This window comes from Durio zibethinus, chromosome 9 (genome assembly GCF_047325235.1).
Source record: "Durio zibethinus cultivar Kanyao isolate XHJ-2024 chromosome 9, ASM4732523v1, whole genome shotgun sequence".
Lineage (NCBI taxonomy): Eukaryota > Viridiplantae > Streptophyta > Magnoliopsida > Malvales > Malvaceae > Durio > Durio zibethinus.
The window spans coordinates 9,859,938-9,932,026 of NC_143170.1; the positions used below are offsets into that span (position 1 = coordinate 9,859,938).

At 29.9% G+C, this 72,089-nt stretch overlaps 2 protein-coding genes and 2 pseudogenes across 5 annotated transcripts; all 4 read right to left on the minus strand.

Annotated features, from left to right (window-relative positions):
• Positions 1–25,036: 25,036 nt before the first annotated feature.
• LOC111311039 (uncharacterized) lies at positions 25,037–34,545 on the minus strand. Of its 2 annotated transcripts, XM_089765813.1 has the most exons (3): positions 34,264–34,402; positions 29,815–29,938; positions 25,037–25,769 (listed from the first exon to the last, which is right to left on the minus strand). In XM_089765813.1, the coding sequence occupies exons 2-3, from the start codon at positions 29,908–29,910 to the stop codon at positions 25,200–25,202; spliced, it is 666 nt and encodes a 221-aa protein (XP_089621939.1). In that variant the 5' UTR covers positions 29,911–29,938; positions 34,264–34,402; the 3' UTR covers positions 25,037–25,199. The 2 variants fall into 2 exon arrangements, with proteins under 2 accessions (XP_089621939.1, XP_022766155.1); XM_022910420.2 differs by lacking the exon at positions 29,815–29,938 and having other exon boundaries at positions 34,264–34,545.
• Positions 34,546–45,865: 11,320 nt separating this feature from the next.
• LOC111311049 (nuclear poly(A) polymerase 1-like) lies at positions 45,866–53,820 on the minus strand. Of its 2 annotated transcripts, none has more exons than XR_002692607.2 (12): positions 53,034–53,796; positions 52,840–52,917; positions 52,576–52,683; positions 51,609–51,671; positions 51,345–51,506; positions 49,883–49,996; positions 49,732–49,794; positions 49,314–49,643; positions 47,807–47,971; positions 46,617–47,594; positions 46,237–46,473; positions 45,866–46,129 (listed from the first exon to the last, which is right to left on the minus strand). XR_002692607.2 is itself a non-coding variant. In XM_022910431.2 (12 exons), the coding sequence occupies exons 1-12, from the start codon at positions 53,148–53,150 to the stop codon at positions 46,084–46,086; spliced, it is 2,292 nt and encodes a 763-aa protein (XP_022766166.2). In that variant the 5' UTR covers positions 53,151–53,820; the 3' UTR covers positions 45,866–46,083. The 2 variants fall into 2 exon arrangements, 1 of the variants encoding a protein (XP_022766166.2); XM_022910431.2 differs by having other exon boundaries at positions 46,237–46,304; positions 53,034–53,820.
• Positions 53,821–57,533: 3,713 nt separating this feature from the next.
• LOC111316930 (T-complex protein 1 subunit delta pseudogene) lies at positions 57,534–58,937 on the minus strand (annotated as a pseudogene). The gene has a single exon (XR_016345162.1). The product of XR_016345162.1 is annotated as a T-complex protein 1 subunit delta pseudogene (transcript).
• LOC149516786 (T-complex protein 1 subunit delta pseudogene) lies at positions 58,528–58,932 on the minus strand (annotated as a pseudogene).
• Positions 58,938–72,089: the final 13,152 nt, after the last annotated feature.

The window sequence follows — 72,089 nt, forward strand, 5'->3', positions numbered from 1 at the left end:
CTTGAAATCTTGATTGAGCACCCTAGAATTTGGAATATCATGTAAAGATGCTAGTGTTGGCCAATTTAAAATTACCTCAACCTTGCTGAGATCCATCTTTATTCCTTCTCTTAGCACCACATACCTTAGAAACGTAAGGCTAGAAGTAAAGAAACTGTACTTTTTAAGGTTAGCATATAATTTTTATTCTTTCAATATGCAAAATAATGGTGTAGATGATTCAAATGTTACTCTCCATCTTTGCTATACACCAGAATATCATCAAGATATACTACTATATATTTGCCAATATAAGGTTTAAGGATATGATTCATAAATCTCATGAAAGTACTAAGAGCATTGGATAAATCAAAAGGCATTACCATCCATTCATAGAGACCAGCTTTTGTCTTGAAGGTTGTTTTCCACTCATCTCTAAGCCTCATTCTAATTTGATGATAACCACTACGTAGGTCTATCTTGGAGAAAATAATTGCTTCATGTAGTTAGTCTAGCAAGTCATCTAAACAAGGAATAAGAAAGCGATAGTCAACTATGATTTTGTTGATTATCCTACTATCCACACACATGCACCATGATTCATCCTTCTTAGGCACCAAAAAGGTTGGGACTGCATAAAGGCTCATGCGTTCATGCACCATTCCTTTTCTCACTAATTCATCAACTTGGCATTGCAACTTTGCATGCTCATTAGGACTTATCTTATAGGCTACCTTATTAGGTAGAACAACTCCTAGGATAAGGAATGTGTAGTGTTAAATGTCCCTCATTGGTGGTAGACCACCTGGTAACTCCTCCTAAATAATATCTTGAAATTCTGTCAATAATGATTGTATCAATGTAGAGGGCTCCTCACTATCTTTATTCTCTTCAATCAACATCAATGCATCCATAGTATCGCCATCTTAATTTTTTTTTTTTGTAATTGACCTTGGTAGACAAGTTGCTTCCTTCTCTTTTGGTTGGTTTGCACATCATCATGGGCTTGGTAGGGCCTAGGATAATTTTGTATCCATCCTTCACAAATGTGTAAGTGTTGTAGTAACCATCATAAAGAACCTTCTTATCATAAAGCCAAGGTCTTTCAAGTAGTAAATGGCAATCATCCATTGGAGCTACATCACACCATACTTCATCAGTGTAATTCTTTCCTATGGAAAAAGGAATCAAACACCTCTTAATAATATTGATTTCATTCTCTTTCTGCAACCAAAATAACATATATGGTTAAGGGTAATCCATTGCCTTGAGGCCTAATTTTTCCACTCTAAAGGTAGAAACAATGTTTTCAAAGCTTTCACTATCAGTTATAACATCACATACTTTTTTATACGCAGTACACTGAGTGTGGAACATGTTTTTACGCAACTAATCTTCTTCCTTAGTAGTTGCAATACTCAAGCTGCATTATATGACTAAGGATGCTCCACAATTGCCATAGGTTACCTCTTCCTCCTCTTTAAGGTTTTGATCCTCTTCATTTTTCTTTAAGTATTCCTTTACTAGAGCCATAATTTTTTTGTTTAGGCACTTTGAGGTAATGTGTCCAAGTCTTTGACATTTAAAACACCTTTAGGTTTGTGCACTAGACTGAGGCTTGCTTGTTAAGGTTTCATCTTTATTTTGGGGCTGCTTTAGAATGGGCTTAGTAGTAACAACAATCTTGGATGAGCTACTTTTATTGATATAGCTTTTTTAATACCTAAATCTCAAGTTGCTACCACATGCCTCTTTTTTTTTGTCTCTCCACCTTAAAGGCGAGCTTACATACATCATTGAAAGTCTAATAAGGTTGTAGTTACACCATATTAGCTATCTTAATATTTAATCTTCTAAGATATTGAGTAATAGTTTGCTCTTCCTATTTCACCAATTAGCATTTTAACATAAAGTAGTCAAACTTAACCGTATACTCCTCCACTAAGAGATCTCTTTGCTTCAAGTTATAAAGCCTGAGGAAGACATCTTGTCAAAAGTTGTCTGAGGGATACTTTCTCTTCAACTCTCTTTACATTTTCTCCCAAGTTATAATTTTTCTCTTGCCTTCTCTTTCCCTTTGTTTCTTTAGATTTTTCCACCAAAATGATGCATGTTTTCTAAGTTTGATGGCCACTAGCTTTACCTTACGATGTTCAGGGCATCATGGTATTCAAATATACGTTTTACTGTGTGTAGCCAATCTAAAATTTTTTTAGGTTACATCTTTCCTTCAAACTTAGGATCCTTTATCTTCGGATTGAATATACTAGGTTAAAGTTAGTTTCTGTGTAAATAATCTCTGACTTGCCATAGGTGAGATAGGATACTATCATCAGAATCGTTGTTGTTTCCAAGTTATAAATTGGTTTCATTTCTCTTTCATCTTTTTTATTCATTCTTCATTGCCTCTTTATCTCTTATCTCTCTTCTTATATATGCAGTTGATGTTATAGTTGAAGGATCTATTACCATATCTCCTCTATGAGGGCATCTTTTGGTTTAATATTGGTAGTTGCTACAATATTGGTGTTGGCTTCAACCTCTTCTGCTGATGCTTGACGACGATAACCTACCATAGCTCTAATATCAATTTGATGCTAAAAATTAATGGTTAAGATATTGAAAAGCAACAGCAAATAAAAAAATAAAAAAAAAAGATAACTCATAAGAATTTGAATAATAGCAGAATATGATTATTGGATTAAAAAGGATAAAAGTCCACTACAAAAACTAGAAACTAAAGGATACAGAAACACTACCTTAAGAATTGTAAATAAGGGTACAGAACAATAGAAGTTCACCATTCTAAAAAATCTACCTAAGAGATACAAAACTTGAAGAATAATCTAAAAGATTGCTTAAAGATAAAGAAAACTCTATTTTACTTTTTACCAAAGAATAATATAAAAATATAGGCTAGGAACATCCCTCAAAGCATGAAAATTTTAGATTGCATTGCTAGAATTATGCCTAAAATCAAGGGATTTGTATGTGAACCCATTTACTCCTCTAGATTACATAATAATAAATTTAACCATAATCTCATTCGTATTTATGCTTTTCTTTTTCAACTAGTGTGAACACAATCTTCCTATTTCAGCTCACCTTATTTTTGTATTTATTTAGTGGATTTGGACCAATGATAGGCTTATTTTATTTTTGGATAAATCCTCTTTAGTCTCAGCCCAAGTTGTAAGATGTCTTGACATTCTAGTGTCATATATGGTTGAGATTAATCCTATCCTATGGCTCATAAAAAGTCCAAAGATTACAAGAGATTACAATGGAGAGTTCAAAACTACAAGGACTTTATCATAAAGGAGTTTGAACCAAATAGGATTCTTCTTTCAATAGTGCCCATGTTTAGCCCTTTCCTAGGCCTACACCTAGATCTATTCTACACATGTCTAGGCTCGCACCTATGCCTGTGCTTAGGTGTATCTAAAAGCTATAGAACTAGATCCCCTAGCCTATGTTTTTCAAGCCCATTTTAGCTCACGTACACTTTTTTTGAGTCATTGTCTTGCCCCTAAGACCTTCGTTGAACCTTTAGGCCTATTCTTTCTTACACTCTAACTCAATGTCACTTGACTTAGAACTACTTCCTGTTTCAAAGAGAACCATGGGCCTGGTTCTTCCTACAAACCTTGACAATCTCCCCCACTCATTCTAGCAATGCCCTCATTGTTAAAGGGATGTTACACTAGAACTACATGCGTCTCTACATATCAGCTCCATTTCTTACCCTGCAAACCATTTTTTTATGTTTCATTCTCATACTTAAACAAGTATTTTGCTAGTCTCTACTACTCTTGATCTGAATATCATCAACATTATGCTATATTAGTCATTTTTGCCTACGCTACTGATGTTTCTTTCACTTTTTCTGAGTTACCCGCTGTAAACTCTTTTTGGAAGGATATGGCTATACCCTGAGACTTATGTTGTGGCATTCTGCTATCGTTTTCCCTTCAGCTCTTAAAGAGGTCCCAACATGTCGATAGAATCGAATAGCACTGAGCTTTATCATTTTGGGCTCTTCTAAGTGTTGTTCATCACCACTACTACTCTTGTATTCAAACAACTCTTTTGCTCGACTAATGGTTGAAAGTTTCACATGCTTCGAGCACTCTCTAACCCTACTTGGACCAGCACACAAAAAGTAATTCAAGAGTTTTCACTTTCTACCCCTGTTCAAGGTGGCTCTATCAGTCTTGGCCTTTCAAAATCTAGGCTTGTCCATAGCTCCTTCCTTGGATAAAGAACTGCCACCTATGTCCCTCCCACTTTTGTCTTTACTCTTAGGTTTTGGAGACTTGGTGCATTCAACCTAAGTCATTGATTCTGCAAAAACATTGACCTAACTCGACTTTTGCATGCCTTTTTGTTACAGCTTGGTCTTTACATACGACTTCAAACCATCCATAAAACCCTTAGGCACCTCCATCCTAGGTTTTAAGCCCACACCAGCAATTATGGTAACTTTTAACACGGCATGATCAACCATGAGTCTTTGTAGCTCTTTTTGTTAGGTTGTCATTATAGCCCCTAATGCCTCATTCTGCTATGTGAGCATATTTATTACCTCCTTTAATGATCTTTGTTGTCCTCGAACATGTCCATTAAGTCAGTCACAGCCACTTCGTACTTCTATAGTCAATGTTTAGGGACATCATCATATATCTAGAACTAACCTTAAATCATTTGAAATCTCATAATGACTTTAAAAGCTTGAAAAGTATGAATGACCTCTTCATAAAACTTATTGAGACAAATAAACATTTTGTGTATCCATTGGTATATTTACTTGTTAAATTAGCTTCGGTATACCAGTTTATATTGCATCAATTGAAGAGCTTTTTCTACTATGAAAATTGTGAAGAACTGTTTATGCAACCAAATAGGAGATTCTTAGATGAATGATTGTTTGGTTACATATATAGAGAAAGATATATTTTGTAATATCAATAATGAAAAGATTTTACAATGATTTCAAACTATGAAAACTTCTAGAGAACAATTGTAATATGTTATTTTTATATTTACATAAAATAGTTTGTTATACATTTTAGTTAACTTATATATTCGGTATTCTATATATATTTTTACCCCCACTAAGTATAAATCTTGGATCCATCCCTGTTTTGTAGGAAGTTGGAGTTGAGCAAGCCCTTAATATGAAATGACATATATTTTGAGTTAATATCCTACACCCTAAACCAAACCCAATTCTAACCTTGAGTTGGTTCATGTCTTTTACTAAAATAAATGAAAATTTAACCTATGCAATGACAACTTGTAAAATTTTTAATTCTATAAGAAAAGTTAAAGAGTTTATATGTGTCTTATTAAAATATTTTTACTTATATTAATTAATTATTAAATGAATATATGCTAATCTTTTAATTTTATTTGTAAAATTTAAAAACTCTACTAGTGATATATATACATATATATAAAATAAAGGTTAATATCATGAAGAACTATTAAACTATAATGAAATATTTAATATAGTACTTGAACTTCAATGATTTTTAATGTAGTGCCTGAACTATGAACTTGTTAGTTAATGTGGTACTTATGTTAATATTATTAGCTTTAAATAATGACATATAACTAACAAATATCTCTCTAAGTACCATATTATAAGAGATTCATAGGTCAAACACCACATTAAAGATTTCTAACATTCAAGTACCATATTGAATATTTCATTATATTTCAAAGATTATTTGTATTATTCGTCACATGATGCTAAAAAATAATCCTAAGTCAAAACTTGAAAGCTAACCTATTTAGATCCTAAATCTTATTTTCCATAAAAGCCAGCAGCTTAGAAATGATTGTCACTATGGATAGATGAGGGAATTGAACTCTACAAATAATTGATCGAAAAATGTAATAGTGATAGAGAACTCGGATAACATCTTGTCCTTTAAAGATTTAATGCTTGAATTTGAGCCTTATGGGACTCTAATTCTATTAAAACTTAATAGAATGTTGGATGTGGTAGAGCTTGGAATAGGCCTGTTTTATACTTTCTAAGTAAGGAAGATTTGAGAGACTTCAAGGATTGTTGGCTAGACATAGTAAAGGTGGTGAAAGTTAGATTATTCAAAGAAACTTTCTCCTTAAGAATGAAAAACAAGGTCTTTGGGAGAAACCATTATAAGCAAAACATGAAGGCCAGATTTAGAGTAGCCGAATAAACAAGCCTACTAGTATGTTTAATTTGATTGATCCTAAAGAATTACCATTAAATCTTAGAGTAGGTTTCTTCTACACTCTTTGATTAGCGGAGAATTGAAATTCTCTAAAAATTGGGGCTAGCATATACTAGAGGGCAATGAAGGTTGGACTCTCTAAAATAAATTCTAACTAGAAATAAAGACATTGTGAGCAAAACATAAGGATTAGAAATAGACATGGTATTCAAAAAAGACAAGTAAATAAGGTACAAATAGCAAATCAAATCGAAACCATTAGGTTTTAACCCAACCCAACGCAATAGGGTTGGGTTTTTTCTTTTAAAAAAAAAATAATTTAGGGTCGGGTCGGTCTTTGTTTTGTTTAAGCTTCGAAGTCAGTTTGGAGGTGAGTTCATATAAAACCCGTCTTGACCCTACTCGGGATATTTACCAAAATACTCTTGTACATATATACATAAATATATGTAATTCTTTTAAGGTTTCCCATTTCTTTCTACCTCCAAGTCTAACCCCGACCTCCTCAAGTCTGAACTCTTCAAAAAAAATTTTCATTTATCCACCCAACCCATGAGCTTTCATCCTAATGGCTTTATCCATCCATTCCTTCCCAACAACTTTGTCATCATTTGTTCTCTCCATCTATTTAAATCTCTCAAATCTGTAAAAAAAAATTGGAAATGAATAGCTTTATTGGCCTAGTGGGTTGCATCTATCCACCCAACAGCTTTCTTACTAAAAGCTTCATCTAAAAGAAAAAGGTCACCATTCACCAAATGCTTCATTCATTCACAATTAGTCCTTCTCTGTTTCTTTCTCATAGATTTTTTTCTTTTTTAATGTTCTTTGTTAAGCATTTAAAGTGTTTGATTGTTTCTCTTAATGAATTGTAACATTTTGTTTCTCATAAAATTTAGGTGCTAATTGTTACATTTTTTTTTGTTAGCATAAATAGTTAAATACCCATCTTTGTTTTGCTGTTTGATTATTTGCCTATGTTGTCCTTTTTGGTTGTTTGCTTATGTTGTCTATTTTGGTTTTGGTTTTAGTAGCTTTGATGGTCTATAACAATTGACTGGTAGTGTATGTGCTTTCAACAAAAAAAACACTATGAAAAATTGAAAACCACCATTTGAAATCGAAAACCATTAAGTTCTAACAAGTTTCATTCTAAACTTGAAATTTGTAAAGGTTAATAATTTGTTCATTGTTTGTTATGATATGATAAATGCTATTAGTGTTGATCAATGAGAAGCAAGAGCAATATAAATTGGCATCTAAAAGCTTTCACCCATGTGTTTCACCAAATGGCCTAAATCTTGTTAGTTTGTAAAAATGTTTCATTCTTGTGTTAAATGCTTCTTTATACCTAGTATCATTTGAGGTTAAGCTTGAATGGGAACATTGAACTTAAAATGGAAATTAAGACTAAAATGATACAAATTGGTCTATATTTTAATTTTTATACAATATGTTAAAACCAATCTTCATTTTTTTGTTCTTTACAATGATCACCATAAGAGAAGGGGAGAAGATTCTCATAGCATAAAAGTAAAAAAAAAAAACTACTAATATTTTAAACTTGGATCAATTCAAATCTATTGTGCTGCAACTAGCTAACTTCTTGAATAAGAAAGTTGGGATTAAATTACAAAGGAAAGTCGAATTATTTTTTCTTTAAGCAATTTTGTACAACATGTTAAGAAGACCAAAGCTTTTTAATCGTTAATGTATATCAAACATGCATTTATTGATAAACTAATTCAATAAAAATTACTATAATCAAGTTGTACATAGTATGATAATCTCACAGTAATAACTTTCAATGGGATAATCACCTACTTTTTTTTATAGAATGAACTTTTGTTTTTCAATTTTTCTTGAATTCTTTGATTCTGATCTTATTTTTCAGTTGTTTTAGTAGAATTATTTGTTAACAAACCTATCTATTTTGGTTCCATGTAGCTAATTTGTTCAGTTGCTTCATTTGTTAATATAAGAATAATATCAATTCCATGCTGACATAAGTCTAAATGAAGTTAAACACAAAAAATGATGGTTTTAAAATTTTGAGCAAAAAATGGTGGTTTTAGAAAACCTACTTTAAAGAATCCATAAAATTTATCATTTCTTTTTGTTGGTTTTTTAAATTTGACTAAATATTCAATGTAATTTGTGTTTTTTTTTTTTTATCTTTTTCATATTTCTTATTTGGTTTTGTAACTTGTAAGTACTCTAATTTTTCTTTTTTATGAATGAAGTTAAAATATCTAATTTAAGAGATAATTTGTGTTTCTCGACACCTCTTGTTCTTGCCTCACATCAATCACCAATTCCAATCCAACATCTAATGAAAATGCAACTCCAACATTAAATGCAACTAATGAGGGTACTGAAGTTGATAATAATGGGTATAACTCAAGTAAGCTAAAATTATAAGTATGAAAACATTTTAAAAAGAGATCAATAATGAGTGGAAGGCAATACGCAATTATGGTAAGAAAAAACCTGGTGTTTCTAAGAATGGGACAAGTCATTTGCACGAGAATTTAGAAAGGGGTAATAAGCAATTTCAAATAGATATTCATCAACAAGTGCTAGTAGCTAATCAAAGAAAGGCAGATGAAAAAGTAGCACTAAAAGCTTTTTCCTTTGATTAAAGTGCCACAAGGAGAAAGCTTGCCAACATGATAATCATGCACGAATATCCCTTATCAATGATTGATCATGTGCATTTCAAAAAGTTTTCTTATAGTCTCCAACCTTTGTTTGCTATGCCTTTTCAAAATACTATAAAGAGTGATATTTTGAAGATTTTCAAGGAGAAAAAGGCAAAAACAATATCCAAGTTGGAAGCTAATGAAGAAAGAATTGCTATCACAACTGATATGTGGACTACTAATCACCAAAAATGAGGATAAATGGTTTTCACTGCTTATTACATTGATAATGAATAGAGTTTACAAAAATGCATCATTAGGTATATTTTATTAAATTATCTTATTTTGATAGTGTTCATTTTTTATAAAGTAATTATTGTTATTGAATTAATTATTAAGTTAGTATAAATAATTGATTGTTTAATTAAGTTTGAATATGTTCTAACTCTACATACGAAAGAGGTCAATGCTTCAAGTTTGATGAAATGTTTCTTAAATTAGAATATTGATAAGAAACTCTCATTTATTATAATGGATAATTGTAGTGTAAATGATGGTAGTATTAAGTTGCTAATTGATAGAATTAGTTATGATGCACTTTTGCTTAATGAGGCTTTTTTTCCTAGGCATTGTTGTGCACACATGTTGCATTTGATTGTGAAAAATAGATTGAGTGTAATTGAAGATGAAATTGAAAGAATTTGTGATAGTGTCTTTTTTTTGGGTGTTGCACCAAAAGGTGAGAAAATTTTGAAGACACAACGCATCAATTGCGCATTCCAACTTTAAAAATGTTGTTTATTGATGTCAAAACATAGTGAAACTCTACTTGATGCTTCGAATAGCTTTGTTTTTATAAGGATGATTTTCCTCAATGTGTGTAATTACATAGTGATCCTTTGTACAAATGTTTGCCAACTGAAAATGATTAAATCATTGCAACTAAGATTTGTGAGAAGTTGAAATTATTTTGTGATATCACTAAAGGGTTTTCTAGCACAAAATATGCTACTACAAATCTATATTTTCCTAATATTTACAAAATCGTATTAATATTGAATGAATGGATTATGCATAGCAATAAAATTATTTCATATATGACAGTGAGCATGTTAGGCAAATTTGAAAAATATTGGAATGATGTGCACAGTATAATGGGTGTTGCCACAATTTTAAATCCAAGGTACAAACCAAAGTTGTTAGAATATTACTTCAAAAAGATTTATAGAGAAAAATGTTGAAATTGAAATTGAAAGGATTGTGCAAATATGTCAGGATTTACTTAAAGAGTATGAGGAGAAATTGGCTTTGAAAAATGAAGGTGGACATTCTACTTCAAGCTTTTCATCTTTAGATAGTGTTGGTGTTATTGAATTAGGAAATTTGGAAGACTATGATTATTTTTTTTTAAGGAAAAAAAGGAAGAAATCAAAGTGAAATCAGAGTTAGATCGTTATTTGGATGAAAATATCATACCAAGAACAGAAGATTTTGATATATTGAATTGGTAGAAACTAACTGGATCTCAATTTACCACCTTACAACTTATTATTACAGATATCTATGCCATACTAGTTTCTACTATTGCTTCAGAGTCTACTTTAACTACTGAAAGAGGTTGATGAGTGAGCAAAGTAATAGGCTTCATTCATCTACTATAAAAGCATTAACATGTTGTCAAATTTGATTATAGGCTAAATAAGAAGGTACAATAATGCATATTATGCAAATTTATTTTCTATTTTAGCATATTATTAGTTATTATATTTTCTTGTTATATATTATTTGTTAATATTTTATTATATCATTTTTAGGCTCAATTTCATTGGAAGAAAATTCTTTCTATGAAGATGTTGATGAGAGTGAGATTGAAGAAAAGATAACTAGTTTAGTAAATGATATTATCTTTTTTAACTAATTTATTTTTTATATTATTGTTTTTAAAATAAATTATTTTATGGATATTTATTCATCTTATTGTTTTATTTTATAAAACTAGTATGATTAGATGAGAATGAGGATATGGAGCCTAGTGATGATGAAATGATTTGTCGTGGTCTTTAAAGATTTTCACCATCTTCGATGAAAGGATGTTCAAACAATTTAACTTTTTATTGTGGTGGTTTAGACTTTTGATGTTTATCTTGTATCATGTACTATGCTTAAATTTTAGTTATTAACTTATGCTTATTTGATATTTGAATTTTAGTTTACTAAGTTTTATGTATTCTATAATTCCATCATCTATGGTGGGAATCCTAAACAAGAGTGGGCGACCTGCTTTTCCATTAGTGTAAAAAGATATTATGATAGGATGAGTATAGGGTGGTGCTCATGTATACTCTGTGTTTACTTTTCCTAGAAAATGTTTATCTAAACCGATGATATTTTAGCAATTAGTAATGAAATGAAATTTTACTAGAAGCAAAAAAGTTTTATGCATTAAATTTGAATTTGTGAGTGGTTTAGTTAAATTTGTTAATGCTTGAAATATATTTAAACTATAATTTCTTAAGTTTCCATGCAGTAAGTTTGAATTTGTAATAAATTGAATTCGAATGGGATGGGGGTCAAGTTTTACAAATAAAACTTCCGAGCATGGGTGAGTCAGGGATTGGATAAGAATTCTAAAGTTTCGGATTAAAGGCGGGGAAAGTAAAAATCCGTCCCGCCTTGATCAATTGCCATCTCTAAAACAAGGCCAATAAACAACCATAAGAATTCTTAATTTTCGATCTTTATCTTTTATATATATATATATATATAAAGCCATAAACTAAAATAGAAAAATGGATTATAGGTCTAGGAATTTCTTTTTGTACAAAAGAGCCCATAGCCCAAGATTACAGCCACTGATATTTGAACCCAAACCTTCTGGATGTCACCTCTTAAAAGTTATTATATGAACCAATTGATCTTTGCAAATAAATTTTACTGTCAATGAACTTATGCCCAAATTCCTTTTGGGTTGCTGAACTTTAATATATCACAATGAAACCACTAAAATTTGTTAAGTATACAAAAATTGATCACCCTAACAAATTCTATCCAAATTTTGATAGAAAAATGACATAGGTACTACATCATCAACCACATTAACTACCACATCAAATAACTGAACCTATATAATTCCACGAAAAGTCATTAAACTTTTATCCAATTTTCAAATAGATTATTGAACTTTAATTTGTCACTACAAGATCATTAAAATCTGTTAAGTATATCAAATTTGGTCACTTTCATAAATTTCATCCAAAATAAAAATTATTAAACATTTATGTTCTTTAATATAAATAAAAGCAAAATATTTAATAAATATTTAAATATTTATACTCTCTTAATATCAATAAAAGTAGTAATTGTAGACACCCCAATCTGTCTGGGTGTAATTATTTTTTGTTAATAAAAATAAAAAATAAAAAATAAAAAGGAAAAAACTATATGGTTGAATTTGTGTGAAATTATTTGTATAGACTGAAGAGTTTGAGTTGGGCTTAAAATTTGAAGTTGGAATTTAAAAAAAATTGGAATTTCTTTCTAAAATAGGGTTATATTCAGAATCCTATAAATACTTACCCATACCAAATAGAAAAGGATACAGATTAAAGAAAAAAATACATGAAAGCAACTAGAAAATACAAAAATTTTTAGGAAAAATTTTGGTTTGGAAAGAAGATTTGTAGTTTTTTTCTTTCTTTCTAGAAATTTATTTCAGTGTAATTTTTCGACAAAATTCATCTTTTTCGGTAAAGTTTTCCAATCCTTAGCAGATTTTTCTAGTTTTTGATGAAGGCTTCAATCGGAGTACTTAGTTTCTAAAGAGAGAGGAAAAAAGAAGAAGAGATCTGAGGAAAAGAAAGAATTTGGTATTTTACACCCCCACCAAAACAACGTCATTTTGGTGTATAGATCTACCAAGATCCGCATGTTTCTATTCGAGTCGACACTACCCATAACATTGACCCGTTTTTTGATCAATTCCAGCCTGTCTCTCAAGCTGAGCTGAGCCAAGCCATCGTCTCAAACCGTTCTAGCTTTTCTTCCTAAAGTCGATCCGTTCCTATTTTGGTATTTTTTTATTTTTTATTTTATGATTTTAAAGGTATTTTGCATGATTAAATTAGAGAAAAATTAAAAAAAACCATAAATTTAACAAAAAATTTTTGGAATTTAAATACTAAATATCCAATGATGAGATTTTTAGAAATTTTAAATAATAAATTTTTTAAAAAATTTTTAGGTAAAATTTTTTTTTAAATTTATTCCAAATAGCAAAATAATTTAGATGAAATTTTAATAAAAGTAATTATATTTTTTTTCAAATAAAAATATTAACAATATAACTTAAAATTTTTGAATGAAAATATTTGATAATTATCCAAGAATAAAAATCTTAGAAATTTTAAATAGTAAATTTTTCAAGAAATCTCTAGGTGAGAAATTTCTTTAAATTTATCCCAAATGGGAAAAATTTTAAATAAAACTTAAAAAAGATAATTGTCATATTATTTTCTTTCTAAAGATAAAAAAAAAAAAAAAAGAGAGAGAATTTCTAAATAGTTCTAAATGATGAAAAATTTAGAAATTAAAAAAAAAATTTCTAAATAAAGTGGAAAAAAATTTAAATAGACCAAAATGGTAAAAAATTTAGAAACAAAAAAATTTTAAATGAGCCTAAATGGTGAAAAACTTAAAAATAAAAATAAAAAATAAATTTCAATAATCTAAATGATGAAAAATTTAGAAATTAAAAAAAAAATTTCTAAATAAAGTGAAAAAAAATTTAAATAGACCCAAATGGTAAAAAATTTAGAAACAAAAAAATTTTAAATGAGCCTAAATGGTGAAAAACTTAAAAATAAAAATAAAAAATAAATTTTAATAAAAAAATTTTTAGTAATTGCAAATGGTTGATTATCTAAGAAATTTTTAGGTAAAAAAATATTTCTAATTTTGACCTAAATGGTGGATGAATTAGATATATTTTCAATAAAAAACCAAACAAAAATTAAAAAATGATTATATCTTTTTTCGACGACGAAATTTTTTCAAGAAAACAAATGGGTTTCTTGAATACTCTTGAGGTGAATAAGTATTTTTAAGAATTTTACTAGATTGATAAAAAACCTTAAAAGTTATTTCCAATATTCAATATTAAAATTTAAGACTATTAGAACTAAGACCTTAAGATAATTTAAAATAAAATGGTACTATCCTTTGGATAGGCATGTGGAGTTGCTATAACTTCCTCATATGTAACCAAACTCTCAAACTTTGTTTTGATTAGTATATCAGAACTTATTTTTTATGGACCTTTAGTTAAGCTTAGGAGATTCATAAAATGATATATTCATTAGGTGACCAATCACACCTAGTTAAAAATATTGATGGTGACTCCTTAGTTTATGTCTAGCTATAGGTCTATAGATCTATACATTATGACAGTTTTGCTACTCCACTAGGGACCCATAAAAAGTCAAGCCATAAATTTTAAATTTATCTTATCCTATGATCTAATGGTTTTAAAAAATATAATGATTAAGTTATTTGTTTACTAACATTTTTCTATTTTTGTCTCTCATTTGATTTATAAGGGTTGACAATTATATGTTCCTTCACATATATTATCATATGCATTTGCATTACATAAGCTCTATACCCATGCTCCGTCCCTCTTAAGAGGCAGTAAAACACCTATGCTCTCGTGAGATGATAATCTCTGCAATGACTAGCAAAATACTCTCACTCAAATTAAATCATTTCTGTTGGTAACCTGTGATGGGTGAGGATGGGAATACCTTATCAGTCTCTGATGAACAATGAAGTAAAGAACAATTTGAAAACCTTTAGTAGTCAAAATCACTTAGCCCAACATATGATCTACACTTAAGAGGCTAGCCTTAAGATAGACCCATTCTTACCTTTTGATAGATATAACCTAAAATTAGGACACAAAAATGAACAATTTGTGTGATATATTGATTGTTTAAACATTTTATTTGTTTGACTTTGTGCATTGGCATCATTTCAATTCATGCTTGCATTATCATATCATTTAATTTTATGCATCATTTCAATTCATGCTTGCATTATCATATCATTTAATTTTATGCATCATTTTCACTGTCATGTTTAACATTGTCATTTGCATCATTCGCATATAAGAAATAATTGCCACATATCAGTTATTGATAAAGTAGATCTCATACCTACATCCATGGAAAGCCAAATGTAATCAAAGTTTGCATCAATTTGTTATGAATTTGCTCACCAATTGAAAATCAAGTCAAAAGAAGGTCAAAGAAAATATGATAATTGTCTACTTGATGCTTTGATCTCATTATTACCTTAGAGAGTTCATCTCGATCTCCAACAAAATGACCTGGCTGACTTAAAAAATATGTAGGGATGCATGAGCAGAACAATGAGAGAAGTATTTAAGAACAAAAATGGAGATATAGCTTCAATACTCCAATTAGATGTGGACAATAATCTTATTTGAACTATCCTTTAATTTTGAGATCCTTCTTATAGAGGCTTTGTCTTCAATAAAAGAGATATAGTGCCTACAATTAAAGAGTACATGGTCTTACTCCGCTTTGATTTGCCAAACCCAGACAAGATTTATTGGTCAAACAAGGCAAGTTATCGAAAGAAACTTGTACAAAAGCTTGGACTCAACTTCCCTTAAATTGATGCATATGTCAAAACAAAAGGTGAAAGTAAAGGTATTCCAAGAGATTTTCTATGAGACTTCATTCAAGAACATTTGGGTGATAATCAAGGATTAATGGCGATGGCTAGAGCTCTATGTGGATTGGTAATCTTTTCAAAGGTCATTGGATATATCGATGTTGTAGTGATAGATTTTATCGATCAGTTAGAGCACAAAGTCAATATAGCACCAACCATTTTATCAGAAACCATTCAATCCTTGAATTATTGTTGTAGAATGGTAAAGGTCGATTTAATGGGTACTTACAACTGCTTTATGTATGAATGAAAAATCATATTGAGTGTGAAGAAAACAAGTTTCGCAAACCATACCTTTGTTCTAGTGTTCCAATCAAAGAGTTTTGTTGCAGCACATAGCCTAAACAAAGTCAAAAGAAGAATGGATTTCATATTTTCGTGCATTTAATAACCAAAAGCTAATTTGAAGAGTACCTTGGATGTGTCATAATATAGTGTTATATAGCTGTGAGAATCAACCTTTGGTTTTCTTATTAGGCCTATAGGGTACTGTTACTTATGTCTCAACTTTGGTGAGAAGACAATCTAGATGTGAGCAATTTATTCCAAAAACATATGGATTCAACCAGTGGGAATTTTTTTTCGTCGAAAAATGAGCATATGGGATGATTGAAATGATTAAAAAGGCATGAAAACAAACCGTTAGGGTTTATAATGGGAGGCTTACTTATGATGTTACCTTAGAATATGTTATGTGGCATGTAAGGAAGGGTAAGGACATTATGTTGCCTCGAGAACGGAGAGCTGACCATTCCCCAAACCCAACTCATCAAAATCTTCTGCTAAAGGTAGAAATTGCTAAAAAATATTCCAAACTAAGAGAGATGAACTTGAACAAGAAAATAAGTGATTGAAAAAAGAAATGGAGAAAAGTTTGAAGCTACAAAAGCAAAAAATCTAAAGCCTTAGTAAGCAAAAAGACTAATGGAAAGCCTTATTCCATGATCTAAATAAGACACACTCATCAATCACATCCAAGCTTGCTCGACACTTTAAAGAAAATGAATTATTGAAAACAAGGGTGGAAAAAGGTCAAAAAGCTACTTCCAAAGTGCATAAACATAACCAGATGCGACAAGGGATAGTGGATCAATGCACAGAACAGGTAAAAGTTTTGACTAATGAATGCAAGAAATATGCTAAACAAAGTGAGCAACGAAAAAGCATGTGTACAGAAAAACATAAACATGTAAAACACTTGTTTGATTAGCTATGCATGGTTGTAGACAAAGCATCAGAAATGTAGGAAAAAATGGAAGAATTGAAGGCCATGGTGTAACCAATACGAGCTCATGGGCAGCAATTGCTTAACTTCCTAGATGAGGCATAAGATCATTACCAGTAAACTAGGAAATTCATAATGAGGCATTAGAATTATGTTTAGAAAATATTACATTGATGTTTAGGACTTTAGAATATTGCTTTACTTTGTTAGGATGTAGTTTTAAAATTTTATTAAATAAAGTTTTGAATTGAGATTTTTTTTATCAATGATAGTTATATGGTAAATATTAGTACATTACATTCATGCATTAAAATACCAAACATAAAGTACATCATTTCTAATAAGAATGCAATTGTAGTACTCAAGGTTCAATAATAACTCCACCAAGCAATAACCTCACACAATCAACTCACTAATACAATATAAAAGCTCGAGCTAGACAAATGGAACAAAAAAATTTCAATCGAAATAGAAAAAGCTTGAGAGAAACTTGAAAAGGAATTGAATAAAATTCTGAATGCTTTGAATAAGTTGAACAAGGAGAAAAATGTAAAAGAAAATACTAGCTAACATGACCATCATTCACAAGAGGTGGCTGACCCTCTATATCCTCGTAGTTATGGGTCACATCAAGCTCAATCCACACATGATGCACCACTATAGTAGTTCACATACCTTGTAGGTTATACATACCTCAAAGTGCCATCAGCTTCAAATCCAAGGCATTACCAAAGCTATATAAATCCTATCTTTATTGAGAAAGTAGTAGAACCAATCCAAGTCCCTGATCTGGATGATCTAAAAGAAAAAATAAATAAAACCAAAAGGGATTGAGTCGCTAGGAGACTCAATAGCTGACAGGAAGATAAATATGCATAAAGAAAGGTCGCGGGCAGTAAAGGGCATTGGCTTTTATGGTTTCGTGGATGTTGTTGGGCTCTATTTAGTCCCAGATGTTGTTATTCCTTCAAAGTTTAAGATTTCAAAGTTTGAAAAATATTATGGCACAAAGTGCCCAAAGACCCACATTATCATATACTTGCAAAAAAGGGCAGTCCATGCTAATAATGAAAAGTTATTAATGCATATATTTCAACATAGCCTTACTAGCTTTGCTACTAGATGGTATGTTCAATTGGACAAGACCCACATTCAGTCATAGAGTGATATAGCACGTGACTTCATCAATCAGTATCGATATATTATAAATTTAACCCCTGATCGCCTTTCTTTGTAAAATATAGAGAATAAAGCAATTGAATCATTTAAAAAGTATACCTAGAGGTAAAAGGACATAGCTACTAAAGTTCAACTTTTTTTAACTAAAAAAGAGACCACAATATTGTTTATGAACATTTTAAAATCTTTTTATTATGAAAAGATAATAGAGAATGCAATAAAAAATTTCACCAATATAGTGATTTCAGGCAAAATCATTGACAATGCCATTAAGAATGGTAAGTTGAAATGAGGAAAAGTTCCCACCAAGAAAGTCTCAAAGAAAAAAGAGATTAAAGCTCAAGTTGTGAGCTTTGAAAGACAACAGCTCAGGGGTTACCAACTTTATTCACCATAAGCTTACTCCATATACTACCCTATTATGAATAATACATCACCTTACCTATACCAGCCAAGTCCACAGCCATCTTATCCATCAACATATCAACCCGCTTTCAAACCCCAAACTCTCATGTATAGTCTTAACACCTAACCTTCTACAAGATCCCAAATTCATTTTGCTAACCTAACAAGTGGTTCACGAAAACTACAAACTATTCGAGAAAAATCCATATTTGACCCAATCCTCATGACCTATATGAAGTTAATCCGAGAGCTCTACAACAACCACTTAATTACCCCCAATCGTTTGGAGTAGCTTAAGCCACATTATCCCAAGTGATATGATCCTACAGCTCACTGTGACTACCACTATGGAATTGACTACCAAAGATCACCCCCCATACTAAGAGGCAAATTTTGGAAGAACCTAATTGAAAAAGAAAAGAGATAAAAGATCACAAAAGGCTTCAAAGATAAAGACTCAAAAAAAAAAAAAAAAAAAGAACCCTTACAAAAGAAAAAATGAATGCCACAAATGAGTTGGGGCAAAGTAATGATAATCTTTTTGTGAGGAATAAGATGAATGAAAAAAGAAAAAAATAGTGAAATAATGTAGAATGGTGCAAAATGCCAAGTTGCATTAAATGATGAGAAATGATCCTTTGGTTTTAAGCCCTTTAAACATATGTTTTGAGCTTATTTTATCCATTTTTTTATGGCCTTTCATCATAACCTACATTACAATCTTTAAAAATTTATTTTAATCAAATGTGTATGCTCAAATTGAATGATCATATGTTGGGCCAAGGTATGCTTGTAATGGAATAATAGAATCAAGCTATGTGGTCTTAGATATTGATGTGTGAAAGATATTAATAATGGATGAAAAAAAATAAAAAGTGAAAAAAATTTAAAAAAAAAAAAATGGAAAAATGAAAAAATGAAAAAATGGAAAAAAATGAAAACGTGAAAAAAATGAAAAAAAATGAAAAATGAAAAACAAAAAAAAAATATTAACAAAGAAGACTCAAATTGAAAATTCGAAAGAACGATTTTGGTAGAAAAATATCCGAGCTGAAAGTTGGATGGACAGTTCAAATCTATGAAAGATCAAAGGCATCTGAAGATCCCTTAAAGCTGAGGCCAAGTTTAATTAACTCAAAATGATTTCGAAAGTCAATGGAATAAGTTTTTGAAAAAGAATTTTGGATTAATATTAAAAATTGTCTAAGTATTCATTGTTTAGACATTGTTGTACCATTTAATACCATTCATCCTAATGACATGCTTTGAACTTGTTCCTTTGCCCATTTATTTTTGTACCAAACTCATTCTTGTATTGATTATTTTTCTCCCAATTCATTTTGTACTCTCTTATTTTTACATCTCTATAATAAATTTAAAAAAATGTATCATTGTATTATATTTATCATAATTTAAAATGATAATTAATGAATGATAATGTTCATAAAAGATTCATACATTCCTTTGAAAAGAAATCTAGAGGGTAAAAAAATGAAAAAATGGAAGAAGCTTAAGAAAATTATTTGAAAAGACATATGGGATGACTAGGTGATGAATATGATGATGGATTGGTCAACATAACCTGTGAGTTATGATCAAATGATAGAAACAATGTAGATCAGTGGATAAAATTTATTCTGAAATTGCTAGTGCTGAACAGCCTGTGAGTTGTGATCAAGTGAGAAAATAACTTGGATTAGTTGACAAAATTTGTTTTGAAATTGTTAGTGCCGATATGCTAAAAAAGAAATGTGATATGGTAAAGTCTTGAGAACTATATTACCACAATTAATTAAAATTTCATGATATTAATGTTAGTGACATCTGCATTACATGCATTGTATTTACATTATTAGTTGAACAATACATATATATAATTTGGTGAATATTTAAATCTTGGCTGACCATGCATTTGCCTCATGTAGTGAATATTTGAATCATGGTTTAGAGTATAATATTTGCATTATTGTGAGAATCTAGATTTTTGCATTTGCATCATTAAAAAAGCATTTACATCATTATCATGAGATTCATTACATACAAAATTTTGACTTTGATGAAAGATTGAGAATTTTCATGATAAGAAATTTTAAACTTTTTAAGAAAAGCTTTGTAAAATAAGGTTGGGAATCCTCGAATGGAAAAATATTTTGAGGAAAACATTTAGAATTCTAAAGCGTTTTAAAGAAGCATTTTTTAATGTCAAAAATGATGAAAATCTTTGAATTTTGAATGAAAATCTTTGAATGAAAATCTTTAAGAAGTTTTAAATGAGAATCTTTGAATGAGAATTTTTATCTTTGAGTTTTAAATGGGAAGCTTGAGAATTTGTCTGAATCTTCAAAGTTTTTTTAATTCAAATCTTTAAAGAATCGTATGTGAATCACAAAAAGTTTTTGAGTGAAAAGCTTTGAAATTTTGGATGTGAACCCCTAAATTTTTTAAATGAGAACTTTTGAATTTAGATGTGAAACTCTAGAATTTTTTGCATGTGAATCTTTGGACTTGATTGAGAACCGAGTCAATTTGTTCGAAGTTGGAAGAGTTCAAGATCTAAAAGAAAAAGTCTTGAAAACTTGAGTACCATGATTGAAAAGAAACTAATTAATTGACATTTTGCATAGCATGCATTGCATTTAAGAATGTCTAATGCATAAATTTAGGAAGCAAATATATTTCAAGATCCCAAATAAAGAAAATAGATATGAAAACTTTCCAATGAAAGAATTTCAAATTCTCATTTGAAAAAAGAAAACCTCCGAGGTAAGATTCTAATCCTTGAAAAATGATATTTCCCAATATTATGAACGATTTGTAAGACCTCTAGACATAATCTTCTATAATTTCTTCTGATGACCTATAAAACCTCTGAACATGATTGTCGATAAGCCTTATTTATTTTTCAAAAGTTGTTGAACCTCTGTTTAAAGAAGCTTTATTTATTTTTTTAAAGTTGTTGAACTTCTGCTTAGGGAAGCCTTATTTATTTTTCAAAATTACTGTACCTCTACTTAAAAGATCTTTATTTATTTTTAAAAGTTGTTAAACCTCTGCTTAAAGGAACCTTATTTATTTTTCAAAGTCGTTAAACCTTTATTTAGAGCAGCCTTATTTATTTTTTCAAAGTTGTTAAACCTCTACTTAGATGAGCCTTATTTATTTTTCAAAGTTATTGAGCCTCTGTTTAAAGAAGTTTTTATGTTATTCAAAAGGTTTGAGTATCTATTTAAAAAAATCAAAAAATATGTCGAATTGATTATTTGGATATAAGGGGTGTATACATCTTTACACAATTCTTATTTCACAGAAAATATGTAAAGAGAGCCAATTATAGATACCCCAATCTGTCTGGGATGTAATTGTTTTTTTTTTAATAAACATAAAAAGAAAAAGAAAAAATCAGATGGTTAAGTTTGTGTGAAATTGTTTGTATGGACTAAGAGTTTGAGTTGGGCTTAGAATTTGAAGTTGGAATTTAAAAGAAATTGAAATTCCTTTTTGGTATAAGGTTCTCTTGATCAAAACCCTATAAAAACATACCTATAGCGAACAACAAAGGACACAAGTCAGAGAAAAAACACGAAAACAACCAAAAAATACAAAAATTTTTAAGAAAACTTTTGGTTTGAAAAGCATATTTGCAATTTTTTTTCTTTCTAGAAATTTCTAGATTTTGACATAATTTTTCGACAAAATTCATCTTTTTCGATGGAGTTTTCCAAACCCCGATGAGATTTTTCCAATTTTCGACGAAGGCTTCAACTAAAGTTCTTGGTTTTTAGAAAGACAAAAAGAGAAAAAAGGAGATCTGAGGAAAAGAAGGAATTTGGCATTTTATATCCCCACCAAAATGACATTGTTTTGGTGTATAGATTTACCAAGATCCATTTGTTTCTATTCGGACCGATCCGACCCGTAACGTTGATCCACTTTTTGACCCGTTCCAACCTTTGTCTTTTAAGTCGAGCAAAATCGAGCCATCATCTTAAGCCATTCCAACTTTTTTTCCTACTATCGAGCCCTCAAGCCGTTAGAGTCGAACCATTCCTATTTTGGTTTTTTATTTTTATTTTATTTTATTATTTTTAAGGTATTTTTGCATTATTAAATTTTAAAAAAATTAATAAAAAATAAAAAACTCAAATTTAATAAAATTTTTTGAAATTTAAATACTAATTATCCAATAATGAGATTCTTAAAAATTTTAAATAGTAATTTTTTTAAGAAATTTTATGTAAAAAATTTATCTAAATTTATCCCAAATAAAGGAATAATTTAGATAAATTTTAAATAAAAGTAATTATATTTTTTTCAAATAAAAGTATTAACAATATAACTTAAAAATTTTGGTTAAAAATATTTGATAATTATCCAAAGATTAAAATATTAGAAATTTCAAATGATAAATTTTTTAATAAATCTCTAAGTGAAAAAATTTGTTTAATTTATCCTAAATGATAGAAAAATTTAAATGAAACTTCAAAAAAAATAATTGTCATATTATTTTCTTTTCAAAAATTAAAAAAAAAAAACTTTTAGATAGACCCAAATGGTGAAAAATTTAAAAATTAAAAAGAAAAATTTTTTAAATAAATCCAAATGATGAAAAATTTAAAAATTAAAAAGAAAATTTTCTAAAAAAACCCAAATAATGAAAATTTTAAAAATAAAAAAAAATTAAATAGGCTCAAATGGTGAAAAATTTAGAAATGAAAAAATAAATAAATTTTGATTATGAAATTTTTAATAATCATAAATGATTGATTATCTAATAAATCTCTAAATTGGAAGATATTTTTAATTTTGACCTAAATAATAGATGAATTAGATATATTTTCAAAAAAAAAATAAAGCAAAATAAAAAAATGATTAAATCTTTTTTCGACGATGATGCCTCTTCAAGAAAACAAATGAAATTCTTGAATACTTTTGAGATGAAAAAATATTTCAGATTGATGGAGAATCTTAAAAGTTATTTTCAATATTCAACATTAAAATTTAAGATCATTAGAATCAAAATCATAGGATAATTTAAAATAAAATGGTATCACTCGTGGATAAACATGTGAAGTGCTATAACATTCCCCATATGTAACCTAACTTGCGAATCTTATTCTGATTAGTAGACCAGAACTTATTTTTTATGAACCTTTAGTCAAATTTAAGATATCCATAAAATGATAAATTCATTAAGTGATCAATCACACCTAGTCAAAAAGATTAGTGACGACTTTTTAGTTTGTGTCTAACTATAAATCTATGAATCTATACATTATGACAATAATATTTAATAAATAATGCTTTAATTAAATTGGAGGAACTTTATCTCTTATTTAAATATTTATGCTTATTAATTTAAATAAAAGCAATAATATTTTAGAAAAATAAATATTTTTTAAAAGTCTTCTTTATGCTCATTAATTTAAATAAAAGTAATAATATTTTTAAAAAAAATGTTTATTAAAAGCCTGTTTGCTTTGGGTTTAATTTTTTTTTTTTAATTTTCTATGATATGATAAGATTTTTTATTACATGAAAAATCTAGATATTGTTTGGTTAAGTTCAATATTTACATTCTATCTAACTTTTATTTTGGATAAAATTTATTAAAATAACAAAATTTGACACATTTAACAAATTTTAGCGATCTTGTAATGATAAATTAAAGTTCAATAATCTATTTAAAAATTGAACAAAATTTTAATGACTTTTCTTTAAACTATGAATTTACTTAATTGATGTGACAAATGATGTAACTAATGACGTGACAAATATGTAAGCTTTTTTTGTCAAAATTTGAATGAAATATTTTAGAGTGACCAATTTTAATAAATTTAATAAACTCGATGATATGATTGGGACAAATTAAAGTTCAATAATCCAAATAAAATTTGAATATAAGTTGAATGACTAATGATGAAATTTAAGTGATTTTGAAAAAAAAAAAAAAAAAACTAAATGAGTCAAGCTCTAAGCTCAATCTCTATCTTCATTTGCACACACGATTCCACACATTTGAATACGTCAATAAATTAAAATATGATAAAACAACAATAACTTTTACAGATAAAAAAGAAACAGGAAAGAGAGCAAGACTAGGAAGAGTAAACAACTATAAGCCCGTCTATGAATAGAGGTACTTAAGTTAGTATGTTTCAAATTTCAAGCTACAAATATATACCAAGCAAAATGTTGTGCAAATCCAGTGCTTTCGATATAATTAAAACCACAAACTTTTGAAGCTCAACATTGATATTTTTCCCAATATTGGACTACATGTTAGTTTATGTGTTGCATCTCAATGACAAGTAGGAATCTTGAAATAATAAAAATAAAAAACACTCGGTACAATTTGTTGAGAATGGAAAAGTGCTATAAGCAATAGAATGGAATTTTATATACCATTAGCCAGCCAATGAGAAAGTGTCTAAATGGCAACAAAGGCGGCTTTGGAACCTTTAGGTCCCAAGTCCAAATGTCACCATGTATAGGCATATACATCTAATCTCAACAAAGACAGAAGGATGAAAATTATATTATTTTAGCTCACTCCTCTGTTTATCATACGTTCAATTTACTCAGCAGTCCATTAACAATAGTTTAAAGCTAATAAAATTAAAATAGCTAGGTATTCCAATCAATAGCAAATTTAGATTTCAAAATTAACTCTTAACAGATCATGCAATACCTGTAGTTATTTTTGTTTATATATATATAGACACACAAACACAATGCTCTTCAATGCAACATAAAGCCTCCTATTTCCATAAAAATTAAAAGTTTCAACAGCACTTACGATAATTGACCAATCGGTTCCAGATCACCAGCTTTAAACTTCTCCTCTTTGAATGAGCGATGGTGAAGTTGACGTGTGAAACTGCTCGTTGTGTCCAAGAAATAGAGAAGAAATGACATTATGCAGCAGCACAAAAACATGGGTATAGGCCCAAAGTTCCAAAGCAATAGGGGGAAGGATAAGTAAAAGGCTCGCAGTCCGAGTGACCAGAAATAACTTCCTCTATTTAAGTTTCTTGCAACATACTGAACAGACTCCATATTGTCTATCGATGAAGGGAGAGTGACCAAGAAGCTTACATGGGCATAGTATCTAATAGACTGCACATTGCAAAGAAAGGCAACAAGGAAACAAAGCAAGATGGAAAAATACTTGATTGAAGAGAGTAGAGGTCCCTTATTGCCATAAACTATTTGTGAAGTAGTGTTGCCAAAGTCCGAGCTGCTGCTGCTAACAAAAACACTAATCAGTGAACTAAGAGTGATTGCTGTTGTTGCCAAAAGGGTAGATGCCATTATGTTGTTGCGTATTGTTTGTACTGCCAAAACACCATTTTTCAAGGGATCCTGAAACATCAAAGACGAGATCAATATCATGCTTAGTTTATGGACCATCCTGGACAGAAATGTTGAAGTTGATATCTATTTTGCTAGAGAACAAGAACACTGACATTCTAGAGAAATAGAAAACATTCTTGCAATAAATACTGTCTTGAATACATTCGTGTATATTTTATGGCAGTTAATTGTTTTATAAAAATTCAAAAAGCCAACCCCAACCCACCCCGGCCTATCAAAGATGCTGGTAATGAGGCAAAATTGTCTTCTTCGTCAGTAAAAGTAAGTAAAACATGAATTTTGTGGTCTTTTAGCATTTCATTACTTGAGATCTCCTTATGCCGATATCACATTCAACATTCTAAAAACTAGTTCTTGGTTTATTGTTACTTTGTTAATTGAAAAACAAACTAAGCCACATTCTGCATAGCAGATCTTCACCACAGCATTGTTTCTCCCAGTTTTAGCAAGAAGTTTTTACCAGTCAGCCTAATTCTTCTTCACTCCATATTCATTGAGTTCCACAGATATAGCATTTTTTATTTGAATCAAATATTCTTTTCTTGGCCAGTAAGTAACGAATACTTAAAGATAAATAAATACTGCTCCCCGAATGTTGCAAAAGCATATTCCCATGTTGTAGCACTCTGTTATTGCAGACATTGAGTCCTAAAAAGATGGTGCATATCAACAAAGAAAACCTATAACCAACTTAATATTCAAAAGGGCCATTGGTAATGCTCCAAAACCACAGACAAATGCCTGAAAGAAATCTCATTATGCTGCATTTGATTATTGCCAAAATTCAGACCAGCAAGGATGCTGAATTCTTTTGACAAAAGATCCACAAACCATCATTTGAAGCTCTTGAAAATAGAGTGAAGAAATTCATGATAATTTTATTTATGAATTCTTAAGAAACTTTCTAGAGTACAAGAGGATATATATAGCTAAAACATCAAATCTAGCAAATCCCATGATATCCTAAAAATAATAACAAATCACCTAAAAATCCTCTAACAATAAATGGAAACTACCAAGTAGGAATTTGGTCAATGAACCAAATCCCTTTTATTTAGGAAACAACCAAAGTATTAAATGAATGATAGCTAATCAAATTTGGTTAGGAATCGGTTTTCCACACTCCCCCTCAAGTTGAGTGGTAGATATCAATCATACCCAACTTAGACTTCAAACTCTCGAAATTGCCACGATGAAAAGATTTGGTGAGGATGTCAGCTGTCTTATGTTCTGATGGAGTGTAGATTAGTTTGACCGCACCTTTTTCAATCTTCTCTTTGATGAAGTGACAATCAATCTCTACACATTTCATTCGATCATGATGAACAAGGTTGTTGGCAATGTTAATAGCTGTTTTATTATCACAAAACAGTTTCATTGAATTTTCAGCTGACTTTTTCAGTTCCTATAGCATTCTCTCAAGCCAAATTCCTTCACAAATCCCATGAGACATAGCCCTAAATTCAGCTTCAACATTACTTTGAGCTACCACTGCTTGTTTCTTGCTCCTCCAGGTGACCAAGTTGGCCCACACATATGTACAATACCCTATAGTTGACCTTCAGTCTGTCACAGAACCAGCCCAATCTACATCTGAGAAAATCTCCACATCTTTATTTAATGTTTTTCTAAAGTGCAACCTTTGCCCGAATTTTTTTTTCAAGTATTGAAGGATCCAGTATACTGCCTCCATGTGTGTCTTTGTAGGATTGTTCATAAATCTGCTTACCATAGTAACAAAGAAGCCAATGTCAGGTCTAGTGTGCACCAAATAAATTAATTTTCCCACAAGTCTTTGGTATCTATTTTGATCTGCAAGAGGACTTCCATCTCTGGTTCCCATCTTGATATTTGGGTCCATCAAAGTATTCATTGGTTTACACCCGAGCATCCTTCTATCTTTGAGAAGATCAAATACATATTTTCGTTGTGAAACAGAAATATCATTTCTTGATCGAGCTACTTCCATGCCAAGAAAATATCGAAGCTGTGCCAAGTCCTTTATTTCAAATTCTTTAGCTAGAAAAGTCTTCAATCCAACCGTTTCCTTTTCATAATCTCTTGTAAGGACAATATAGTCAACATAAACAATCATAATAGCAATCTTGCTATTTGGTGAATGTTTAACAAACATAATATGGTCAGATTGGCATTGTAAGAACCCATTCTTTTTAACAGCATTAGTCAAATGATCAAACCAAGTGCGAGGAGATTGTTTGAGGCCATATAAGGATTTCTGAAGCTTACACACCTTGCCAATGTTGTCCTACTTGTCAAACCCAAGAGGAATCTTCATGAAGACCTCTTCCACTAGATCACCATTCAAAAATGCATTTCTGATATCGAGTTGGTGAAGAGGCCACTCTAGGTTTACAACAAGTGATAGTAACACAAGGACATAATTCAATTTTGCTACAAGAGCAAATGTCTCTTCATAATCAATCCTGTAAAACTGAGTGAACCCCTCAGCCACAAGATGAGCTTTGTTCACACTTCCCTCAATATTGTGTTTGATAGTAAAAATCCACTTACATCCCACTGGGCTCTTTCCTCTAGGAAGATCAGAAATTTCCATGTGATATTCTTTTCTAATGCTTGCATTTCTTCCATTACTACAACCTTCCATTTTGGTTTTCCGACCGCTTCTTGGATGGTATTCAGTATATGAACATCGGTTAATGATGTAACTAGTCATTGGTAAGTAAGAAACAACCTTTCATAGGAAACAAAGTTACTAATAGGGTGCTGAGTACATAATCTCACACCTTTTCTTATAGCAACAGGCTGATCAAGATCACTAGGAAAATCATTAGAGATAGATTCAATAATTGTGTTACTTGTATGAATTTCAAAAGTCCTTGGATTTGGTTCAGAATCTTGGTTCTGTGTTAGAGATGTACAGGTCCCTATCTCCTTTTGAAATTTGTCTCCTTGAGTATACAATCATTTCTTTAGCTTTTGTCTCTTACGCAATTTCAAGAGATTTTGGAAACTTAAGATGACTAGTTGACTTAGATAAAAAAAAAAAAAAGAATTATTTGAAATGAGAATTTGAATTAGCAAACAAGTACAAGAAGGATTAGATGATGGCTCAATCTCCCAAAGTTTATATTCCCTAGAACTATCCCCTGAATATCAACTTTGGGATAGAATGGTTGATTCTCAAATAAGGTGATATCCATAGAAGTGTAAAACTTTCTGATAGTTGGTAAATAACATCTATAGCCTTTTTAGTTAGGTAAGTAGCCAAGAAATATACACCTGAATGATCTAGGGTCTAGTTTACTGAGTTATTGTTGGTGTATATGAACAAAGGTAGTACATTCGAACACTTTGACTGGTATGGAGGAAATGATTAGGACATGAGGGTAAGTTTTGAGAAATGTTTGACAGGGGGCTTGGAATCTTAGTACTCAAGAAGGCATCTTATTGATAAGAAATGTTGCTGTCAAGATTGCCTATACCCAAAAATGTTTCGAACCATGAAAGGCTCGCGTAATAAATCTTGCAACTTCCATCAGATGTTTGTTTTTCCACTCAACAACTCTGTTTTGTTAAGAGTTTCATTATATGAGATCTGATGAATAATTCCTTGATCTAACAAGTAAGATCCAAAAACTGAGTAATAGTATTCTCGCCCATTATCTATTTCGAGCACCTAAATTTTTTCTTGATATTGAGTTTGCACCATCTTGTTGAAATTTTGAAATATTGACTAACCTCTGACTTTTCTGTTATGAGGAACAGCCATGTAACTCTAGTATGATCATTAATGAAGGTAACAAACCATCTAGAGTCTGTAATATTGTTAACCCTCGATAGTCCCCAAACATCACTATGGATCATAGAAAAAGGATGAGTTGATTTGTATGGTTGACTTGAATATGAATTGCGATTGTGGTTGGAAAACTAACAAATTTCATATTGATAAGACTCGGAACCTTTATTGAATAAATTAGGGAATAATTTTTTAGGTACAAGAAATTTGGATGTCCTAAACGATAGTGCCATAACATGATTGTATTTTCCTTACTCTTACTAGAAGATGAAACCGAATAAGCATTCTTCCATGATTGTCTTTTAGATTATTCATCTTTAAAGAGATAAAGTCTAGCACACATCCTAGCATTGCCAATCTTCTTCCCCGAAACCAAGCCCTGAAATTCACATGTTAGAAAGAAATTTAGTAACACAATTAAGATCTCTTGTAATTTTACTAATAAAGAGAATGTTGCAATCTAAATTAGAGACATGAAGAATAGAGTCAAGTGTTAAGTTCTTTGAAATAATGACTAAACCTATCCCAGCTACCCGAAAGAGTGACCCATCTGCTATTCAAACTATGAAGTTTTCAAAACATGGGCTATATTCATGGAACACTGATGCATCACCAGTCATGTGGTCTGATGTGCTTGAATCAACAATCCAAGATCTTGATTTTCCACTTTGCACAAGTAGAGTATTGAGAAAGTTACCTTTTTGTGCAACAGATGTTGTGCTTACAACTAACCTAATGTTCTGAAAAGATCGTTGAACAATTGTCTAAAGGAATTCCAACCGCTTTTTACTGAGCAGGCTTAATTCCAAGGGTGTTGGAGTTGTCTTGATGGTGGCAGAATTTCCATGACTCTCGATTTCGAGTAAAACGTGGTTTGTAGTCAACCAGTTTCTTAAAGATTTGCCAACAATTTTCCTGTGTATATCCTGCCTTCTAACAATGGTCACACCAAGGTCTGTTAGCTTTCTTCTATTGATTTTCACCACCTTGTTGGAATTTTGGTCCTCATGTAGCAAAGGCTGAATTTTCTATCTCTTGTGGATTGCATGATGTCCCTAGCATCACTTTCCTTCTACTTTCTTCTCAGTGAACCTCAGAGAAAACTTCTCGGATGGTGGGTAATAGCTTGATGCTAAGAATTCTCCCACGAACATCATCAAGGCTCTTGTTTAGACCAAGTAAAACTTATAAACTCGATCCTTCTCCACTATTTTCATGTATTGTTGGCTATCATCAGGACACTTCCATGCTATTTCTTCAAAGATATCTAATTGCTACCAATAACGAGTTAAGAAATTAAAATATTATGTGATAGAGGAGTCTTTTCATAGCAAGTCATGTAGAGTGTTTTTTGTCTCGAATATTGCAGAAGTATTGTTTACGTTAGAATAGGTTTCTTTGCAGCATCCCAAATCTCCTTGGCAATTTTGTAGTACATGAAATTCTCACCAATCTCGTTGGTCATAGAAATGATCAACCACAACATTACCATGCTATTCTCCAACTTCCAGGTCCGATACTTCGGGTCATCCTTGCTATGTGAAATAGCCATTCTCGTGAGATAATCTTCCTTACCTTTTCCACAAACAAACAACATCACTGATTGAGACTATTGGATGAAGTTTTGTCCATTATGTTTGTGACTAATGATAGGCAAAATAGGGGGCTCGAACACACCTATGCTACAAGCCATGGCATAGATAGAGAGATAGAAAAATATATATACATATATATATATATATAGGTTTTGAGGATTAAGGATGAACGCTCTAATACAATGAAGAAATTCATGAGAATTTTATTTATAAATTCTCAAGAAACTTTCTAGAGTACAATAGGATATATATATAGCTAAGACATCAAATCTAGCAAATCCCATGATGTCCTAAAGATAATTACAAATCATCTAAATATCTTCTAACAATAAATGGAAACTACCAAGTAGGAATTTGGTCAATGAACCAAATCCCTTTTATTTAGGAAACAACCAAAATACTAAATGAATGACAGCTAATCAAATCTGGTTAGGAATTGGTTTTTCACATAGAGAAAACAAAAGGCATGTCCCAAAAGGCCATTGGTAATGCTCCAAAACCACAAACAAATACCTAAAAAAAAAAATCTCATTATGCTACATTCGATTATTGCCAAAATTCAGACCAGCAAGGATGCTACATTCTTTTGACAAAAGATCTACAAACCATCATCTAAAGCTCATTAAAATAGAGAAAAGAAAAGGAATATCTTGATTTAAGAGCTGTCTGTTTCTGCAATCCCTCAAGAAACTAGATTTTCTTATAGCAGCATAGAGTTATTGATTATTAAATTTCATGAAACAACAGCAATAATAGAATCAACATTAAGTATATTATTTGATCTATCCACTCTTATTATTTTAGGCCCCATATTTCTATTACTTTAGATACTTGCTTTTTATCTCTAAAAGCAAAAAGGCTAAAAGTTTGCATGGATATAAAAGCTTAAAATATATTTGAATATTGTTTTTGTGAATAACAAAATGCATAGTACTACATTTTAACCATTTGTAATTGCTCCTTTTTAATCAAATTCATTTACAATCTTTATCCCTTTCTTTCACTTTTACCAACTTTTAGCTTCTAGACACAACCTTGCTTCTAACGCGTTCTAGCTTCTAACAAAATGTATAGTAAGAAGCAAAAGTAACAACCAAACACTAATCTTCTAACACGTTCTTGGCATGGAGAAAATTTTAAAATAGTTCTATGTTACTCACAACAAGATACATTGCCGGCCCTTAAATTGCTTCAACTTATAGAAAATTTTCTCTTACTACTATATATTGGAGTGAAATGGCAAGTTAGGAAATATATCGTAATTAGAATCTCATTCAATTCAATATTCAAATGTATAGTGTAGCCTTTATTACCATGGATGGGCTGCATAATGATTAATGAACAAGTTAAAAGAACCAGAACATGCAGGACAAAACAAAAATGAGTCCTTGCAATTTCTTCTTGTGGCTTCTATTTATATCACAAAGCAATCTGAGGAGCAACCAACCTCATACTCAGGGCAGCAAGTATATGCAAAGCATCAATTATACAAACTGAGCCAAGGGAAGGAAATAGACAATATGCCTAATTCGCCATTGGCTCATCAAGCTCTCACCAAATTTAGTTAAAGAAATCGAGAGATACTAGAAATTAACAATAAAAATGAACCAGAATAAGGAGAATCAAATTACTCATTTTTTGAGACTGCAAATAAACACTTTGGATTCCAACTTGAACGAAATGAGAGACCTGATCACAGAATTTAGATTGCCAAAGATGAACTTTCTAAGAACTACTATGTAATAACCTCAGGTTCTATGAAGCAGTAAGCGCTCTAGAAAATTAAAGCTCATAGGCTGAACCAAAATGTTTTCTTGATAAGAATCAAGAGTTCATATAAGACACAATTCAAGAACATAAAATAGAAGGGAATACAACAAGATATGCTCAGGATAGCTCATGAAGCATTCTAAGTTGATAGTAGAATGGTAGAACATATATACAGGAACTTAAAATTTTCCTAGGCAAAGAAAAAGGTATAAAAGATTGATCCCCACTGCTTGATATGAATCAAAAGCATCCATTCAACAACATAGAACATCATAGCAACAAGATATGCTCATAATAGCCCATAAAATATTGGGATAGTAGGCCATATGTATACAAGAACTTGATTTTATTTTTTAAGCAAATAAAAGTTTATAGAAAAAAATCTTGAAAAAAATGCTTTGATACTGCACTTCACCCCACTTCTGGTATGCAGTTAGGCCACCATTTTTCATAAAGATGCTTTGAATCAATTGGCAATTGGTTAACAATTATTCAATTTGATAAATGCGAATCAGCTTAATCAAATGTTGTTATCTATTCATTTAGAAATTGAACATGTAAAGAACTAATTTCTTGAGTTCAGCCAAACATTATGTAACCCCTAGTCCTAGCTGACAGGGAAATCCTATTAATAACAGCTGTCTCCATTTATCATGAAAACAGTATGATTTTCTTCCATCCACAAGCACCATGTAAAGCACTGTGGTGGGTTGTGAGGATAACAGAAATGATACCTGCGATTATTAACCGATTCATGCAAACAGAAAAACTCTCATTTAGCAAAAATACATATATACTTTTCCAATTTAACAATCCACTATGTTTGGATTGGAGGAATTCGGGGAGGAAAGGGAGGGATAAAAGGTTTCCCTTCCCTTCCTCGGGTATGCCACTGATCTTTAGAAAAGGGGAATCCCTCCCCTTCCTTAAAATTTATAAGGTTTTTTCAATTCCCCAAAATTGGAGGGAATAGGAGGAGGTCAAGGAAATTTTTGTGATTAATTAGTGTCTTCCAGCCAATCTTTTTCTTTCCTTTCTTGTTTTGCGAAACCCAAACAAGAAATTTAAACTGAATAAGCCACATCAAGATTTTGTATGCAATAAATCTGTCCACCTTCAGCTCAAAAATCAAATACTTCACTCACTTCCTCACGCCTAAGAGCTCAGTCACAGTCAGAGGTCCTCTGCATACAACAATACTAATATTATTTCTAACATGTTTTCTATCCATAGCTAGAGAAATTCCAGAACTTCCTAAAGAACCCATAACTTCATAATAATAGTAGAAACCATGGCAAAAAAAAAAAAAAAAATGAAGAGAGAAAGAAATAACACTGACAGACATCATGGCGAGAACCCATCGGTGACGAGACTCAGCATTTAGGCCAATGACAGTTCTTGTAGGATGCTTGAGAATGGTAAATAGAAGCCAGACATGATAGAGGGCAAGCAGCAGTAGCCCCAATGGAACCAGTAAGAAGTCCAACTTGTCTTCTTCCATGATTTTTTTCTTTTTTTAATTCTTCTTTCTTGCAGACTCAGTCAGACACAAAGGATAAAACATTCATTCACAATCTGTATTAGAAGTGGGGGTTCTGTTTTTTCGGATGCATTTTTAAAATTAAATACGAATTGAAGTCGACTTTTTATACGAATTTCATCTATCGGTTAATACAGTTTGATTTATTGATATTTAAAATTTATTATTTTATTTTTTAAATGTTATTTTAATTCTCTCGGTCCCTTTACATTTTTCTTCTAAGAATTGACACAAATTTTAAGGAAAATATATTTTAATAATTTTTTATTCAAAAATCTAAAACTCAAATTTAATTTTACCCGCATTTGATGCCAACTCCTTCCAAACAAATTTCACTTTTTTGTAAAATATTTGATAGTGGCATCAGGTGTGTTAGTAGTTGTTTTAGTGTATTTTGTGCAATAATATTAATTGATAATAAAAAAAAAAAAGCGTGAGTGTCAATTACTTTTGAATAAATTTTACTTTTTTAAAAAATATTTGATATTAGCATCTGGTGCATTAGTAGCTGTTTTATTGTACTTTGTGTAATGAAATTAATTGATAAGAAAAAAAGTGAGGGTGCCAATTACTTTCAAACATATTTCACTTTTTGTAAAATATTTGGCACTGGCATTAGCAGTTATTTTATTATATTTTGTGTAATAATATTAATTGATAAGAAAAAAGTAAAGACAAATTTGAAAATTTAATTATAATTATTATTTATTTTGGGTAAGAAACAAATAAATTGAGACTTTCAAAACATAAAAGATGAAAGGAGTATAAATTTTTAATATATTTAAATAATTTTAAATTTTAAATTTTTATTTTTATTTTATAAAAATTTTAAATATATATAAATTAATAAAAATATATAATTTAATTTTTTATTTTTTATTTTTATTCAAAATTTAATTCTAATTTAATATATATAATATCTAAATGTAATTTATATTAAATGAAAATCAATATAATTTAACTCAAATATTACTATTTCCAATCAATTTTTAATTTTTTTAAAAAAAATTTTCCACTCTAATCGAAACTATCAAAAAAAAAAAAAACCTAAGGAAAAAAAAATGATATGAAGGAAAGACAAAAAAAATTCTTGTATTATTATATTAAAAACCGTTGTCCCTACCTAAAAGCGAAAACGACTGGAAATAAAGGACATCACCAGCTCTGGCTATCTTTTTACTGTATAAACAAATAGAATGCCCAAGTTTCAGGTGTAGGTTTTTCAAATTGAAAATATGACAAAAAAATTGTTATTAAGAATTAGTATTGGAATTAGAGTTCACATAAAAAAAACCAGATTTAATTAATTTATCTTCATTTTCAGTTCTATTAATTTTAAATGCAATTAAAAACTGTAATTATGTTTTGACAAAAAGAAAGATTAATTTTTTTTCAATGAAATAATTTATTCTTTATTTTGGAGTAAATATGATCTTTTTATTAAAAAAAAGTTAACTACATTAAAATATAAGAATTAATTATCATGGAACATTTGGTATTTTTGCAAGATCATAATTGTAATATAATCACCGAAGTGATTTATTACTAAAGTTCTATTATCACTCCTAATTTGAAATCATTTTATTTAGTTGATAATTAGTAATATTTAAAAATTAAATATCATTATGTTTAATATTATTAAAAATTAGATATTATTTTATTTTAAATAATATGAAAGTAATTATGCATATTATAATAGTTATAAAAGTTAATAATTTTAATTTATTTAAAGATAATAATTTATAAAATATTAATAAATTGTATTTATTTTATTAATTTCATAATAAAATATAATTCAATTATTAAATTAATAAATATATTTATTAATAGATAAACTAATTTTTATAATAAAAATTACATAAAATATTTGAATTAAAAAATAAAATTAATTTATTAAATTTATAATAAAAGAAAAATAAAAAATCATATTATATATAAAATATAAAAAAAACACTCAAATTATTTGTTAAACTTATTATAATTAATATTAGTTTTAAAATACAAAACTTTACAATATAAAATAATTGCAATTTTAAGAGAAAGTAAGTTTTTAATTTACATATTAAATAGACAATTAATTTTGCATATCACTTTACTTCGATAATAAAAGTTTTTCACTCTTTTGATTGAGAATTAGATCATCTTCCAATATAGTAATATGATCATTTCAATAACTCAAGATCATCGTCACATAAGCTCACCTAATGTTTATCAAACACAATGATTTAATCACTATGTGTAGATTCTCATAGTTTTTTATTTGAAGTGATCGCCTCATACCAAATACTATTTAAGAGTATTAAATATTAAAATTAACAAATTTAATTGCATTTCAACTATTGGTTAACATTAAAATTCTAAACGTTGGATATATTTGAGTCTCTTCAAGCCTTGGGTTCTGTAAAAAATGTTTTTTTAGTCTTTTTAGTTGCAAAGGTTATGGTTTCAATTAGTATTTTCAATAGAAAATTGTTTAGTTTTTAATGGCTATAGAGTGCAAAGGAGAAGAAGATGGTAGAAGAACTAGAGCATATATGAACAAAACTCACACCGACAGAAGAAGAAAGTGATGGTATTGACATAATAGATATGTCAGGAGATATGGAATTGACTGTAAATCTACGAATAATGGGGAAACTATTAATAAATAGAACTTTCAACAAGGAGGTATTGATCAACAATCTCATAATACTATGGAAGCTAATAAAAGAGATGAAAGTAACATTTCTGGAGACTAATTTGGTTCTATTCAAATTTGGAGCAAGGAATGACAAAAGAAAATTGTTGGATGGATCTCCATGAACTTTTGATAAGAATTTGATTGTCTTTCAAGAATACAATGGTGATTTACGGCCATCCGACTACGAGTTTGATAAGGTAGACTTTTGGATTAGGCTCTACGAGCTGACTCTGAACCTAATGAATAAAAATGTGGCAAAAAGATTGAAAGTGAACTGGGCTTGTTCAAGGGAGTAAATAACAATATGTTGTTCTCATCGGAAGGAGTTTTCTTAAGCATAAGAGTGGAGATAAACATAATAAAGCCACTACAAAGAGTTATCTTAGTCTCTAGGATACGGGGTAGACTAAAGTATGAAAAATTACCAAATTTTGCTATTTATGTAGGGTTATAGGTCACACAAACATGAAGTGTGAAACGACCATAGAGGATCAGGAAGAGAAATGATAGTATGGAGTTTGGTTGAGAGCATCCCTAACAAAAAGAGTAAACTTTACAACAATGGGGATGAGCATGAAAGAAGAACATAATCAAAATTATACAAAAGTAGGAAAAAATGGTGGACGAAAAACATTTTGCATGATAATGATGGCAACCTTGGAGCAAAATGCAATGAGGTGCAAACAATGGAAAAACAAGTGATAGAGGGAACGATAGAGGATAAAGCAAGGTTCTAGGCATTGATTACGAGCACAAAAGCTGCATGAGGAAATCAAGCAAACATGAATGATAAAAGGGAAGAGAACAAAAATCAATGATGTGCAAATAATATCTCAAAAAGAGGAAATAAGGGAACAAAGGGAATTAGCAATTTAAAGTTAATCGAAAAAAATGAAAGATTTAATGTAGTTCATATGTCACAACTGATAATAAAGGAGTTTAAGAAATAAACAAGGAAATGAAGAAAACCATAATGGAAGAGATAATTATGGGATAACAAAAGATTGATAGCATGCAAAAAGCAGAAACCTCTACATGCATTAAGGCAAATAAAAAAAAAGATAGGGATGTAGAAGAAGTTGGCAAGAGCAACTAGGTAAAATAATGAAATAATTAATACCAACAGCGTAGGAAAAAAGAAAGTGGAACAAAATATGGGAGAAGCAATGGATATTGATCAACAAATAAATAAGATGAAAGAAATTGAGAAGGATATTATGCAAGAGGAATTTACAACAGTAGAGATTGATATTCAATCCCTTTAAGAGCCATGAGGTCATATCTTGGAACTACCGTGGGCTTAAGAACCCATGGGTAATTTGGGTTCTTCATGAATTGTGAAGAATAAAGATCCCTATATAGTTTGTTTGATGGAGATAAAACTGCATAAGAAAATTTTGAATAAAATAAAAAATAAATGCAAAATGGAAGGTTGTTTTGGAGTTAGCTCAAAAGGTAATTATGGAAAAATTGCTATGATGTGGAAACCGAATTTGGACATCAAGCTTAAAAGTTTCTCCAAAAGCCATATAAATGTTCAAGTAAAGTAAAGGAAAGAAATTATGCAAATCCATGGAGAATCATGGGGTTTTATGGTGAATCGGACATAAGATAGAGATGTGTCATAAGAGCTCCTAAAGGAATTAACCAAACAAGATAATAGTGCATGATTGTGTATAGGAGATTTTAATGCATTTATGTAGAATAGTGAAAAAGATAAGGTAGAACTTGAAGAGAGAGAACCAAATACAAGCTTTTAGAGATGTATTGGAGGAATATGAACTAGACGACCTAGGATTTATAAGACAATGGTATACTTCAAAAAAAAAAAAAAAGACACCCAAGATAAATATTAAAGAAAGATTAAACAGAAAGTTTGGCAACGACAAGTGGTGTAATGTTTTCCCTAACTATGAAGTAAGACACTTAACAAGCTTAGTTTTTTATCATTGCCCTATAATGATAAACACTAGAAAAGATGGTCTAACCAAGGTTAAAAAGGGAAGAAAAAAAAGGTGAAGGTTTAAGGCAAGTTAGGTAAAAGAATTGAGAGTTGAAGAAATAGTGTCCAAAACATGGACATATATTCGTATGAAAGCTCTAAGGACAAATTACTTGGGTGGCATAAATCTTTTATAGGTAATAATAAAAGGTGAATTGACACATTAAAAAAAAAGCTACATATGTTGAATAATAAGGCCCCTACATATGAAAATCTTGAATAAAAATGCATGGACAAAGATGAATTTGGAATGAAAGAAATTTATTAGAGGCAGAGGTTACATGTTTAGTGGCTTTGTGAGGGAGACAAGAACACAAGCTTTTTCCACACCCAAGCATCGATGAAGAGGCATTAGAATAAAATACGGAGTTTAGAAAATTTGAATGGGACTTGGTGTAAGGAAGAAGATCAAGTAAAACTTATAACCACTAATTACTTCACAAAATTTTTTTGGATCGAAAACACTAATCAATAATGAGATGAACGAGCTACTTATAGAATTCAAAGCCAAGGAAATTAGTCATACCTTAAGCTAAATGATTCATAATAAATCTCCTAGACCTGATGATATGCTCATATTTTTTTTTCAAAAATATTAGCATACTGTTGACAATGAAGTTACTAAATTTTGCCTATCCAATCTTAAAAGAGAATTAGACTTTAGAGATATCAACCATACCTATATTGTCCTAATTCCAAAAATAAAAGATCCCAAGTCTATTGCACAATTTAGGTCTATTAGTTTATGTAATGTAATTTACAAACTGATCTCGAAAGTTTTGGTCAATAAGTTTAAAGATATTCTTCCTTATTGCATTAGTGAAGCTCAAAGTGCATTTGTTCCAAGTAGATTGATATATGATAATACTCTTATGGCTTATGAGCTAATTCATTATTTGAAGAATAAAAAACAAGGAAAGTTGTGATCTTTTGCATTAAAATTGGACATGAGCAAAATGTATGATAGAATGGAGTGAAACTTCCTTGCATAAATCATGAGAAGATTAGGTTTTCACCAAAACTAGATTAATAGTATTATAAGATGTGTATATAGTGTTTCATACTCTATTCTTGATAATGGTGATAACACTAACAAGTTATCCCCAAGAAGAGGGCTTCGCCATAAAAACCCATTTTTTTCATATTTATTTTTACTATTTACAAAAAGGTTATCTGCACTGCTAAAGAAGTCCCAAATGTAAGGGTTTTTACATGGAGTCAGGGTCAATTGACATGGTTCTCGAGTTAGTCACTTATTCATTGTAGATAACAGTGTTCTATTTGGCTTAGCAAATAGAAATGAAAGTGAAAAGATAATGCACATGTTAAAGAGATATGAAGAAAACTCAGGCCAGAAGATAAAATCTTGATAAGTTAGTATTGTTTTTTAGTACTAACACTGCAAAAAGGCAAATTGAGGAAATTAAATACAAGTTTGGGGGAAAACAAAAAATCTTGATAAATACCTAGATTACGTATAATGGTAGAGAAAGACAAAAAAAAAGGCTTTTAAAAAATTAAAAGATCAATTAAGTGCGAGAATGAATAGGAAAAGCAAAAAAATGCTATCATTGGGCAAGAAGGAAGGTTTCATCAAATCAATCCTACAATTAGTTCCAACTTATGCCATGAGATGCTTCTTATTGTCATGAACCTTGTGCGATGAACTAAATCAATTGATCAACAACTATTATGAAGAAATGACATAGAGAAAAAGGGGATCCATTAGCAGAATTGGAGGAAAATATGTTGGCCAAAGAATGAAGGTGGTATAGGCTTCAGAGAAATGAAGGATTTTAACAAAATAATTTTGGCTAAGCAATAATGAAGACTCTTATCCAACTAAAACATGTTTGTTCATAGAATCCTTAAGTCTAAGTATTTTCTATGGTGTAACTTCCTTGAAGCAGAACTTGGAGCCCACCCCTCGTTAACATGCCAAAGCATTTGTCAACAAGGGTTGTCTCAAGAAAAGAACTAAGATGGCATATCGAGAATGAAAATCAGCATATATATGGTCTAATCTTTGGCTCTCTTTAGCAGATAATTTTTAACTGTAACAACTAGTGAATAACAATGATCAAAGGGAACTTGTAACAGACCTAATCGACAACCAATCGTACAGGTGAAAATAGAATAGCTTGATGGATCAATTTACACTAGAAGAAGCTGAGGTAATTAGTGAGATGCTATTAAACAATATGGACTAACTTGATAGATTAGTATGGCATTTTGAAAATAAAAGGTACTATATAGTGAAAAGTAGCTACAAGTTATTACGTAATTTTAGCAAAGAGAAATAGGGAAATAAAGTAGCAATGGAAAAAGCAAGAAGATGAAAAAAATTTTGGCCGCTTATTTGGAAAAGCAACGTTCCCACAAAAATTAAAACCTTGAACTAAAAAGTCAATAAAAGGTTCTTATCGGTCATAGTAAACCTGAGAAGAAAACAAATTCTTGTCCATAATGCATACACAATATGCAATTTTTAAGAAAAGGCTATAATGCATGCAGTAAGGGATTGTAGCTAGGTAAGTAAAATATGGCATAACCTAGACATACAATGAAATGAAGAATTTAACCAACAAACTGATAGCCTAGACTAGATGATAAATGTGTTGACAAAGCTGATAGAAAATCGATTCATTCTTTTTTTTTATCGAAACATGAACAATATAGAACGATAAGAATCGTGAAATGCATGGTGAGCAACAGAAGGATCCTAGGATGTCAACGATTTTTGCAAAGGAATATATGACACAACTAAAGAGAACCTAACAACATAATCCATGTGAGCTATCATAAAAATAGAGCACTTGGAGATAGGGTTGGCATCGGGTCGGGTTCGGGACGGGTTTTGCTCGCCTCAAACCCTACCCGATTTAATGCTTTATTAAACCCGAACCCGATCCTACCCAAAATTTTTTTTGATTTTTCATACCCGAACTCGACTCGACCTCGATACCATGTAAATCGTACCTGACCCGACCCGACCCGAAATTAATAAAATATTATTTTTTAAAATATAAAATATTATTTTTTAAATATAAAATATTATTTTTTTAAATATAAAATATTATTTTTTAAATATAAATATTTAAAAATATCATTATATAAATATATATATAATAAAAAATTAAATAATTAATTAAAAAATAATTTTTTATATAATATCGGGTCGGATCGAATTTTAGGCAAACACGAACCCGAAACTCGAATTTAAAAAAAAAAAATTGACCCCGTAGGGTCGGGTCGGGCCGAAACCCGTCGAGGATGGGTTAGCTCGCCATCTCTACTTGGAGACCACTAGCAAAAGGAAGCTACAAAGTTAATTTCGATAGGGTGGTTAAAAAGACGAGGAAACAGGAAGGAGTAGGGTTCTAATTAGAAACTAGGAAGGCAACATGATTGGAACTTGCCATGTCTACTTAGTAAAAGTAACAAATGCATTTGCGGTTGAAGCCTATGCAGTGGTTAAAGTCTTGAACTTTGCAAAAAACTTAGGATTACAAAAGATAAAACTAGAAAGGGAATCGCTCATTTTGATTAATAAGTTGAGGAAAAAGCATGACGACCAATCTTCGATCAGTAATATGATAACTAAAGCAAGTGAAACAATTAAAAGGTTCGTAGACTGCAAATTATCACATGTTACTAGAGACAAAATTAATGGTGCACACTATTTAGCAAAACAAGGGTTAGTAGATAAAGAAAAATATTAGGTAGAGGAATGTCCTATTTTTCTGCAATATATTGTGGACAGTGATATGTATTCTGGAAACTTTAGATATGAATGAAATCACTCTTTTAATAATTAAAAAAAAAATGTTGTCAAATTTTGAATTTTGATAATTGAAATTAAGAGTTCAATACTCTAATAATATATCATGATTGTTAAAAATATATATATATATATATATTTATTAATATGTGTTGATTAGGGTCTTTATATATGTATTTTTATTTAAAAAAAATATTTTATGTAATGTAAGAATTTCTTTGTTACATGTGATCTTTTTTTTTTTTTTTCATCATGTTGAAACTTGGCAATGCATTGATTAATATATATACCAAAGAATAGATCTTAAATTGAGTATTTAATTAATTAAAAATTAATTAAAACTATTAAAGAACAATTAAAATAGACAAATGATTAAAATGTAATGCTAATTTTAACATAATTTATATAGAAGTATGTTATACATTTTATCATTTAAAACAATCATATATTTTATATAAAATCTTTTAAAAATATTATTTATTTATGGGATAATGTCTCATTTGACCCTTAAACTATTTTATTTTCTCTAATGTGGTACATAAACATAAAAAATTTCTAATTAGGTACTTAAACTAATTTTTCGTGTGTTAATTTGCTCCAACCGTTAACACCATTAACTCTAAACACTAACGTAGCATTAACATCCAATAATATATTGACATGTGTCAAAAAATTCAGTTAAATTCACATTATTAATGTCACGTCAGCATTAAAAGAAAAATTAAAAAAAATTCTAAAAAAATTAAAAAATATTCTAAGAAAATATTAAAAATTCTAAAATTTTTTAAAAAAATTCAAATTTTCAAAAAATTCTAAAAAAAATTTCTAAAAGTTTAAAAAGAAAATTCAAAACTTATAAAAGCTAAACATTTTTTTTTATTTCATTTTCCTCCCACTCAACAAAAATAATATCCTTTCTATCTCAACTAATAGACAACTAGCCCTTTGTTTTTTTGAAAAATTTAAAAAAAAATTTTAAATTATAAAAAAATTCAAGAAAAAAATTATAAAAAATTCTACAAATTCTAAAAATTTTTTAAAAATTTTAAAAATAATATAAAATATAAAAAGGAACATTATCCCAAAAAATGAAACATTATCCCAAAAATCTAAAAAAATTTTAAAGAAGTTTCAAAAATTTTTAAAAATTTTTAAAAATTCAAAAAAATTTAAAATTTTAAAATTTTTAAAAGATTCTAAAAAATTCTATAAAAAAGATCTAAAAAAATTTAAAAATTTCAAAAAATTGAATTAGCTAAAGAGAAAGACACTAAAAATTGAAAAGCTCTAAATATTCAAAAATCTTATAACTCTTTCCAGCATCATCATCGAAACCTTATAGCCACCCTCGACAGCCATGGCAAAGACCTCACTTATCACCAACCTCCCTTAATCAACACCACTGCAAGGCACCACCATTTGACAATCCACCCACCATCCTCAAATCCAGTCCATTGGCTTTGAATAGCTCCTTTCCTTTCACCACCACAAAACATAGCCCCATCTTGCCACATAAAAAGCATAGGAAAATCAAACACAAACCCTTGAAACGAGGAGAAGTAGTTCCAAAAAAAATTATAGAAGTAAAACTCAAGAAAAGAAAAAAAATAATAGTAAAAGAGGGAGCTATAAGTCTCAATTCGGGGCTTTACTAAGGGGCTCTATTTTTATATTTTTTTATGATGGAGGTTTGGGCTAGGTAAAAGACATACTTTGAAGAAATGGCATTTAGAGTAGCGATGGTCAGACTTTTAGCCATTAATAGCCATAGGTTTTGGTTAGATTTAGGGAAATCTACAACGTTTTTGTGAAACCAACTTGAAAACAAGGACGATGAGGAAGAGAAGAGCTTTTTGGTGAAATCTAAAGGCAAATCGATGCCGAAAATTGGGTTGAAAAAGGGCTAGTTATTTGAGAGAGAAAGGATTTTTTTTTTTTTTTTAGAATAGGAAGAAAAAATGAAATAAAAAAAGTTTAGTTTTTATAAGTTTCAAAATTTTTAATAAGATTTTTAGAATTTTTAAAAGTTTCTAAAAATTTTTTAAAAATTTTAAAAATTTTTAATTTTTTTTAGAATTTTTCTAAAAGAAGAGTTGATTGTTTGTTGTTTGAAAGAAAAGATTTTTTTTTTTTTTGGGAATGGGAGGAAGAAATGAAATTAAAAAAAGGTTTAGCTTTTATAAGTTTTGAAATTTTAGAATTTAAAAAAAATAGAATTTTTTTGAATTTTTAAAAATATTTAGAAAATTTTATAGAATTTTAAAAATTTTTAAAAAAGTTTTTTTTTTGAAATTTTCTTTTAATGTTGTTATGACATTGATGATATGACATTGATGGAACTTTTTTTTTTTTTTACACATTTCAACATCTTATTAGATATTAATACTACAAACATTTAAATTAATGGTGTTAATGATCAAGATAAATTAACACTAAAAAATATAGTTTAAATATCTTATTAAAAATTTTTTTTATTTGTATATCACACTAAAAAAATGTATTAGTTCAATTGTCAAATAAGACATTATCTTTTTATTTTTTAACAAAATCCAAGTTAACAAAATCCAAATACAATTTCCCTTTTACTTTCAAAAGTTAAAAGAACAACAAAACGGCCAAACAAATTGTGCCCAAAATTTTAAACTATTAATCTTTGATTAAAACTAAACATAATTTTTTTTTTCAAAAGAAAATTCTAAGTACAAATAGATTTCCGATTGAAATTAGTTTCATAAAAAATATCAAAACGAAAATAATTTAATAAACGTTGGGTATTATTATTATTTTTTGGCCAGGTATAAACGTCAGTTAATATTCTTTGTTAATTACAGCTAACCCACATGTGATAACCATAAACCTTCGTGCAGACTTGGGAAAAAAAATCCACGTAATTAATGTAATGCAATAGCAAAAGGAAAAGACAAGCTTAAGGCATAAGTAATATAACAGCCGGCATTCACCGATTACGTTTCCAGCTGCTTTATCAATATTACCATGTAGCAATCTACATTTCATTGACACAATTAAAAGATGGAACTTTCGCAAACTCTTTTTTTTTTTTATTAACTATAAATCTTAGCTGTTACAAAAAGGCCAGAAAGGACTACAGTGAAGAATTAACTTCACTTATCATACATAAACCTTTCCAACTCCCTCTCACCCACTTTTCTCAGAAGCTTTACCCAAGGAAGTGAAGTTCAATCTGAAATCACGAAGCAAATATAAGAAGATCAATTGTGCTATGGCAAACAACTAATCCTCCTCATATCTTGAATGAGTACTTGTACTAAACAAAGCAATTGCAATTACCTTATTAGCGGCTTCCTCTCGACCAGTGGCACAGATGGTATTGGTATTGATGCAGTAAGCTCCGCAGGCTATACATGAAAACTAGTAACAGTCAGAATTGTTCCATACTTTGTAAGAACAACCATTAAAATTGGATCTTGGTGTGTATTATGCTAAAAGGTTTTATTATCAGAAAGAGAAGAAAATTTTGTTTGCAGGCACAATGGTAGACTTGACCTTGCCTCCTAGCGAAGAAAGCTGTTCCCAAAAACAAGAAGCAGAGCTCAAGCAAATATATGCAAAAAACTAATTATAACAGGGATATCTAGCAATGTAATGAAAGCAAGAAATAATAAAGCTTCTAGAATCCAGTAATAACTGACAAGGATAGTAGAAACAACCTCTAACTCCTCTATAACCCAACTAGCATCTAAACCGGTGGAAGGACCAGCTCCATTGCTTGATAGTACTGGGGCTGCACCTGCCGAATCTGACATTGAAGACTCCAGAGGGCCACTATTAGTGTTCCCCACAGATCTGACCTGGTTTCTAAATTCTAAATCGTCTTCAAGCTCTTCAGGTTCCTGTGGAAATGTTTGGTGGGAAACATATGGACCAGACATTATTTTCTCAATAGCCAACTTCTCTGCCTCTTTACAGCTTGATGCATCAGCAGTCACAAGAAAATCCTTATTTGGAATAATACATCTAAGTGCCCCATCAACCTCACCATTATGATAAGAAAGCTCTTCCATGTTTCTTGAATTTATTAAGCCATTCGTCGTATTATTCCCAGCTTTTTCCCTTGATGTTTCAACCAATCTCATTGCATCTGAATGGTCAACCTTAATGGAACAAGAACTCACAGTGCTGACAGGACTACCCAAGTTAACTTCTGGACTAGAGGAAGGCACAGCAGTAATATATTTGCTGTTTTTCAATTGAGCGTCTACATTGTCATCTACCCTCTTCCTCTTCTTTCCTTCATCCTGTCCATCTGAAGCGCCTTTAACTTCACCCAACTTGTCTGATACACCATGGCCAGAAACTTTTGTATCTGATACCCTCCTACTATCCCAGGTTACTTTAGATGGACGGGAAGGTCGGATACCACCAGGAAATACAAAGCTAGGTATGTTCCTACGTTTTACATGGGTTAAATGGATTTCCATTCCAGGCTTCCACAAAGTGTACATATTAACAGAGTGTTTAAACTCCTCGACAGTTAACCTTATATCAAATTGTTCACCTTCATTTACTGGAACTCCTTGTTTGCGTTGCAAACCCATAAAGTAGCAGCAACAGAAAGGCCTAGATTTGTCTTGAAAATCGCCAGGATGTGGGTGACACTGAAGCATGTTATATGTATGCCTTTCAATCTAGATTTACAAAAAAAACAATTGAAAATTACGATTATAATACATTAGAAGCATAAAAAAGACAAAAAGGGTAGGGCATACAAAACCACTCCAGCGTACATTTGTAAGAGGTGAGTTGGGAAATTTTCAGAAGATTAAATCTAGAACTCTAACCTTATGTACCTTCTTGTACCAAAAAAAGAAAATGGTTTAGAAAGTAAAGTATGTTTCACCTTCAATGTGAGTTGACGGAGACGGGACTCAACCCAGCCTTTCCACTTCCTTAAATCATCAGCATTTTCTGCAGAGATGTCTATTTGTAGATAATTCTTGTATGCTTCAAAGAAAGCATAAGGCTCAAAAGGGGTATCCCAGTCAGCTTTGTTTGCCTCCATAGCCTGCAAGCACGAACAACCGTCGACAAAAGTGTAAAATTAATATTAAATCAAGAAATATAGAAATTATTAAACAACATGGTATGGTGAAAACCACACAACCAACAAGTTTTATAGTTCTTTTGGAAACAAGGATTGGACGGTGAAGGACTTTGAGCTCGGCTAGAAACAAATTCTTAGTTGGGAAGTCATTCAAAACTGCATGGACTTAAATCTGAACCAAATATGCCTATGATTTTAAAATAAGGCCAAATATTAAATTTTCAAATACTTTCTTTTGCTATGTACCCAAAATACAAACTTCTTTGGCTTGGAATTAGAATAATCCAGCCAATTAAACTTCTTCTCCCTAGTTCAAATCGAAACCTAATCCATCAAAAAAATAGATTTGAATTTGTTCTTAAGATTCTGGATTTCACTAAAATATCCAAACAAAGGGTCCAAATACAAATTCTAGTTGCCCAACAAAACATTAAAGATGTTAATCATGAATTGAGGTCTCAACATTCACTAATGCAGTTGATTATCACACATTCACACTGAAATTTTTTATCAACAATCATGAGTGCTCAAAAAATATATTGTAAAGAAAGAGATAACAAGATCATTAATCCACCTAGAAACTATTTTGAAATTCAAACAACTGTCATTGGGTACCAAACCCCAATCATGAGCTATAATGAAAAGGATACATTGCTAAGTAAACCCATAATTCTAATAAGTGCACCTGATCATTTTGTGGTGCCTAAGATACTTATGCACATGTCAACATTTTTTCAAAAAGGAAACAATATTGTAACTTTATTTGTCTATAAATTAGTGTCAAATAACATACTTATATGTAAAACAAAATGCTCATCAAGCATTTTTTCTAATCTAAGATCAACACCAATGCTAATTCATATATTTTTTTAATTTCTTCATTTTCAGTATTTATTGAATTTTGCCTCTCTCATTTTCTTCTCTCTATTCTCTCTCTCCTCCTTTGCCTCCCGCAGCAGCATCTTCTCTGATTCCAGCTTGGTATCCAAATAAATAGCTCATACTCTCCAATACAGTCCCCAGACTCAAAACCTCTACATCTTCTCTACACTTAAAACAAATTTCACCGTCTTTCTCTCCTCAATCTCTCCCTCTCCATCTGACATAACCACCCAATAGGTATTCATGAAAATGCTCCAAAGAAGCTTATACACTACATCTTGAAATTTTTGTAAGTATTTTGTTTGCTTTTGGGGTTTATTGGCAAAATAATAAACTACTTCAAGTGGGATCATCTTATGCTAATGAAAAATAAAACAGCAAATTGGTAAGAAGAGATCTGACATGAACCATAAGACCATACCTCACAAATTTCATTACCCCTCTGAAATTCATCTGTCATGATTCGCAAAGTACTCGATGACACATTGTAACTAGAATTCATGGAAGGATAAGCAGGAGTAATTATAGGCATCAAGTGATATCTATCTTTCAGATTTCTTCGGGGATCCCAAACTTGAAGACCAAGAGATCCTTCCTCAATTGCACAAAGCAAGACTGGATTTGGCCAACGCCACTGGGTATACACCCTAAAAAATCGAGAAACTAACATATTGGGCAGAGCATTAGGATATAGCTGGCATATACGAGCAACAAGCAATGCCCAGTTTATACCACCAAGAAAACCAGAAACCTGCCCAAAACAAAAAAGATCACTTTTTAATATAAAGAAAAAAGGAGATCTAGAGCATAATCTTGCCAATATGAAAAGCATCCCATACATTAGAATAAACACCACGACGTTTTGCCCAAAACCTCATGCATCTCAAAGTTGTCCGGAAATTCTGTAGGTCATGTAACAGAAACACAATCAAGAATCTTTGGGGAAGAAAATATCTGTTTGTATACAATTCACGAAGTGGCAGCCACAACCTGAATATTTGGAACCAACCGTAAAATTTGGTCAGTGACTCTGCAACCGTTAAGACTACGAACAGTCTGCTCATCTGTATTTTGTAAAATAGAGTCTTGTGAAATATCTAAGTCCTGCACCAGAAATTTACATAAGCTATGAGAAAATTTTCAGAAACATTTCAATAAAAAAAAAAAAAAAGACTTGCCATGTAATGAATTTTAAGTTTAAGAAAAGACAAAGTTGCTATGCAAAGAATTAATGCACAAAACATCATCTCTCCCTATTTCATAGATAAAACTGGGTAAAAATAGCACCTGTTCTCTCTCAGAATACCTCAAAAAGTGCATAGCTCTAATGATCATCATTAATATTTTCAAATTGTTAAAGAGGTTACAATCTACTATTCTAAGTTGTTTTTTACATTGTGTTGAAGGAGAGTATATGTGTTATCCATTGCCTCAAATCATGCATGCTTGTTGTAGGATGGTCCATCGATTCTTCGATCTTTACCTTAAATCTTGTTATGAAGAATCAAGCAATTCTAACAATTTACATAAGCTTGCAAAACATAAGTAACACACTGCCCTTTTACCCTATCTAGTCAACTTTGGACATTAAAATCCTTTAATATCTGCAGTTTTATAAAGGCTAACGTCAATTATAGGTAAAGGCTTGTTCCCTAGCTCACCTAGGCTTGAAAACTGACAGTTTTTCTCTTGGAAATCATGTCCAATTCAGAGATGGAACTGAATTTTTAGGTAACAAAGGAAACAAATTTCTTCATAGCCATTGACTACAACAATAGAATGGAGCTACCTGGTTTGTATTTTGAAATTAACGAGAAAGTCCATCTACAATGGGATTATTTATCATTTTATACCTAGAGGATTGCTCCAATGTAAATCACTGACCATAGGCACATTCCTTCTGGTAGAGTTTGTGCGGCAAGACTCATAATGGAAGTAGACCTGAGGTTTTGTTTGGATTCTTGACCACAACAGTACCTGCAAGCTGAAGCAACCTCCAAACTACAAGGGGACTTGATACACCAAATTCCTCCATGACTAATTAAATTGTTTATATTTTAATTACGTTAACTCCTCTCACTATACATGACCAAAGGAAAGGAAGACAAAGGAACCAAGTAAACTACATGCAGAGAAGCAAATATAATGGGAAAGGGAGTCCACTTCTAATGCTTCATAAAGCATTGGATGTCATCATTCACAAATAAAATACTGATATAACCCATCTGGTAGTGACTTCACGTCCAAAACCTAATACTGATTCCAAACAGTAAAGGCCCAGCTTGCTCAAACTAAAAACTTTTGTGGAAATAGGAACAGGTTTCATCAGTTAGCTAAATATTTTTCTAAATCAGTAGCAAAGAACCAACTAGAACAATGATTCTTAAAAAAGAAGACAATAAAACAGAGGAGATGATATTTAAAGACAGACACTACGTAAACCAGTACTTACTTCAGGAATAACCCAAAGTGAGAGTTTTGCATAAAGAAGATCTATGGAAACTCCTTTGAATTTGAATTTCATGACTGGGACATGAGCATCAGGCACAGGGTGCAATTCCGATACCTCAGGCATCTCTGATAGTATCTTGTGTAGTTCACCAAAGAAATCCTCCTACATCAAAACATATAGATGCATTTTTTTAAGTTAGTCAATCAACACTTTCTCAAATGAAAGAAAACTGCTGTAAATAAGCAGAGAAAGATCTGATCGCACTTCACGTGTTGCGTGTCTCGGCCCCACACAAAGTGTATCTATATCTGCACCAGGACCATGCACCTGTTTAAAAAAAAATGGAAGCAAGATGAACTAGAACTCCAAATTCAAAGCAATGAGGTGGAGAAATGATGTACTTGAAGGCATTATTTTGAAGTTTAGAGAACTATTAAACTTGAAGAGCTATAGACATCAATCATCTGAAAACAATATGCTTTCATAACTGGACCGTAGAACATCAAATTATAGACATAAATTTATCTCCTTTGTTAAAATGGAAAACAAGAATCCAAAGATGAAATGCCTTATTCCAGTCTTATTGGACCAACTATAAATCAAAAGATGTAAACCAAGACAAGATCCTAGTATATCCTAAATCTTACCAAATTAGAAAATAAACCTACTACGCAGGTATGTCAAAGATTACAAGTTTGCTCTTGAACTTAACAACCTTGACAGATAAAATAAAACCCTAAACAGCAATGGCTGATATTGCACAAAGAAGAAAAATGAAATCATTCTTCCACAAAACCCTGTATTGTTTCACAAATGAAATATATAACAGATCTAGCAAGTACACTGCATAAAGTATTTTCTTTCCCATAAACTTAGATGCAAGCCGAAATAGCAAGCTCAATGTGACGGTCAACTTCTGGATAAACCACCAAGTCTTCCTAAAGACATGACATCAGCTACGAATATATGAACAAATATGACAAGCTTCTTTCTTTGCAGAAACTTGTAGAAACATACACCACATCAATAGTGGCTTGAAGATACTACCTCCAGTGCTATAAGTGTGTCCACCATCTCATCATCAGCTAGTGATATTGTTTGTGCATTACAAAAATATAGAAAAAAAATTCATTAGATTCTAATGCTTTTTTCTTTATAACTTACAGGACTGCAACTAAAGTGAAATGAAGGGATAAAATACAAAGAAGCAAAGACAAGAAAATGATCATACCCCTAGTCGATAAGAACCAAAGGTGAATATCTTAGCATTTGCTTCTTGGACCAATTGCTCATTTAAACCTTTCGCACGGCTAATTGCTTTAACCCAATTCTTCACAATCTGTTCAATTTAAAATCAAGAATAACATCATTGTCAATCACTACATACCAAAAACACAAACCCACATTCGATGATTAAGCAAGAAATAGAAGTACCATAACAAGTCATTCTACTTCAAATTATTACGAGACAGACAGTTAAAAACTATAAACCAACCTGGTCTAGCCTCCCCAGGACTTCCTCCCGACTAACAGCCTCCTCTTGACTCTCATACAATCCCACATTTTGCAAATACTGAAAGTCCAAAATTCCACAAAAACCACAATTCGTGATAGTCTCAGACTTAATAACTTCAAAAGAAAACAAATACTAAACAAAATACAATAGTGAAAATGCGGTTAAAAGGAAACCTTCTCGAGCTCTCGGGTTTTGATCACATCATAGTCAGTCGGTCCACCCAACGAAATAGGTTCCGTGATGCCTAATCTTTGCCCACTGTTTCGATGTCCCAATCCAGGACTACTCATTATTCTTAATTTTTAGAATTTTTTTCTTTTCTTTTTCTCTCTCTGTCTCACTTTTTTTATGCAACCAAATGATAATTAATCAAAATTTTATTGATAATTCTTTCACAGATTTTTTTCTTTTCTTCCTAGATATATAAAATAAAAAGAAAAAGAATAAATGGAGAGGTAAGAATCAAATAATTGCTGATTGTAGGTATTTAGGAGGATACAACCAAAATTGAAACTGAAATTACAGAAGAAAAGGCTAATCCTTTTTTTTTCCTTATATAATAAGACTATTAAGGAAAGATTACATCACCAAAATTGGGGAATCCAATTAGAAAACTACTCTAACCCTAAAGGGAAGAAAAACAGGCACAAAACCCAAAAACAAAATACAAATAAAAATCCAAACTTTCGAGAATTTTAAGGTCTCCGCCTTTTATTGTCGACGACGCCGGTGGTGATGTTAACGTTGTTGTTCTCCGTCGGCCATGGCTATCAAAAAAAAAAAAAACCCAAAGCCTCCAATAGAAAAGATATAAAGGGGACCCCGAAAACCAAAAAAAGAAAGTCAGAGAAAAATTGTATTAAGACGAGGGAGATTCTCGAGACTCAGAGAGAGACAGAGTTTACAGGGTTTCGTGATTATTGTGGAAAATTGTTTGATTTCTTAATGTTTCTTTTTCTTAAAGAAGGGAAAGGTCGGTACTCTTTGGCTTTGGGCTTTTTTTTTTTGTTTTTTTCGTTCCACACAGCTGATAATGGGATCGGCTGGCGCTGGGAGTGGATAAAATAAGGGGCAAAATAAAAAATTAAAAAATGTTTTTTTTTTTTTTTTGAGAGAAGAAGTTAAGGGATCGCTTCTTATTCTTTTGTTTTCTTTTTTATAATTTTTTGTTTTCCCTTTTAATTTTTTCAAAATAGTTGAAAAATCTATGTTTAACAATATATTATTGTTTAAAAAAACATAAATAATAGTTTTAAAATTATTGGAAGTAAAAACTTTTTGTTTTCATTATTTTTAAAAATAATTTTTCTTTTTATTAAATGAATAATATTTATGTATTAAAATAATATTATACATATTAAGAATTAAAATTATATATTAAATTAATTTATAAATAAAAATATTATTGATTAATATGAAATAATAAAAAATTAAAATAACGAATTAGAAATTAAATATTTCAAAATTAACATATAAATTTATTTGAATATAAAAAAGTAAAAAATATATATACTTCAAAATATTGAATATAAAGTACATGAAAATATAGTATTTTAACCCTATCATATCATTTAATTTTAAAATTATATAATATTAATTAATATATTAGATATAATTAAAACAATAAAATTTTAATATGTTATTAGTTTTTTTATAAAAATATGTTATTAGTTAATAATATTATTAGTAAATAATCAAATATTATTTTAATAGTAATATCATTTCAATTTTAATATTATATAATCTATATGCTTATGCATTTATATCTATATTTATAGTATTGTATTTATGGTACAATCTATTTACTTGCAACGTTTGCAGGCTTTTATTTTTTAAAATTTTTTTAATTTTATTTAAATATATAAAAGAAAGTCTTGATCTTTCTTGATCGACACATGACAAGTTATTTACATTTCGCATGGTTTTTTTATTATTATTATTTTCAATTTTTTCTTAAATTTTTATATTAAATATTTAAAATATATTTTACTATTTCTACAATATATATACTTGAGGTTAGATGTTACTAATATTTTGGTTTTTATATTGAATTTTGATTTTTTTAGTTTTAAATTATTAAATAATTAATATTATTAATTAAATGAACGTTTAACATCTTAAATAATTAATTAATATTATTTTAGTGGGAGGGATTAATTTTCATTAAAAAAGTTTTACAATTTTTTTAACTATTGCTCTTAATAAATTTAATAGAGGAGCTTAAATTATTTTTTATTTTTTAAATTTGTTTCTCACATCTCTTAAATTTAGTGAAGTCAATGATTAAAAAAATATATATAAGAAGATATAAAACTTTTTTTGTGTAAGTTGATCTGCCCTTTTATTTTAAATTGTATTTAATATATTTCAATAATTATGTAATTTACTAAATATTAATTAGTTGAATATTAATATTTTATTATTTAATAATATAACTTAATAACAGTAATAAAATATTTTTTGTTGTATAAAATATTAAATTGTTTAGATGTAATTGATGGTAAGAGATGAATTACATCCAAGTTCTTCCTTCCTTGCGGTTCTAATTTAAATAGTTCCCTTGAAGCTTTCGACTGGTTGGGTAGTAATATTTTGGGGAACCTGAAATGGATTTGAGCTTGTGAAGGATAAAAGAAAACTGTTTGATAAATCAAGGACCAAAAAGGTATCACGTATTTTACCATGAAGTAGGGGACCCTTCTGTCAAACAGGATTTTTTGATGCAGTGAGTTGTACATGTTAGAACAAATAGGATGTCAAGTCGGTTTAGAACAGCATTTGTTTAAAGCTCTTGAATCGATTTAAAAAGAAAAATGGTTTTGAATCCCTTCAATGTACTTGATATTACTCCTTCACCTCTTTGAAACCTTCAACTTAAACATTTTCATGCAATTTCCTGAAGGAATGGAAGAGAAGAAAACGTCCCTAGAAAATAAAATGGTTGAAGCACCGAGTGTCCTTTCCAATGGGTACGAGAGCTTTGACATCCCATACAAAGATGTCCTTCCATGGTAATGATAACCAAGACATCCTAATTTTCTTGCAATCAATCAGGCATAACCTGTCGTTGACTCTCATGTCTAAAATGGTAAAGCCGTTGTGGTTCATGAAACAACAAGCAAAATGCAGTATTCACATGGGGCCAAGGAGGAAAAGGAAGTCCCAAAATCTATCTTATGGTTAACTTATTTTGAGAATCAGTTGAGCTGGGTTACGAAATATCATTTTTAGAATCAAAACATTTCCAAAAACAAGAAAGAACGAAATGAATTGATGCCAAAAGGTTAACAAGAGATGCTTAGATGGAAAAGTGCTTTTGAGTTCAGAATTTCACAAGGATCAAGCTTTCTAGTCATCCTAGAAATGATAAAATAGTAAAATCCTCAAGAATCCCATTCCATTTCTTGTAATACACCATAAAAGGCCGCATATGAAACAATATGTATGTGAGAGGACACATCTAAACATATTAAAGCATACATGCTCAATGGGATTTGCCAGAATTTATAATTAGAGCAGAATGCATGGTCCAGAAAGCATACCAAGAAGCATGACTCGTCTCAGACTACAATCACCTAAAACAAGGAAGCCCTGTTGGTTCCCATCCCCATGCTCATCTTTTCCAGATCAAATGCATTGTCGATAGAGAATATTAAGAACTTGCCTCGTCTCAAACTTAATTAAGCTTTATTATCAAACTAATTCCAGCAACCAAAACAAGGAAGCTGAGATGATACCTAGCCCCCCGCAAATCTTTTCCGGGCAATAAATGAAAAACAGATACTTAGAAAGAGGATAATGGAAGCAGTGCAATAATCCATTCACTTGTCCAACCCTACCTTATGTAGTTTATTTAATGAACTTTTAGGCTTTGCTTGGTAAGAATGATGGAAAGAGGTGAAGATGAAAAACTTGTTAATCTAATGGTTAAAATCATAACCATTTTCTTACTTTGTAGCTTAACTATTAGATTAACAAATTTTTCATCCTCACCCACTTCAATCCTTCTTACCAAGCAAAGCCTTAGTGTACATTTCTATACTTTTAATATTAATCCACAACTTTACCACATAACCAAAATCTTTTAAATACTTCTTTAATGAAAAATCATATAAATCCTATGTGTTAATTTTAGTGAGATGACAAATTCTGAATTTATATGGACTATATATTGGCAAAATACTAGAATTCCATTTAAAAGACCTAAGAATTGAGCTAAACTGCTAGAAGCTGGTACTCTTCATAACTAGAGCTAGGCATTAATTGATGCATCAGAAATCACAAACTGCAAAGTTCCAGGTGACAGCAAGCAGCGTTAGATGACAAGAAAATTTTAATATGTTTGTAGGTTAACCATTTATACATGTGTTTCAACCAAAAAGAGAAAAATTCCTACATTAGTGGATTAACATTCCAAAAGATTTTGCCTAAACAAAACCTGATTTGCCTACTTATTCCAAATAGCACAATTCCTTGCAACTAAAACTAATCAAACCATTGCATCTGGTATCTAATCAAAACCTGTTGCAACTAAGTCAATTTGATAACACTCATTATCATTCTAGACAAGTCTTTGAATGGTGCATGCTGCATGGCTTTTTTTCATCTTTCACCAAACTACATAGAAGAGGATCATTCATTAAAAAAACAAACAAATAAAAAAAAAAATAAAGTTGAAGGGAAAAAATTATCAGTCTGAATTCAATCGAACAAATGAAGACAAACAAAACTTACGAAAAAGCCACCATAAAGTGACCTTGTTGAGAGAAAATATTTGGCAGTAGATTGCCAATTCATAATTTTTAAGCATTGTTAATTCTAGAAGGAAACAATACCACTAATTCAGATAGAACACGGAAATAAAAGATAACTAGAAATACAAATTTCATCTCCAGTGCACAAAACTACCTCACATTAACAATATCATCAATCTTCAAAATCATCCTCACACACTCTGTTGCCAGTGTAATTGCACTTGTGCTTACAAGCAGTGGTTGCACAACATTCTCCTCCAAGATGTTAGTAATCTGTCCCTTCCTCACATTGATCCTGGCATTGATTTCCCCTTGTGCATGCCGATTCCTCAACTCAGTCACAATAGCAATAAGGTTCAACCCAGCATTCTCAGCCAACGTGTAAGGAATAACTTCAAGAGACTCAGCAAAAGACCTCACACAATACCCCTCCATCCCATGCAACACCTTAGACCAAGCACCAAGCTGCCTCGACAACTCAACCTCTGGACCACCACCACCCGCAATCAAAAACCTCTTATTCACCAAACACCTAACCACACATAAGGGATCATGTAAACTCCTCTCAGCTTCATCAATAACCAACTGATCCGAACCCCGAACCAAGACAGTTGTAGTCCTTCCCATATCCTTAATCCCATTAACCTTATCAATCTTACCATCCCCAAGGGAAACCTCCTCAACAAGATCCGCATGCCCCAACTTCTCCACTCGAAAATGCTCAATATTAGCAATAGGCAAACAATTCAAAGTCTTGGTAATGAACTCAATCTCATCCCTCTCAACATCCTTAATAACCATAATCTTTGCTTTGGCCAAATAATGCAATGACAAATCCGTGACTGCATCCCTCAAAATACTCTTTTGAATCAACAAAACATTACAACCAGTTGCCCTAATCTTCTTAATCATACCTATAATTCCTTTCCTCCTTCAATATCCTATCCATTTGGGTATAATCTGAAACTACAATACTCTGTTCAATATCAGTTTTAGGAGGGGAAATCTGAAACTGAATTACCGCAATTTTTGCCTTCTCCATTCTGGTCGGTCCTCCAGCTGCATGGCTCGCTTTCTTATCAAAAACCAACCCTTTAACTAACTCCGTATCGTCCACGGTCCCCCCCAGCTTTTTCACAATCTTGATATCTCCTAAATCAACCATATCCGGCTTTTCTGGATCAACGACAGAGAGAACAGAATCAACGGCTAGCGGCGCCAGAAGAGTTGAGTATTGGCTAACAACCTTGCTGTTCAACGAAGTGCTTGCGGATTTGATTAAGGATTCGCGGTCGGAGAGCTCGAGAGGGACGGCCATGGCGGTGAGGACATCGACGGCTTATATCGAAGCCTTGTGGAGAGAATCCGAGATAACAGTAGGGTTACCATGTGAGAGAAGGGAAAGGAATTGTTTAAGGAGGGCATCGGCGATGACAACGACTGTGGTGGTGCCATCACCGGCGGCGGCGTCCTGAGATTTTGAGAGGTCGACGAGCATTTTAGAGGCTGGTTGGAGGACTTCCATTTTGTTTAAGATGGTGGCGCCGTCGTTGGTTATGATGACTTCGCCGTTGGCTGTTGAGATAATTTTGTCCATACCTTAGGGTCCTAAGCTTGTTCGGACAGCGTCGGCCACGGCACGGGCCGCGTTGATGTTGGCTTGGCGGATGTCTTCTTTGCGTTTGCTGTCCACGTAGGACTCCGTCTTGAAGGAGCGCGGCTGGGATGCTGTTATGGCTGCCATTTCCTTTTTTTTTTTTTTTTTTTTTTTGGGGGGGGGGGGGGGGGGGGTGGCTGTAAATGATAGTGTGGAATGGAGGTGGAAAAACCTATAAAAGGAGCGGGGATCTGGAAAAGTGGGATCCAGAGGGTTAGGTGAAGAGTGGGAATATGGGCAACGAGGCCAAGATATCATAAGTTAAGATGGATCAGGTATATGTTTATTTTTTTGGATAATATATATAATTATAAAATTATAAAATTTTATTTGAATATAAATATAAAATTTATATTATTTGATCTAAATTTAATTATATCGTTCAGATCAGCTCATTAGTTTTTAAAAGTTAAAATTTTTATTTTTATATTTTATTTTAATATAATTTATAATATATTTAAATAAATTTAAGTATAAAATAATTATTTTTTTAAAAAAATTTAAAAATATATAAAATTAATAAAAATATAAATTTCGGTTCTTTTTTTATTTTTTAGTTTTTGATTTAAAATTTACTTTGAACCTAACATATAAATTTAATATCAAAACTTAATTCAAATCGATAAAAAAAAAATCGATCTGAACTGAATACTACGATTTCGAATGAATTTTTAATTTTCTCAATTTTTTTCATACCTCTAAAGATAAGTCTAAAAGATTTGATTTTTGCAGACTAAAACTCAATTTGAGAGGCGATTACTTAACTCAAGATTAAATATTTTATTTTATACAAATAAAGATTAAAAATTATTAACTTGTATTTAAGATTTTTTCATGAAAATGCGATTGTGAAAGATATACGCTATTAAATTTTAAAGCCATGATAGATGGAAATGAAGTGAAATTAAGTTTAAATTATTTATTGACATGGAATAACAAGTGGAAAAGGCTCTTTTAATATTGTTTTGCCTTTCTTTTGCTAAGCCTATTCCATTTCTCATTTTTTCTTTTCTCTTTGAAACTTAAGATTTAGCCATTACAACTACTCTTCTTTCTTTTTGTTTTTCAATGTAAAATTTTGAAAAATACATTTTAAAAGTAGAATTCGTACGCAATGTTTGCTTTAAATATGAGTTCATCTAAGAATGTAAATTTAAGGTTAGTAAAATTTTCAAGTTTTTCAAAATTTTTCATACTCTAATTTAGGTCAAGATTTCTTTGATTTTATTTTTCAAAATTTTAAAATTATACGATCTCTAAAGTTAAGTCTTATGATATAAACACATATAAGTTAATTTCAGCTAGTTATTTTATAAAATGAGATTTTGAAAGAGAACCTATTTTTTGTTACTACAATATAAAGGTAGCTAAGTAGATTTCATAGATGAATTGTAATCTTGATTGAATATTTTATGGATGCCCACATTATCTGATAATTTTATAAACAAAATAATTTGTAAAAATATTTTTTTTGGCTAAATTTGCTTATAGTAATTTATTGTGATTAAAGGATACTATTTAGATTTCATTTATGACATGATCTTAAAATTTTTGATAGAGTAAAAGAGATTATTTTTAAGCTCAAAAAGAGAGAAAAAAATTTATATGATCATGTTCAAAGTTTGAAAAATAAAGTTTCAAAGTTGATGAAAAATATTGTTGATTTTATTGAAGTTGAAGTTATTGAGAAGAATAAGAAACAGAAAAGAGAACTTAGTATTTTGATGTTGAAATTGAAAGAAAGTAGTAAAATTGCTAGTAGACATGGTAGAGATGGCAATTGAAAAATAATTTGGCTTATCTCACTCTTTTTTTACTTTTGTTTTGTGTAATTATTTTTAATGCCAAAATAAAGAAAGAGAATTTAGCTTGTATGCTTGGTAATGGGTTAGTGATGTGAATGATATATAAGATGTAAATGTTGGGTTAAAATGAATGGATATGAGTTTATTTTTCTTAAATTTGTAATATGTTATGAGTAAAATAAAAAAGGTTTCAATTTTTTTAAATTTTAACAAATCCAGAAACAAAATTACAATCTATAAAGTAATTTGATAATGAAAATGCCTTCATTTATAGAAGCAATAAAAATGCATGTTCAACATGCCTACATCATTATTAACTTACACATAACATGTTTTTATAAATAACATTCAAAAATTGCTCTTCACACAAAAATAGTGAACAAAAAATAAAAACCAACAATTCTAGTAGAAACAGTCAACATAAGCATTTGTCAAATTTTTTTCCCCTTATTTCTTTTAGAACTTGCAACTTGACTTTCTTAAGTAGTAGATACATCTTAACAGCTTTTTACTTGCCTTTACTTGTCTAAACTAGTATCATTTTTTTGATTTTGCAATCCAGGTTGTTGAATTACATTTATCAAGTTAAAATGGATAAAATTTTATAAAAAAATCATAAATATGTATGTTTAATCTATCATGACTCACATTCAAGATTTGTCTCCTTATTTTCGAGTTTGTATGTAATCCATAACCTTGCATATTTCTTTTTTTGCTTCTAATTAAAGCTCTTATAGTATTCTTGTCATTACCACTTCTAATAGTATTTGTTGAAATTACTTTCTTTTTATGGTTGTTGTAAAAGATTTAAACTTTGATAATTGACTTGTCTTTCCATCAATCATCTTATAAAGTCTCCCATCCTTGTCTACAAAACATCTTTCACTAGATGTTAGGGCTTTTTGGACTTTAGTTTTGCATTTTAAATGACAACAATAACAACAATAGCATTGACTAGATTTGAGACATGTGCAAATACAAATAAAGAACCAAAGATATTAGCTAAAGCAAATGTAATTATCAAACCAAATCTGAATGTAAAAGCATAAGAGCCATAAGCAATAGCAAAAGTAGTAGCATCACAATTCTAAGTAGTATAGTTGCTTAGACTATTTGTAGCTTTAATGGGATCTACAGTTGCATTTTTTGTACTTGATGCACCTTGGTTTATGTTTAAGTCTCCATATTTGTACACATGAGACTTTTGGTTGTCATAAAAAAAAGAAAAAAAAAGTTGAATTGATGGTTTATGGTTTGTGTATTTAATAGTCAAATCTAACAATAGTACAATATTTATAGTAATAAATAAGAGAAAATAGTATGAAATTAACTCTTTGCCTTTCACATAATAGCTTCTTTGTTATGGCCTAGTTGATGATATAGTTTACATGTCATTATCCTGCTTGACAAATTTATATTGTTGCACTTGTTTTTCTTGGGCTCATCAAGATCTTTTCTTTTATTAGTTTTAGGCTTGCCTAACAATTTTTTAAACTCTAGGGCCTGAACCTTTTTTTTTGTCCTTGGTTTGGCTCAATCTTTTTTTCCAAACATAGGTTATAAAGTATTACTATAAGTTTATAGATACACTTCCTTATGATATTAACTAGACAAAATCTTTAATATTTCCACTTAGGTATCTAATTGCACATGAGATACTAGAAAATTGATACATTCTGTAACTACATGTCTTCTCAGATTGTTGGACAATAAACCTATTTAGACCTAAATCTATTTCATATCCACCATCTCCATTAAATGCAACTACACATGGTGATGCTATAAATGCATTATTTTTTATAATTTTTATGATGTTAGGACCAATCACATATTTTCCACTCATAACATTAGTTTCTTTTTTTTTCAATTCTTACCATCAAATTCTTTCTTATGTCTTCAAATAAGGAAAACATTGATTTTTTTCTAGTTGTCTTGGAGCTAGCAATTTTTCATTTAATATTTTATATAAGTTGTTGTCAACCAATTCACATCTAAAGTCTATGTTGAAAACTTATATGTCATCAATTGCAATATCATCATTTTCTTACAATTTCCTCATATTTTCATTAAATTCTCCAAAATGGCCTTTTATCTCCTCACCCTTATGTCCTCTTTTAATAAATTCACATATACACACCTTGCATAATATATGTGCTTAGTATTTGGAAGCAACTCTACAATTGCATTATCAAAGCCCTAAAAGTTATAAGAAACAAATTAGTAATTAGTTTAATTATTGACTACATAATTTAATTTAAATAAGTATTTAGTAATTTACCTTTTGTTGATATATTATGATTGTCTAGCTTATTCTATTTTCCAAAGATATGATGTCTGATTTCATCAATTCAAAAAATCATTTTCGTGAAGCTGTGCATTTCATTTTCACTAATGCCCAAGCCATTAGAAACATTTGACTATTTTCATCTCTGCCAGTAACACATAGCAATTCACCTTTTGTTAAGTGTTTCAGCTAACAGCCATTTAGTCCCAAAAAAGATTTACAACCACTTTTCAAACATTTTTAAAGTGCATCGAAACATATATAAAACCTTTTAAACATAGGTAAAGAGGTTGGCAATGACCTATGAACTTGCATATTTATTATGCTACCTTCATTACTTTCCTTGATTACATCAACATAATCCCATAAAATCCAAACTCATCTTTATAGTTACTAATCACCTTATTAGTCACATCTTTTTTAGCTTTTTTTTTATCATACTAATATTGATCTCTGCATTAAATTCTTTCCTAACTCTTACACTTTTGCATTTTTAATAAATGATCCTTCATAAATTTCTTTGCATACAACTAAGTTAAAATAGCTTGACTAATCCTTAGATTTTTAAAATCTTATTGCATTTATGAGTGTTATTGTAGGTTTTCACTTGAAATGATTGCAATTTTCTATCATATGCTACATAGATTACTTAAAGACATTATTTTCCAGCACATTTACTTCTAACAAAACTCTTGTGGTTCTTAACCCAAATAATAACCATGTTTGTCCTAACAGAAAGTAATGAAATTGTATATTTAAATTGTTTTGAATTCTTAAACAACATGCCTAACTCAATATAAGAGGTATTTGTATTAGGATTATACATTAAAAATTTACTTTTCATCTTAGTAGTATCACTAACCATTTTTTTCTCATCATTAATAAGGGTTACCAGACTCACCAGAGTCATAATACTCATTCTGATATCCCTAATGAACATCACCAATATTGTCTTTAACCAGTGAGGTTAAATCTGGTTTCTTTATTTTGTTATTATCAACTCTATCCCCAATCATATTCATACCAATTTGTACTCCCTTATCCACTCCATATTTCCTATTTTGACTATTTTTTAACATATATTTAAGTTTAGATCTAGCTGTAACTATTTCTTTATCATCATCACCATTCAAATATTGAATTTGTACAAAGTAAGTATGATCTTCCCCTTCATTACTATTTCTATCACTTGCATCTTCAACTTTTACCTCTTTGTTCACCGTATCTTCATTACATCTATCTTTATTTCTTACCCTTTTCGTTCATTACATCTTCATTTTTTATCTTGTCTTTTCATACCCTTGTTGCCTTAGCTACATTTTCATTTTTTATTCCTTCATTCCCTACTACTTCAGCTATATTTTGATTTTTTACCCTTTTATTCCCTATTACCACACTACATATTGATTTCTTGCCCTTTCATTCCCTACCACCTCAACTTCATATTCCATTTTAGGTCTTATTAAGACCTTATGAGCCAAAACAACTTAATTTATACCATGTTCTATATGCATATCAGCCATACCATGATCTACCATATGCCTTATCATATTAATAATGCTTCTATCATCATTCATTACCATTAGCCCATCAGCTAGTGTTTTTTTTTATTTTTAAATACAATATCTAACTAATGTTCATAACGCAACATCATTATAAATTTTTAATAACTCAAAATAAGATATTTTATTAGGATTAACTGTCAAATCATCTACTATCTTATTTATATACATAAATTGGACCCTTACTAACAAATGCCCCATCAATAATTATAGAATACAACAATCAAAACTCATACTGTAGAAGAAGAAAATTTTATTTTGTTACTATCAAATTTATTTATTATATAATATAATTCTCATCCATCCTAAACATAATAAAATAAATATGTAGTATTAAAATAAAATATTAACACAAATTCGAGCGTTAAGAACAACGAAACAATAGACTTATAAAATGCCTAAATATGAAAAACAATAGAACCACAAAATGCCCAATTATGATTTACCCGACACAAATTCAACAACAAAGCAATGAGAACTAACCTTCCAAATTTCTCTTTTCTTGAGTCCAACACGATTCCGAATAACTTTTCAAATTTGTAAACTCTATAATTGATCCACAAAGACTCTTGTACAAAACTCCAAAATCGACAATTGAAATAAAAAAAAAAAGATTTAGGTTGAACAACAAACCCTAAACTGAAATATTGTCTTAGTGATTTAAGATTAAAGAGTTTGCTCTAAGTGATTCAGGGTTTGCACTAATTTATGTGTTTCTTACAAACAAAATAATTAGGTTTTTTTTTCAGTCAAAGTAGAATATATATTTGATAAATATATTTGTTCTTTTTTACCAAATACTAAAAAATACTAGTCAAATTAGAAATAACATGCTATATTAGCGTGAATTTAATCTTTTTACGCATTATTACAATGCATGTCTTTCACAGCTACATTTCTGTGAAAAAAATTCTACATTACTACAAGTCTCTAATGTTTAATTATTTTTGTATAAAATAAAACATTTAATTATAAATTTACAAGTCTCTAATGTTTAATTATTTTTGTATAAAATAAAACATTTAGTTATAAATTAAGTAACCATCTAAACCTTTAATCCCAAATTAAGTATTTAGCCTTTTTTGAATTTACAAAAGGTGTTTGGTTTGGTGGCAGAAATGTTAACAAGTATAGCATGTTTCAACTTTCAAGGGTTTTTTTTTTTTTTTTTCAAATTTAAGGGCTCTTTCTAAGCGTAATTCAAACAAATCCGTAGCTTAGGGTTTATATTTTTAACCATACAAATGATTGTTGATACAAATAATATTATTTTTTATATTTGTAAAACCTACATATATCTGTATAGTATAATGAAAGCAGTATATTGAAAGCAATATTCCAATTAATATTATTCATGCCATTGTTTTTTAAATTTTCACTTTTATGCCATTTATCTTTTTTATTAGCTTTTTTACAACTTTTTATATTTATTATTATATGAATTAATGCTGATGGGTACAATGTAGAAGCTTGTAATTCAATTCCATAAAACAAAAACAAAAAAAAAAAAGGAAGGCTAAAAGCATGTAAAATCAAGGGATTGGAAGTCGAGAAGTATTGGTTTTCAATGAATGCAAAATCAAAGGATTGCAGGTGGAGAAAAAACAATTGTAGAGTAGTGAAAGAGAGTGATTTGCTTCAAAGTTTGTAATGTGAAACCACTTTTACTCTTTTTTACTCACTATTTCTATGTCATTTTTAACTCTAATTTCTTTCTTTTTTCTTCTTTTTCCTCTTTTGGTCTTAGGTATTTTTCTTTTTAACTTTTTTTTTTACTACTTTCTTCAATGTTTGTTTTTCTTATGAATGCCATATGTTGCTATTTATGAGATGGGCTTTTGTGATTTTTTCTTTAAGCTCCAATCCAAAAAAGACGGTTGTGTTCTATTCAAATGTTATGGCTCGAAAGTGAATTTTGAAAGAATTCAAGGATTTGCAAAAAGATTCTTCTATTTTTTATAGTGTAGGTCTCTTTTTCATGTTCTAGATATACATTAATTTTATATCTTCCTAATAATATTATCTTTGATATTTTATTTATACCAATTTGGCTATCTTTCTTTGCTATGATTTCATGTGATGTACGTTATTGTTTATGTATGACCAGACTACATTTTTAGTATTTATTTATTTTTTTGTTTAAATGTTTTGTATAATGACTAATGATGAAATTACAAGGTAAAATAGATTTAAAAAGGTTGAATAGCATAAGTCAAATAGATTAAGGTTATAAAATTTTGCTTTTTTTTTTAGGGTTTTGTTTGGTAAGGTAACTAGAGTAGGATAACATCATAGATTTACCCACCATCATTAATGATGTTGATGGAGGGAGCGTAGAGCCATCAAGATTATATGATGTTCCTATGTTGGTTAAAGGTTTAGATGAAGGAAATGTCAATAGATTAAGGATACTAAAGATGCATAGGTCCAATAAAGTAAGGCAACTAAAGAATTTCGATATTGTTAGAAATCCTGTGGATACTTTAACTGAATTTAGGAATGTGAGTAATGAGCTTGTTAAATGTTTGCCTTATTAAGAGTGAGTTGTTTGGTGAACTACGATACCCCAATCCTACATCAAAATGTTCTGATGATCTGCTATAGTATATAAGTAGAGGCTTAAACTTAAACTTGTAATACACTTTTTGTGAAATAAAATTGTGAGACCTTTGAGTCAAAGTGAATAATACCTTGCAAGTTTGCGAGTTTTCAAAAATGGTTTCCGAACGATTACTAATTGAATGAGAGTTAAGTGCTACATTATGGGAGCCACCTTTAAAATCCTACAGGAGCTAAGTGTTATACATTGGTAACCACCTCTAGAATTCTAATGTCTGGTGTGATTATGATTCTGTGGTTATGTGTATGTTATTCTTTAGTTTTATCTGTAATTTGGTTTTGTCTGTGCTTTATGTTGGGCTTGATAGGGAAATCAAGTTTTAACAAGAAGAGTTTATGACACTCTAATCCCATATCAGGATACTTTGAAGATCTGCTATGATGTATAAGTATAAGCTTAAACCCAAACTTGTGAGGTACCTTTTATGGGATAAAATTATGAAACTTTTAGGTCAAAGCGGACAATACCTTATAGGTTGATGCTAGTCTCCATAAAAACTGAAACAAATTGCTTAGACTTGATTTGTTGCCACTAAAGTTGAGGTAAACTCAATTATGTTTTTGCCTAATTTTGTTACTTAAAGGCTAATAATGAGCTTATTTAGTAAGAATCTTTTTTGGCTACTAACTCTGCTTATCCTCAAGGCTTTACTATTATTGTTTTTATGCTTAGGAAAAAATATGGTGAACTTGTACAATCTTATGCAAACTTTTAGCTCCAAAAATGTAAGCTTGTATAGCTTTTCCAAATAACGTTATTTGCCGATAGCTAATATGATGATGTGCTATTATAGGGCTCTTCTGTTGCTTCTTTAATGATGCCATTTACTCAACTAACTACAAACTAGATTAGTAATTGCATAACTCTATATGTCTAGAATTTGCTAATTTGTTAGTCTTACCAACTGAAAAAATAGTAGCTTTCAAACTACTAATATCTACTTTTTGCTAAGGCAATGCCAAACATGCAACAATAAGAAGTTTTGATGCAGAGATCTTTAGGCCATTATTGCAAGGAGTAAGGGTGATAAATGTTTGGATTGAATTTCGTTTTTTCGAATGATGCATAGTATTATAAATTTTTAATATCTGATTTGAATCTAAATTGACCTTCCCTTGAAATTGATATGAATCTGATTCTACCAGTTCGATTAAGTTTATCGATTTTTGAAATTTAATTTTTATATAATATTTTAATATGATTTTTAACATATTTAAATAGATTTAGTTATAAAATAATTATTTTTATTTTATAAAAATTTAAAAATATATATAAGCTAATAAAAATATATAATTAAGTTTAGTTCATTTTTTAATTTTTTATTTCTAGATCCAAACCTAATATATACATTTAATATCCGAACTAAATAAGAAAAATCAAATACTATTGTTTCAAATCAATTTTTTATTTTCTCAATATTTTTTCTCACACCTAATAAAGAGGATCTTTATGTTAGATTTCAAAATTTCTTATTAGCAATGCAAAATACACTCACAATACAGTTTCTAGAGACACCATATCACCTTAACCAAGTCGACTTAAGTTGTAGAGATTCAAAATAATCCAACACCCTAATGCTTATGCTTTTTGGTTTTTTTTTTTACTTTGGAATAATTATAAGCATCAAAGTTAAATTCTCTATGTTTTATGCACTAATGTGTAGCCATCATTATTTTTCCTTAATGCACTTTGTATCTAGTATGAAAGACATTATATTTTAAGCTATAAACTGATCACTACAATAAAGTGATGCTTTTATGGTCAATATTATACATAAAGACTTAATGGTATACAATTTATTTCCCATTTTTGGGTATTCTAGTGTATTGCATCTAGATTTTAAGTTTATGACACCATGCATTAAGTATCTTTTGTTCATGACTTAAATTTTCTATAGCATTTTAATAACCATCATTCTTTTTTCAAGTACTACCTTATAACACAAAAGGGACTTCAAAGCTTTCACCCCATTTCCCCCTCATTTTGTGTATATTTATAATTAATATTTTTTTAAAAAATATTAATTAATAATTTTTAAATTAAAAAATGAATGCAGCCTGAACAATTTCATAGTAGATGTACAATCTGTCTAAATATCAACAATTTGCCTTTTCAATCCAAGATGAGTTATCTAGAGGGTTCAAAATAAATCACCTATCATTTTATCTTATTTTTATACTAAACTAGAAAATTTGCTTAGGATCAAAATTTTTAAATTGTTGTGGAGATTTAAAAGAAAATTTGGTGCAAAAATCTCGAGCTCTCTAAAAAAGCACCAAACAAATAAAAATACTTCTAAACAATAACAAATGAATGCTTTAAAAAGTAAAAAATAGCAAAATTGATAATTAAATTGAAGCAAAAAAAAAAAAAAACCTAGGGCCTTACTTCTTAACAAAACACAAATGCATGCTTTAAAACAAAAGGAAAAAAAATACATAGAAGACTAAACTCAAACGTGGATACTAAAAGAAAACCTGAATCTCCCTTTACTCCTTGGACATTAAAAAAACTACATTGAAGCAAATAAAGTTAATGCAAATGCAAAATTTTTAATTGTCTTTTCAAATCTACAAAAATGAAAATAAACAAACTTGAAACCAAAGAAATCAATATAGAAAAAATAAAAATGGAAAACTAAGAACTGAAGCTTCTCTTATTGTTGAAACCAAAGTTTATATTGTTATAGAAAGTAGTATAATGGATAATGGCATTAACAAAAAACCCTTAAAACGAATAATGGCATTGAGAAAAAACACTTAACTTGAGTGAGTTATCGTAACATGCGAGTTTAGAAATTTGATTACTAAATGTGAAAAAATTAAGAGTTACCATCAATCTTTTTTGATTATATGTGATTGGTCACTTGATTCAATCTACCTTTCAAGAGAAATCATAAGTTCAATGAAGGTTCCTTCAAAAGGATAGATTTTGGTTTATATTTCGTAGAGCTCATCCAGAAATCACACCAATTAATCTTGTCTTATCGTAAAATGGTCTTAATAAGATAGGTTTTTACTTTAATTAAATTTCATTATTTAAATATTAAAAAATTTCATAAGATTTCTTCATCATTTTAGTAAAATTCTTTGAAAACTTCTTTACCTCAAGGGTATTAAAAAATGAATTCATTTTCTTAAAAGGATTCTATCATTTATTCATTTCATATTTTATGAAGGGCTATCATTGGTTTATTGGATTTTCTTTTATTATTTTTTTAAAATCATTATTTAGATATTGAAAATTTTTTATTGGATTTTTTCCAATGTTTTGGTAGAATTTTAAGAAATATTTCTCATTCTAAGAATATTTAAGGAACCTGTTTGTTTTCTTAAAGAAATTTTGTCATTGAATTTATTAAAAATTTCATGAAAAATTTCTAATTTTCATTTTTGTTCCTTTTATTCTTATTTAATATTCTTTGTTTTATTTTATTTTAATTTTCTTTTACCTTTATTTAGAAATAAAGATAAATCTTTGAAATGAAAATTTTATCTAAATTATTCATTATTCTAGAAAAATCTATACAAAATATCTTAACTCAAAATTTCTTAAAAAAAATCACTCGATTGTAATTCTATTGAAACCACATCATTGGTTCAGGAAAGTCATTTATTCCATAAAAAAAAAGGAATTTATAATAATTTATTTATTTTGTTTTTTAAGAAAATTATTTTTTATGAATATCTAATTATTAATTTTAAAAATTTTTATTTTTATTCAATTTTTTACCGTTATTATTTTTATTTGAGAATAAATGTCAATCATTGAAAATTTCTTTTAAAATTTCCATCATTATAGTAAAATTTTAAAAGATATGTCCTCCTAAAAATTTCTAAAAGAATCGTTCTTGACTTCTTAAAAGTTTCGTCATTATAATAATTTTCACTTATTCTAGAAACTTATTGAATCTCTTATGATTAAATTAAATTATTATATCAAGGAACTTAATTTAACATCTTACTTATTATTATTTTTCATTATTTCTACTTATTTTTATTAATTCTAAAAATAAAAAAAACAATTCTATTAATCCTAAAAAAAATTAAGTTAATATACAATGGGCAAAATATGAAAATAAAATAAATAAATAATAAATAAATAACTTACCGTTAATTTAGGCTTGACCCAATCAAGAGAGGTTTAAGGAAGTTGGGTTTGAAAAGCATGGAGTTGAGCCTTGGTCTCCTCCAACAATGGATCAGATGTGTAAATTCCTGTATGGAATCTGAGTCAAGTGCAGATATTTTAATCCTTCTTTTTGCTTTTCATTATAAAAGATAAAATTTTTTCCAATTTATTTTTCACCTTTTTCCTATTCTCTAACCAATAGAGCTTTTCTCTCTACATTTTAAAAATCTCATAAGAAAACAAAAAACCATAAAAAAATTTGACCAACATGTCAGTTGCCATTCGTGATTTCCTCTGGTCACCTTTCAACCCCAAAATTTCACCGTAGGTTCATCCCAACCCCTTCATCTCAAATTCAAGTTTAGATTTTCCAAAATCTCTCCCTAAGGTCCTAGATCTACAACCCAAGTTTTGGC

Coding starts and splice junctions, on each gene's coding strand:
- LOC111311039 (XM_022910420.2), bottom strand. CDS start 34,425: ATGGAAGAAGACAAGTTGGACTTCTTACTGGTTCCATTGGGGCTACTG. Junction 25,770..34,263: donor GGGTTCTCGCCATGATGTCT/GTCAGTGTTATT, acceptor TTGATGTTTCAG/GATCCCTTGAAAAATGGTGT.
- LOC111311049 (XM_022910431.2), bottom strand. CDS start 53,150: ATGAGTAGTCCTGGATTGGGACATCGAAACAGTGGGCAAAGATTAGGC. Junction 51,672..52,575: donor TTGGTTCTTATCGACTAGGG/GTATGATCATTT, acceptor TTTTTTAAACAG/GTGCATGGTCCTGGTGCAGA. Junction 46,130..46,236: donor GAGAGGAAGCCGCTAATAAG/GTAATTGCAATT, acceptor TCGTGATTTCAG/ATTGAACTTCACTTCCTTGG.